Below are 72,089 nucleotides of genomic sequence, written 5' to 3' on the forward strand. Positions count from 1 at the left end.
TATTTAATACTCAGAAAAGAGAAGAATCCTCACTGCCTTTCTCTGATTTCAGTCCCCTTCTAAAATCTCCTCCTTTTCCTACTCTACCATCCATTTCTTTAGATGATGCTGCTGACTTCTTCACTTCTGTGGTACCAAGATCCCAAAACAGTCAAACGCCCTCAGATACGCTTGTTCTTCTCTTTTGTCCTTCTCTCCTACAAATGGCTGACATTTCTGATGTGTGCTGTAACCATTGTCCCCACACCTGTACTCTGGACACACATCTGTATTAGTCCTTCTGACCTTAAATCTATTCCATAAATAGATTTAAAATAAATCTTAAATCTGTTCCATAAATCTGACTTTTCTGCGTGTTACACATAAACTATAAGAATGCTAAAGTGAACTACAACCCTCTCTGTTTGACTGACACTGGTAATCATCATGCAATCACCCTTTCTGCCATTTCTGCCCAAACTCATGAGTGTATAGTTCATTGAGGACTCTCCCTCTGTCTTCTAGAGAATGACATGCAGGATTCTCCACAATCTGCTTGCTGTAAAATCCATTTTACTCAGATTGTTCTTCTTTCAGTGGCAGATGGCTTTGGCTGCCCTTTAGCTACTTCCCTTTTCTAGGACATAAGCCTTCTTGATGTTTAATTATGTTTAATGTGTATAACTACTACCTCCTTAATTACAACCCCAATTCCAAAGAAGTTGGAACGCTGTGTAAAATATAAATAAAGACAGAATGCAATGATTTGCAAATCTCATAAACCCATATTTTATTCACAATAGAACATAGAAGACATATCAGATGTTTAAACTGAGAAAATGTACCATTTTAAGAAAACAATAAGGTTATGTTGAATTTGATGGCAGCAACAGGTCTCAAAGTTGGGACAAGGGAAACAAAAGGCTGGAGAAGTGATACTATAAAGAAACAGCTGGAGGAACATTTTGCAGCTAATTAGTTTAATTAGCAATATGTTAATTGGCCAATGTGTTAGTGTGTCACAAGGCAGGGAATAGTGAGGTTGGTGGTGGAGAGCTACTGAGTGATAGCCAGTATCACCTTTGAGCATCCCTGTTGATTCCTATAATCAACTCCTAGGTGATGGCCAAACAACAGTACAATGCAGAAGAACATCAGCAAATGGGCAGAATGGTAGTATGCAATATAGGTATTCAAAAGTTTCACTTTGCACTGTCTCCTTTAGTTGTCAGGTGTCCTCAGATTTTTACCTTAGTGGTGCTGCTCTGTGATTGTTATGTATGCAATGCTGCACAACAGTACTGTTGCCACTGGTATAGCTCTATTTAATGAAGATTCTCAAGGAATATGAGAATGGAGAGGAAGAGATGGAGGTTGGGAATGTCAGATTTACCAATCTAAGAATATGGAATGTCGTCGATTTAATAATAATTTTTATTTATATAGCACCTTTCCCATGCTCAAGGGGTTAATTTGCAATAATTTTGTGTTGATCATCAGTTCCTAATTAAAACATTTTGTTTCTCATTTAACTTGAGGTAGTCGCTTTTGGTCTGAGAAGTAAACACATTATGCAAAGTCCAAGTGATTGTGTTTTTTTTTTTACATAATTGAATCTGTTTACAAGTCTTTATTTAAGGACTATGGAAAAATAAAAGAATATATAAAATAACTACAGTTAACTTCAAAATTGTCTCTAGACTTTCCAGCTGGCATCGTTTTGTCAAAAAAGATGGGTCATAAATAGTGAACTAAAAAAAACGTATGTTTCAGACATGTTCACTGTAATTCATCTTGTCCTGAAGGCAGCATCACTGGCAGCGATATAGAGGGACAGTCATACTATGCCTCAGTCACAGCCAACTGTCTCACCATAATATCTAGTTTTAGCAATTTTATTTCCAAGAGCTGTGTGTGGTGCCTTTCTTGCTGCTCGGGAAGCTTATGTTTCAATTTAAGATTTTCCCATCATTAATTGTAGCCTCTTTTTCAAGAGCTATTAGTGATTGACTACAAGCCTAGGCTTTCACCTGTGCCTGTGGCTCATAAAGTGGCCTTTGACTGGGGTCTGTCTGAGGTGGCCAAGAGGTTGAATCATTGCTGGAACAGGGGATGGATGTTAAGGAGAGGAAGTGTGAATTGGAGATATTGGAAACTCATTACTACAGACCTCTATCCCTCCAGATAATCCCTCTGTAACAGCAGGCCCAAGAAATGCTTGGACTCGTTCCTCTAGGGAAGGAGAAATCATCTGCCCGCCTCATGTCTTGGCCCACTCTCCCTCTTTAATTGTGATGTTCATTTTTTGGCAAGACCTAAACAATTTTGCCATTTTTTTTGCATGCCAGAGTGAAAAAAGGTGTGATATACAGCACTTACTTTCTTTACTATTCCATCCTATTTTTGCTTTTTTTTTTTTTTTTAAGAAAGGCTTCTGTCGTTTTCAATTTAACCCAATAGAAGAAACAGCTTTTCTTTAGAAAACCCAGGTTTTCTTTTACACCGTGAGCCTGACATTGCTCTTACATTTGTCACAGAAACAATTAATGTCCATTTATACACATTTACTTAATTTTGTATTCAATTATGATGTCATCTTAACTTTTCACAACTTTCTTTCATTCCACGGAATGATGAAAAACCACAGCATATAATGAAAAAATTGCCAATTCATTTGTTTTTCAGTCTACCTCTAGTGCTTTTTTTTTTTGTGTGTGAGCTTCAGCAGTGCGGTTAACAAATTAATCCTTTATACTCAGTCATAAAGTGGCCAATTAAGAGAGATCTTGGCAAAAACAGAATAACATGCATGTAAAGTTGCTTGTTAATCTCTACGATTCATCACTCTCCCCTGATTATTGGGTGTTTTTGGAAAATGTATCCTCTTTGTAAACTTCCTCAAGACTGCTATATGATTTTATCATTTTATTATCATCAGGGTCAAAACAAGCACTAGATATCCAGTGAAACATTAGCTAGCTGTGCTTTTGTTGTATCGATAGAACTGTAGAGAAAATATTTTCGTGAATAGGCCCACAAAGCCTACCAATCCTATCCACCTAATTTGTCCAAAACAATATCAGGTTGAGTTTTGAATTTCCTTAGAGTTCTACTGTTCACCACACTACATGTTAATTTATTCAATGTGTCAATAGTTCTCTGGGCGAAGAAAAACTTTCCAACGTTTGTGCAAAATTTGCCCATGTTGAACTCATTTTAAAATAGGAGTCTCGATCCAGTGTTCTAAATCCTTTCATAATTTTAGACACTTCAGTTTTGTCTCCTCTTAATCGCCATTTCCTTAAACTGAAAAGATTCAACTCCTTCCATATAACTCATACCCTGCAGTCCTGGAATCGGCATTGTTGCTCTTCTTAGGACTTTTTCTACCGTTGTCTTTTTTCTAATATGAAGACCAAAACTGCACACAGTACTCCAGGTGAAACCTTACCAGTGTGTGTTAAAGCTTAAGCCTCCTTTGACTTGTACTCTATACATCTTATTATCTTAACATTCTGTTAGCTTTCCTAATGACTTCTGAACACGGGATGTAGATAGTAACAAATCAACTAAGACTTTGAAGTCCTTGTCATAGGGGCTACTTTCAAATTTCAGACCTCAATTATGTATTCAATTCTAACATTTTTATTTCCTATAGGAAGTAAAAAAAAAAAAACGTGTAATACAGTACTTGACATTTTACTTACCTTAAATTTCATCTGCCACAAATCTGCCCAAAGCCTGTATGCTGTACTGGTTCCTTGGTAATGATTCGATGGATTCTAGATTATCTGCCATTCCACCAAGGTTGGTATCGTCTGCAAGATTAAGCAGCTTATTGTTTATATTTAGTTTAAACAGTATGTAGTCTATCCTCTTACTGTACGATTGACTATAGTATTTACTGTACAGCATTAAACCTCTTATGTTCTACTTTAAATTTTGTTTTCTTTCAATGGATGATTTAAGACTTTTTTGCCAAATACTCAAATGCATTGCACTTATAATATATTATATTATATTATATTATATTATATTATATTATATTATATTATATTATATTATATTATATTATATTATATTATATTATATTAGGGATGTTCAAAAAGGAATCTGTGAAGGCGAGAGGAGTAATAATTGGGCATTAAAAAAGTTGGTACGATGCTGAGAAAATTGCATTGCAAATGAAGGTGACTATGTAGAAAAGTGATATATAAATCGTTTTTGAAATTCTTAATAAATAGAGTTAAAGAAAAGTGTGGAAACGTTTTGAACGTCCCTCATATATTTATTTATTTATTTTTTAATGGTGACCAGAGTAAAGGTGTATGTTAAACCTTATAATCATACTAATAATGTAATACTGATGAAACAATTGACACCTGGTGACCTGCAGCATGCTCTCTCATGTCACTGTCAAGCAACTTGTAGTTTTTCACTTCTTCCACCAATTTCCAGAGAAAAGCCATATTCCTATATCTGTACTGTGTAAGCTATAAACTTACCATCAATTAAATTTTGAAAAATACTAAACGTTGTGAGGACTCTGTCACAAAAAACGTTCTACTTTTAAGATACTTTTAAATACACCTTATCCTTATAGCATCAGTTCTTATTGTTTACCGCATTTAGTTTATTCAAATTTAAAATCCAAATTAATCATTGCTTGGTGTTAATTATTTTATATATCTTTACATCTGGATAAAATCAGAAAACAAGGCTTTTATGGATCTGAGAGCATCATAATCTATATATACATTGCCATATTTAGTAAAGAGAAATGACTTCATTGAGGTTAAACATTTGCATATTTTTCAGCAACAGCATATATTTTATGCAAAGATGTTTTTATACAATAACCTCAAGTTTCCTGAGGAACCATAAACCTTTAACTTTCGCACAAAGGCCAATGTGTTAATCATCTCAATTTAATGATACAACTGAGGTTAAAAACAGCTTTATATAAAGAGTGCTAAAATATTGAATTCTGTCGTAATTTTAGCCCATGTTGGAGTTTTTAAATTAAACGAGAAAAAAATAAACAATAAATTATCTTGCAGAAGAAATCCATAGGTGACAACTTTTTTTGAGGGAGTGAGAGAGAAAAGTGACCCATCTCTTTCAAACTTGTGTGAGTCGTCTTAACGGTTCTTGACTCATTTTTCCACTTGGATGCATTATGACTGAACTGTAAACTAAAGATGACATGGTCTCATTAATTTGGCAAAGACGGCAAGATGTGGTCATTTAGTGTACCCAGAAATCCATTGTTTAGTGCGGGGTCAAGTCAAGGGTCAGCCAAAACATTGTTGAACTTTGGAAATGTTCTGAGCCTTTACCAATGGTGTCCTCAAAACACAGATGTACACAGTCACAAACTTAATTACATAATCTAAATCACTCACCCTTGAAAAATAATTCATTTTTCTTCAAATACTTCTATTTCATTATTTTATTTATTTATGTTTTGCCACAAAGAAAAATAACACACTCTCATAAAAGTTTTAAACGTTTAATAAACACTCAAATATGGGTCAAAGGTTGACAATCAATATTAACATTTAATGTCATTACACAATACACTAAGTAAATAAAGGGAGATTCATGCATTAGCAATTCTTCCTTGTGTTCAAATAAATGTGCACATTTGGATCAGTGTAAAAATCCATAAATGTATACTCTCATACACATAGACACATTTGGAAAAGAGTTATGTACTCTTCATTGACAGGCATATTCATGTACATTTTTATTTTTTCAATTTTTTTTCAAAGCAAGCACAAGACATAAAAAGGTAATGAAATAATTATAACACATTATAAAACAATGTAATTTATATACAGACATTAATCAGAAAACATTTAAAAACTGTAATTTACATTAGCACAGAATTTAGAATGGATGGAGGATGTTGCTGTCACCAAGCATTTAGACCATTGTGTGAATCAGCGTAAACCACTCTTGGAAATAAAGGTGCCAGAGGGGTTCTTCAGAGCGATGCCATAGGGGAAATCTTCCTTGTTTCCTTAAAGGACCATTCACGTGAAGGTTCCAGAGAGAACCTTTATTTGTTATGACCCATAAACAGGCTCCACAAATAACGATGAATACATGGTAACAGATTTGGGCAATGCAAATGGGTGCCTGATTGCATGCAGTCTCTGGCAACATAAAATAATAATGCAGGGCTAAGTTCAGTTTTCCTTGATCTGTCAGTATCCTGCTAGTAGCCTACTATACACTAAATGTTTCTGTTTTATCCATGCATTAGGAACTTTTTTTTTTTTAAAACCCAAAGAACCACTCACACAAAAAAATGGTTGTTTGTCAGGCAGAAGTTCTAAAGGGAGGCACACAACCCAATAAAATGCCATTACAGAACAAGTATACACTACGAGTGTACACTGTAGTATATCGTGCAGCATCTTGGAGAGGCTGGCCAGACAGTTTGCCTCGCTCCACAAGATCTTAATTTGGCTAAGGAGATTTTATATTTTCCAGATCTACATAAACAGGTGTTTTATTTTGATTTCGTATATTATCAACTGGCATTATAGTGTATGTAACTTATTTTAACTTATGTTATCATTTCTTTATACTTGCCACCTGTAGAATCCTTAAAATTATAATAATGTATTCAAAATTTAGGTAACAATTAACTAATTTGCAAAGGTGTTTTCACCATTTAAAACAGATCTTGAAATATCATTGAAAACCTACAGTTATCACTGCAATTCTCCATTACAATTGCCCAGACCATGGAATATCTGTTACATAGTTGTAGTTACAGACCCTGATGTTTTTATTACATTTTGAAAGTACAGATACGATGTAACTATGTAAGTACACTTGTTTTTGGATCTGTAATAAATTGTTACACTGTAATTATATAAACTGTGGAATAACAATGACAACTGAGTAATTAACCATAGCGTTACTTTGTATTACACGTTAAGTACGTTGTAATAACTCGTAGTTACACTGTACTTATACAGGTAATTACATAGTAGTTACAGTGTAATTATGAATACTTAATGTAAAGTGTTACCATGTATAATGAATGTGTATGTATGAACATAATGCAGGGTGCTTTGTATTTTACTTTTGCCCTATAACAGTACATTTGTAAATGTGTATGGAGCTCTGAGCCTATCCACCGCAAAGCACATCATACATAAATTACACTGAAATGAACTGAATTGGATATATTCATGGCACTTTTTTTTTTTTTGTTTCTTTTGTAGACAGAAAAAAGAGAAAGTGAGATGATTACTCTTGCCTCATTGAATGCCACCATTTTTTGTCCTAAGTGACCCAGAGATAACCCCCACCACTTCTGACTCATCATTTTAGCACCAAATGGAGCCTACCAATAACTTGGTATCCAGTGAGACGTGTAGGAGAGGTCTTATCCTGTCTGTGGCATTCCTGCCTCTGACATCCAAATTTGAACATAATACCCTCGATATTTATGCACGTGGTCCTGTCATGACCTCGTCTACTGGGATAGATTAACTGAGGTTCTGAAATGTTTTCTTTACTCGCGCAAAGCAGAACACATGCCTTGTAAGTGCTATTCTTCCAAATGGGCTAAAGAAAGCACATTAGGATCTCACAACTAAGATGATTTTGGCATTCTGTGTTTTTCAGAAAATGTTTACTGCATTTTGAATAATATTTCAATGTGGATAAATATTGTACACATTATGTTACTCCATGCAGCTAATTTAACATGTGTTACTACTCAAAGAAGTAATGGTTGTACAGATGTAAGTGCTTTGAAATTAATAATACAGCGTAATCCTTACAGATTTAATGGAAAAAAGAACACGTGCATAAGGAATCAGACATTCTGTAACTTGGCATGTGGCAAAAAGTTGTACTTTTCTTTATTTGAGCTTGGGAAAGAAATCAATGCAGCCTACACTCCATTTAGTTTTATCCACTGTGAAATGTTCAATTTATGTCAGCATCTATACATTGGCAAAACAACACAGTGGTCATTTTATGCCCTGGGTGCATGTTTGTGACATTTAGCAGCAGGGAAAGCTATTTCCTTTGCCATTCAAAGCAAAGCACTCTTAATTGGCCTAGAAGTCTGTTGCAGTTTGGGAGAATGTTTGTGATATTACTTTTGTTTTTTTTAGCTAGTCATTCAGTCGAGGCTGTGTTTACCATTCTGTCGAGAAAATTGGTTTACATATACAAAAGTTTTGATAGGACACCAAAGTGTTCCCTTGAACGTAGCTTTGTACTGCTAATGACCCTTCATTATGCATGTCACAAGAAATTTACATAGTCATTACAGCAGGTCCTAGAAGCAAAACAACCTTTTTTATCTAAATAATTTAACCAAACAGGTCAAACATATCAACAATGCATAGTTATGCACAGCTTTCTGAAAGTTCTTATCAGAATCCTAAAATATCTTCATTTGCTAACTTTGATTGCTCTAAAAGGATAATTTCACAGATATTCATCATTAAAGGTTTGGGAAAACATTTTTGTGTTACAACCACCAAGCCCCGGGAGAAAACAACATGGAATTTTTTTTTCTTGTTTATCAGCCATCTCCTATGGATATCAACCGTACTAGTAATATATTTTGTTGAACGGCAGATATTTAAATTGTAGACAAGTACAGATGTTGTGTTTTTGAGGCATTTTTGTGGTTAGATAGCAATGTTTGAAGATGTGTGTGTGAGGTCATTTCAACAGAGTGGGATGGGGCACAACGAGACGGGGAGAGCATATGGTAATCAGATGTAGGCCACAGGTGGGTTTAGCTGTGCCAAATCTAAAGTCGCAAAATCCACAGAATGCATTTGATACAATCTGAAATGACGCTGGAAATGTACATCTCTGAATTCAGCAGTAAACTCAATTATTTAAAAAAGAAAAAAAAAGTCAAAATAAATAGACAAAAGTTGTTACTGTCCACGGTTACACAGTTAAACTGAAGCTAACTCGCAGAAAGCCAGTGCAGCAAAATTTGCCACCTTTTAGGTTGATTGCAAGGTGGTCCACATGGACATAAGATAAATGGAGTGCTGTGTATAAAATATAATATATCCTGCCTTTGACTTTAATAAGCACAAACCTAGCATGCTGTTCACGTCGGGTGGCAAGATCTTGTAGCTAACCGTTATTCTCTGAGATATAAACGGGTTAACATGCAAACGTTTTGTTTCACTTTTTCACAACCTGCATTATTTCAACCAAATGGGAAGAATTAAACAAGTTGTGAGTTAAAGAGAGGAGAATGTGTAACTCAATGTTCTTTTAAAAAGATACTTAATAAATAAATAAATGAATAAAGGGGGGGGGGCATTTTAATTTGAATTATTTTTGACATTTAAAAATTTCTCACTATCTGCATGTTTTTCATTTTTTTATTTTTTTAAATGTCAGCATGTTCTGTGCAGGGCAGCATGGTGGCATAGTGGGTAGCGCTGCTGCCTCGCAGTTAGGAGACCCAGGTTTGCTTCCCGGGTCCTCCTTGTGTGGAGTTTGCATGTTCTCCCCGTGTCTGTGTGGGTTTCCATCGGGTGCTTCAGTTTCCTCCCACAGTCCAAACACATGCAGGTTTGGTGCATTGGCGATTCTAAATTGTCCCTAGTGTGTACTTGGTGTGTGTGTGTGTGTGTGTGTGTGTGTGTGTGCGCGCCCTGCGTTGGGCTGGCACCCTGCCTGGGGTTTGTTTCCTGCCTTGTGCCCTGTGTTGGCTGGGACTGGCTCCAGCAGACCCCCGTGACCCTGTAGTTAGGATATACCGGGTTGGATAATGGATGGATTTTATGTGCAAAGATTATTATTCATCATTTTTTCTGTGTTAATAAATTGAGTTTCATAATAGTGTTAATGGAATGCTGACAGAAAATTGTTCATTTGTAAGTGTTCTGCAAGAGGTCAGTAATGGCAACAATAACGTATTTGACATTGACTCTCAGAAATGTTCAAGTATAAATCTGCAAACTGATGTTTTCTTCTTAAATTCAGCGGGGTGTAATTTCATGGTGTGTACTGCAGGTAAGCACAGTACAATGCTGTATAAGTCGAGGACGCCGACTCCTGCCATGCTCATCATCGCATTCTGGGAATCCCCTGCTTTTTAAGTGTTCCTCTTTACTTTTTTTTTAATAATAACAATAAGTCAGTGGCATATTTTTTTCAAAAGTTGATCTATTAAGATTTAGAAGTTTGGATACATTTAAACCAGCTTTGATACCAAAGCGAAATAAACTTGTAAGAATTTGTTATGGTTAGCTTGCCTGTGGTTATTGAATTATGACCTTATTTTTTTGTGGATCTGGCTATGGGCAGTTTAAAGATATTCTTATTTTATGGCTTCCAGGGTCCATAAATAGGATATTCTACTGTTTCTCTGAAGGGTAATTTGGATCATGGAAGCAATGAGTAATTTATTTTTGCAATGATGTGAAATTCTAAAACATAAACTTTGTATATAACGGCAAATAACAGGACATTTTAACAATTCTGTGTTTATGTGCTATAGTTATTTAGTTATAGCTATATGTTAACCTAAAAAATGGAAAGTTTCTTTTTTTAAAAATAATAAAAAGTGTGTATCATAGCAGGCAGTGAATTTTTTTTCATAAAAGGTATAAAAATAAACAGATATGTGTGTGTTTGTTTGTGGCCACTCATCTATTTTCTGACTCACCTGATACACTTTACAAAGCTTGCTAGTGGCCAAAGCATACTGTACATATTATTTTAAAAGGCTCATAAGTAACCCTCATTGTTCATCTATTCTTTTAACAAAAAAGAATCTAAATATAACTGAACATGAAGGTTTAGAATAACAAATGTCCTTATGTCTAAATTTATTATCTAAAGTTAGTCTTTTCATTGATGTTTTTGGTCCTTTGTTTAAATAACATATATAAATATGTACACAGATATGGAAACACTGTTCGCTGCGTAGCCTTCATCAGCTGTGCAGTGTAGGGCTGAAACATTGCGTCTTTACCCTTCTCCCATTATCAGTGTGGAAGAGACCTTTAAGTTTTTTGTGGAAAAAACACTATATATATATATATATATATATATATATATATATATATATATATATATATATATATATATATATACACTGTATGTGTATGTGTGTGTGTGTGTATATATATATATATATGTCTGATTTTGAAAACAGAATGTCAGGTTATATGTATTAAATATATATATATATATATTTTTTTTTTACATCAAATATATTTCAGAAATAATCCATATTAAATGAATACATGTTATGAAACGCTAAATTATTTTCTTTATTAAGCTTGTCATAAACGTAATTCTTAAAGTCTTAATAAACAAGAATATTGTATGCCTGTAGGATATGTGTAATCCTTTGAGTTCATTACTCATTGGCATTTCTTGATATTCTAATAAGTGCTTAATCAGTTTAGAATTGTATTGTCTGGATTTTTAACTTTTATTAAACATTCACAGTTGTAAATGTGCTTTTTATACAGAAACATCCCATCCCAACATCAGCAAAATGGATGAAAAAATAAAGAGTATGAATTGTGTTAATTAGGTAAAACTTTTTATTCTGATGTTCAAAGGATTTAATGAACTTGAAATACCACTTTGTTTGTATGCATTTTTATGCAACCAGATATAATACATTTCAGATTCTTGGGGAGTTGCAAAATTTATTACATAATTGATGAAAATGTTCAAATCAAATCAATCTGTCTTAACCAAGTTCATGCACTGTTGTTCGAAGTTTGACTTTACCTGCATGGGTGACAGTTACTGCAGCTCTTTAGATTTGTAAGCCCTTGCAGAAATAAAAGCTAAAGATCAGCTGGGACTACTCCACAATTTTCCTTATTCTTCATCTTGACAGAGCACAAACATCTGCTCACAGTCAAATTTGTTATTTCGGAGAAATTCTACGATCTTGTGGGTTGGCTTAGAAGAGTTTAACCAATTTTAAATAACTCAAAAGTTAAAAGGGAGGCCAACTTGAAAACACACACACATACATGCACACACACACACACACGATCTAAACGCTTTTATATTGCAAAGTATTAATTTAACAGTGATACTCTTTAAATATCATATGGCTTTGTAAGCGTAATTACTGACTAAATGTAACGGTGTATGAGTACACGAGCATCTGACAGAGGAAACGCTATGTAAATGTAATTAATTATTGATTATTAGAAAACACAACAACATCACGAGCAAAAATGATTTTAAGGTATTTACTGTCAGTTATTTTTGTCATCTGGGAATTCTTAACTTCACAAAGGTTTGGTATTGGACAAGAGAAAAGAGTACAATTGAGAAGTTTTGGCTGGATGGAGTTTCGAACCTTCGAGAGACAGACAGACAGATAAGACCTAATGAAGGTTAAGATGCCAGCTATTTAGAATGCACAGTGATGGAATATTTTAACGCTACGAATAAATGAGAATGTTGTTCGAGTATACCTTACAATTTTAGCATAGTCTTTCGGTTTAATTTAGATGCTTTCTGCGATTTATTTATATAACAGTTAAAAGCTCACGCAGTGTATCAGGATTATCCGCGCCTGATGCATTGCAAAATGCAAAAGCAGATTATTAAAACTTGAACTACTAATCAACGACTGCATTAATTTTATAATCAGCTGAATGAAAGTTGAAACAAATGTGCCATTTCCTTCATTTTTAGTATCAGGCTTTCATTTTCAGCAGCATTTATAATTCAACATTTTTTTTAAATAAATTGCACGGTGGCCTGAAATTATCATGAGGAAGGGAAGAGTAACATTAAATTGAAATACAAAGCAATGAGAAAGAAATTAATGATACGCATTTCCATGTGGATAAACGCCAGTCACAGGTGTTGTTGTTATTATGTGTAGGATATAGAAAGAAAGAAGGAATAATTCTCGTTCTTTCTATGTCATTAATATTTTAAATGTGTATTCCCCTCGGTTTAGTGCATAAATAGATTATAACTCTGTATATACTTTTATTTACAACCTAGAATGTATAATTTACCAAAAAAGTGCATAGTTAAATCCGTCTCCAAATCAGTTTTAAAATGGAAAGAAAAATCATAGTGTGTCTGTATGCACAGATAAATCTACTATTTAATCCAAGCACTCTTCCAAATAACGGTTCTTCATTGGCATTTTACGGTTCTCTGAGTTTTGTGGTTCCTCGTTCAACTATTCCTTGACCCAAGTACAATTTCATTTTGCATATGAAGTTGATTCTTTTTTTTTTTTTGCTTTCTACAACTTGCTAATATGTAGAATAAATCTGGAATCTTTAATGTAGGCTATACCTCGAAGGACACTAACAGATCAAGAAAACTGACTTGGCCTGTGTTACATACGCATGCAGCAAAAGACTTTTTTTTTTTTTTTTTAATAACGACCCATTGGTATTTCACAAATCCGTTACCATCTAGTCCTGGTTATTTACTATATGGAGCCTGATAACAGATCGAACCTAAAGAAGGCTCTCTCTGGGACCTTCGTATTGATGGATCTTTTTGGAACGAAAAATGGCTCCCCTGTGGCATCGCTCTGAAGAACCACTCTGACACCTTTATTTTTAAGAGTGGTGTATTAAAGTGTGGAGGGCATTTGTTTAATAATGAATGCGTTTGCCCTCTCCTGCTAACTTATCGCAGTTCTCGGATTCTGCTTTGTGTCAGTCTGCTCTGCTTTAGTCTTCTGCGTTCACTTCATTTGTTCCATCTGCTTTTTCAAAATCTAGCTTATTATGCACCGTGAATTGTAAAGGAAATATCGCCGCAAATTTTAAATAGTAACATCCCTGTTACCCGTTTTAAAAAAGACAGCACAACAAGATCAGAGAACGGTGGCAATCAGTGTAAATCGTGATATGCTGGAATCGGACCTTGGAAAGCACTTCATAAGAAATGAATTAAATATAGCTTGAATGCTGTAAGTTATTAACCTTTATTCTGATTGAATATATTCTCTATAAATATAGTAAAAAAAAATAAGATTTTGATAAATTATGTGAAATGTTTTCTCAATATTGTGGAACGGAATAGTTTATTATTCAAGAATTATTCCCAAACAAATGGAACTTCTAGTTCTTTTCTTTCTGGCTATTTTAGGTAATAGAAAGAAACAAGAAAACGGACAAGGTTTGTTGTTGCAGTAAGTTCGGGCTGCCTGCTGTGCCATGTTTTCCATGGACTTAGTGATCAGGTTCAGGGTAGCGCTCACACAAATAGCAAATGTATTTCCACGTTTCCCCTGGGAAATGTCAGCGTGTGAGCGCAGCACTGTTTGTTAAAAAAAAAGGAAGAAAAATCTGCAGCACAGAACAGAGTTAGAGTTTATACAGACAGCAAAAGAAACTTTGTAAAAATCTGGTTTCCGACTGGAAGTTAAAGCAAGAAATTAAGCGGTGGGGGTCCGCTTCACTCATTTGACCTAGAACAGCTGCCCACCGATCTCGACGGAAAGGAAGAAGTAGTAGAAAACTGTCTGGACAAATTATTATCTAGCTTCCCAAAGACGTGCGGCTTGAATGGCCTCATTCAGGGCTCGCTATTTAAGAACATACACAAATGATATAATCATTTATATTATACAATTGTTTATTTTTGAATATAGGTGGCTTTAAATAACCTTAAGTTCATTAAACAGTACGATTGGATTTAACAGCAAACGGTATAACTGCTGCTAAGCTTTGTATTATTCCAGTATTAAAAATGTTTAACTAGTTTATCCTTTTTCATAATAATAACGACAATAATGCATTTTTCTTACCTCAGTCAAATTTCTAGCCTTTAATTTATGGCGATGTATTTGTATACATGAAGTAGTATGCATTAACAATTCGGATAATAACTAATTGCATTTAAATAATTGTAACTTTTGGTAACTGCTAGTCAACATGCGGTTGCATTTGACATTCAGCAGTGCGATTTTTGGAATGTTTAATAACTAGATCGCTGTAGAAGTTATATTATTTTTCGAACAGTTTGCATTAAGCGCGGCAGAGCGCTCAAGTATCATCGGGCTGTTCGAGTCCCTGCACTTGTGTGGTCCCCGGCATCTGCGTAAACGTCCAAGTACAAAGGGACAAAGACATACGTGTTGTTGTTGTTGTTTGGCGAGGACTGCGTGGCAGTATAGCCAGTGGTGCTCATTGAAAACTCCAAAAATATTTGGATTAGCCCGACGTGTACATAAAAGGGTTCAAACCATTACCTGTGCGACTTGTGATCTCATTACTTCCTTGGAATTCCTACTTCTGGTCGACTATCGCCGTTTTCAAATGTCTCGGCAAGGCACGGATCGTGGAGAGCTTTTAAGTCTGTAACAGGGAAACTAATTACATTTGAGGCTCCCTGTATAGTTTGTTTTTCTTTTAGTGGTTATAGGCAGCATTATATAATGTATATATAATATATATAATGTGCATGTGTGTGAGAGACATTATATAAAGATGGCAATTTTCTGTCCCAGTCGGTTTTTCTTTTTTTTGTTTTTAACGAATTAGTCCAATAATACTCGGCTTCACATTATGCAAACATGAAGTAATTGTACACAAGCTTATTATTTGGCTGCCGATGTTCTTGTTCGTATGGAAGTTTCACAAGTACTGACAACGTTTCTCGTATACTAGCGTGTTTAAGTAAAATTTAAATCTAAGGCTTGCATTGAGGTTTTTATGTGTGTATAACGCTTTAAAATATTGACTGTTTTGTTGAAATATTTATTTTCTTATTTGTGTCTAACACGTAAGATATTTTTATACAAGTTTTACGCTTTTAGTAATCGGTTAAACGTACTCCAGAGGAATGAATGGGATATTCTACTTAATTCCTGCCTTGGACCAGATGCTGCCAGGGTACCGCCCGCACCATCGGACCTAACATTGACCAAAGTGACGACGGATAATGGACGAATGGTTGGGTTAAAGGTTTATTGTTGCAGTGTTTTTAATTACCGAATTTAAAAAAAAAAATCATCATAGCGCACCTTTTTGCCATCGGCATAAAATGTCTGAGGCGGCAGAAACATCCTTAAAAATCCTTAAGGAAAGCTCCACGAAGCAAACATTGCTCTTAACCTCTTCAGTTTTTATTCAATAATATTTTTTCCTTGTGTAAATAATACAGCACATCTTAAAAAAAGATCCCAAAAATTTGACAAAAGATGTCAAAATCCTGCCAGAGGGGGAAAAAAAATCTAACTACATCAGTGCGTGGAAAGGATTTTTCACACGATGAAGCAAAAATAATATTTTTCTTCCAGATTTCCAGTTGATCTTGGGCGGAACATACAGAGTTTTTCGTATTCCCATGGACGCAGTTGAAACGGGGCTACATTACGCATTAGGAATTTAATTCTGACACAACTGGCGTAGGGTCGATTCTTTATAATGGAAACCAACCCATAATTATTATTAATATTAGCCCTGTCCACGTTAAATAATCGGCTTCTATCAGTTAACCCCAGTGCGCTGCCAAAACAGAGGCGCAATTTTCAATAGAAGCCATTAGTGTAAAAGGATAAATTTGCGAATTGATTCTTGTAATTAATGTTTGATACTCAGTCACTCCTTATTTAAACAAATTTAGCGCCGAGCGGCATCATTTATATACGCACAGGAACAATGGTTGATATTTTTGTGAGCTTTTTAAAATTCACATGTTGATTTTCTTGTCTTATTTAGTCCAATTCGTTTAATCAAAAAGGACAGTATATTGTCTGCAATGTTAAAGTAGGTTACTTCTATTTGTGCGAAAGCTTTTCTGGTTTGAAGAATTCGAATGGGAAACGGTTGTTTCAGGGACAGTAAACGTTATTGTATATAGCGCCTTACTACACACAAAGGGACTTGACTAGCCGGCTATAGAAAACAGCGGATACATAGATAAGGAATAAGTTGTCACCCACCGACATCGTCTTCATTCACTGTTTGTATTTTTATCATTCCATGGACCAACCTGCTAAAACCGGCAAAACTTCAAAATGCTAATGCTGAGTAAATCATTAAAAATCTAAGCTTTCCGTGAAAAGAAAATGAAATTGTAGATAGTATTTAAATAAATAATTAAATGCATATGATACGTGTAATATATCAATAACAACGAAATAATAAAAATTAAAATATGGCGCAAACTGAATAATTAGATGAGGATTGGTATGATTAACGGATGTAAAAACCAAATGTAACTTATATACTGCAGAACATTAAAATATAGCTGTTGCCTAAACTTTTTTAGAGTACAAATTGCAAGCTTTAAGATGAGCATTCAACACAATTGACTTGCAAATTTGAAATCACATAAATATATACAGTAATAAACCAATTGGTTTAATTATCAGTGACTTCTCACTCACCTTTTTGTCTTCCCTTTTAAAAGTTTCTAATTAGCTGCGTTGGACGCAGTAATGACGATTGGGGGCAGACTTGTGCTTCAGCAAGCGAAATTTAAGTGAAATTTAAACAATTACCAAAAAAGATCTTTTCTTTCCGGACAAGTTTTATTTTGTGTATGATCATTATCGGTTTAGAATCAAAAAGGGATGGGAGACTTGTGTTATCCCTAACACGGATCACTAACCCCGTGTCTTAACTTTTGTTAAGTGCTTGGATCTCGGATCTACAAACGGTAAGCTCGCGGACCCTCTCGTTTTTATGACCCAAGAAGTTTTCTTCGCGTTTCTCCAAACTTAACATCATTACTCATCTTAACGTTTGTTTTGACAGCACAGTGTGAAATCGAAAACATATTTAAGAAAACCTGTTTCTTGGGGGGGGTGGAATAAATACAGTGTAGAGTTTAGGCATTTACTTGTTTATAATTAAATGTCGGAGGTTGGTTTGTTTTTTCTTCCGTTTTTATTATAGAAAAAAGTGCGCATTGACATGGTCAGATTTCCCTAAAAGCAATGCACATGTCTCCTCGTGTTTATAACAGAATCAGTATTACACCTCCATTATCACGTCGGGGACGATTAGAGCAATAGACAGGTCTCTTTAAAACAGGATTTAATAACATGGAAAACAAATTTAATGGGCTCTTAAGACCTAAGGAACACTTTTGCTTTCTGCGCGATAAACACTAATAATGAGAGAGCGTCATGCTGGCGCAGTGCTTTGCGCTTCTGTCTTTCAGATCCTCGAAAAACGGTTCCATTCCTAGGTCCGTCACTGCACGTGCGCAGTTCATAGGCCCTCACTCTCGTTCTCTTTGTCTGGGTAGTGTTATGGCTTAATGTAAGCAATCCGTTATCTTAAAGCCCACCCAAAGCCGGAGTGCAGGTGATGATTGTTTGGGATGTTTAAACTGATCCAGTGTGAGTATCCACCTGGGTATTTTGGGATGTACTGGAGCATGGAGGAGCTCTGATGCTGCTATGATAAGCTCTGGGTCTTTGTATTGGAAAAAACAGTACTGGATAATGAATGGATAGATAATAAACAAATACTGACCCTATAATTATATTAATAAATACATGTGCATTTTCTAAAATATATGTTGGCTGGGATTGGCTCCAGCAGACCCCTGTGACCCTGTATTCGAATTCAGCGGGTTAGAAAATGGATGGATGGATATATTTACATCAATTAGGCTATAGAATTAACTGTGATATAACTTTGAAATCTGGAGCATTAAAGTAGCAAGAATTTCAATGGGGAGGAAGGGTAATTGGTGAACTTATAATGTCGTCTACTTATGATGGTGTGTTGGTGTTTTGCTTAATGTATCTAAAGCAGGCAGGTGTGGGTGGCATTGTGCCACAGTCTCCCAAATCCTGTATCTCCCACCTGTCTGTGTAGTGAGAGGCATTTCCTCAAGTACTCTGCTTTTCTTCTAACAAACACAAATACATCAAAGGCAGGTTTACTAGCAGATTCCAAATACAGTATATAGAGTTTGTGTGCATGAGTGGACCCCACAACAAATTGTCCTCCTGTCCTTGGCTGGTTCCGGCTTTATGCTCAAAGGTTCTAGGACAGGCTTTCATTAATTAGATTATGCTGGTGTGAGAATATTTAAGTGGGTATTGTCTTTAGTTTTTGTTATGCATAACTCTACCCAACACAATTAAATTCTGTAGTAACTTACACTGGACAGGAAGCCGGTGTATCATAAGGCACATCTGTGTACACACAAGCACAGGACAGGTTTGGAGTTACCTATTACCCCACAAACATGTTTTTGGGTTATGAAAGAACTACCCGTGCAGATTTCATTTTCAATCAAACATTTTTATTGACAAAAAAAAGTGTAATATCATAAGTAATGGCAATCGGGCAAATTCAGCCTTCAACTGGAGCTCACACCCACCCAGCATGCACCTGCCCTGTGGAGGAACAAAAAAAATTGAGTGTTTCTCTTTTCAGAAGGCCACACAGGAACTGGTAGAGCAAGCCACAAGGGGAGCTTTTTCCAAATGAGAGGAGAATGAGGAGAGAGAAAACAAAAGTTTAATATTAAGGAAAGAAAGATGTTTCCCACATCAACCTCTGCCCTGTTCTTAATCAATTGGACTGTATTAGATCAAGCCTGAATCGTGGCGCTGGGTAAGCATCCATTCATCCATTATCCAACCCGCTATATCCTAATTACAGGGTTATGGGGGTCTGCTGGAGCCAATCACTGGGTAAGCAATTGATTCTAAATGTAAGAGATTACGGAAAGGAAACTTCCATGTGAGAGTAGAGGACATTTCTGGATTTTTCCAGCAGGACATGAAAAACCACTTCTCCGCCAGAGAAGCCAACATTATAGGATTTCCTGGAGAAAACAGAGTGATGTAGGTGCAGCAATAGTGACATCTGAGGGGACAGTGAGATATGGAAAGTAAGAATGGAAGTGGGAGAGTCGGCAACATAGGACCAAGTGGATGCCACAGGAGGGCAAGTCCAGAACATGTGGAAGAAGGCTCTAAGAGGGATGAGTTGCTCGCCATACTCACTAAATGACTTGTTAGATGTTGTTGTTACAGCATTTTAAACATGTGTGTTCCAGTGGTCCAGATTTTTGAGAGTTTTTTTTTAGTTTTAGAAAATGGAGGACCAGTACACCAATTGACTGTTTGTGTGATCACAAAGCCAATTCGAAACAGAAGAGAAGGATCCGTTCCTATCTCGTTCTCACTGTATGGCCCTAAGTAAGCCATTTAATCTGTGTTTATGTCTGGAGTTAAATATACAGTGTATACATGTAAATAGATTTAATCTGTACTTATGGTAGTAGTGTTCACTCCATAAAAGCAAACATTAAAATAAGAGTTGTTTTCTTGTTCTTATGATACTTGTAAAGCAACTGTCCTATGGTGAGCCAGATCATTTTATTTATTGAGTGATTGCTTGATTTAGTAACGCTTTTGCTAGCTCCCCCTTTAGAAGTTTCATTCAATGATTTCCAAAAATAAAAGTGAAGGTTTTATAAACAGTATGTAATTACAGGCTTTCTAGTGCATCTTTTGGGTAACTATTACCCAGTACAGTACATGCAAATTATTTGTTTTTAGCCTTTACAAAAAGCACTTATCTCAATAAAATTTAATTCCATATTTCCTTTAAGTACTGGGAGTTTCAAACTTTCTGCAGATGATAATGTCATAAAAATATTCCTTGAAAACATTTACTTTTCTGTTGTCTTTTAATTGTATTTTTCCCTTTCTTTAATGTTCACCATTGTCTTGAGTATTTATTTTATTGTTAAAGAAATGAAAGAACCTCTTGCAGTTGACATTTGTATTTTCTTCTCTAATGACATTTCATCATTTCTAATATTTTAAAATAAATCATTTTAGAAGCGTCTAATATCATTATAATAAAAAAACACTCCAACCGCATATAGTGCATCCCATGATAGATTTCTTCGTACCAAATTATAGAAGGCATCTGCTTATCCACAATCCATTTAACAATTCAGAAAATTCAATTTAAGTAACTGATTGCCATATAAATAAAATTATTATTATTATTTCAGTAATTAATTACCATATCAATAAAAAGTATTATTATTATTATTGGAAAGCATGCTCAAACCCAGAGATCTCCCCTTCAAAAAGTTAAATATGATTAACTGTAAAATGGTGGGAAGCTACATTTTTATGTTAAGATCAATAAATGTTTAGTTTTAAAAAGTGGGGAAAAAAAAACATTCCACAACTTCCATTAGCTGAACTTGCTTTTTCATGGTAAGCATGTCAGTGAGCAGCAACACAAAGAAGAAAGCAGAAGACGAGATGTGACAACAGAGCCTTTAAAGTGCTTTATTCCAGGGTTCTGCAGCAATAACTAATGTACACTTACAAACAGCTATCCTTCCATTCATTTTCTGGTATCAGTTGCAGGGTATTAAGGTGTAGGACCGGTGTCACCAGAAACACAGAAACCATCCAACCAACCAGTCAGTTACAGGGAAGTTTCACGATGGTTGAGACCCATAAAATCTTCCTAGACAGGAAAACTTCTGATAGTAAATTTCATATTTTCCTTGTTATAGTGTCGTTTCTTCTGGGAGTTGTGTTTTACACCCATAATCCCGAAGGCATGATGGCAGGTTAACCAGTGAATGAAAATTTTACTGGAGTTTGTTTGCTTGCTTAACCGTGTGCATAAGACGGATAGTCGCCCTAGTTCATGGATCTAATTGAAGTGTTCAAATTCCTAAAAGGAACTGACAAATCAGATTTATTTCAACTAAATTCTAAAAACGTATTCAAGGAATCCAGTGGAGGGAAACTAAGGGAAAGTGGATTTTGTGTGGGAAATATACAAGGATTACGGAGGGTCTTCAGTGCAATGCCATTTTGCTACCTTACAGCAGGGGTGTCAAGCTGATATCCTGGAGGGCTACGGTGGCTGCATGTTTTCATTCCTGCCATTTTCTTAATTAGCAGCAAATTACTGGTACTGATGGAATGAATTTCTTTTGCCTTCATTTTAATAATTTTCTTTTAAGATTAAGAACCCTAATTGATTCCTTTTTTCCTTTCCCATCAGCTAAACAGTCCATCCATCCATTTTCTAACCCGCTGAATCCGAATACAGGGTCACGGGGGTCTGCTGGAGCCAATCCCAGCCAACACAGGGCACAAGGCAGGAACCAATCCTGGGCAGGGTGCCAACCCACCACAGGACACACACAAACACACCCACACACCAAGCACAATTTAGAATCGCCAATCCACCTAACCTGCATATCTTTGGATTGTGGGAGGAAACCGGAGCGCCCGGAGGAAACCCACGCAGACACGAGGAGGACATGCAAACTCCACGCAGGGAGGACCCAGGAAGCAAACCCGGGTCTCCTAACTGCGAGGCAGCAGCGCTACCACTGCGCCACTGTGCTGCCCCCAGCTAAACAGTAATGAAGAGTAAGCAGGAAGATGCCTTTTCTGTTCTTATCAGGGCAAGAATGAAGCTGCTGTAAAGAGTGAGAAACATTTAGTGGGGCACATTCGATTATTGAAGACGGGTAGCTAGAAAGTCACCTAAACTGTTCTCAGCCACAAAGGAAGAATTCTGTCCTTGACTGGGCAAATCATCAGTGGTTGAAAGGAACATTTTAAGGAAGATGTGGATGGGAGCACAGAAGAATGGAAGTACAATGAGAGTCTGCATCCCAGGACAATGTTTCTTTGGTATGCTGGGTGACAGTGTTTTTAGGGAGGTATTCCAGTTGGAAACCTACAGGGCTACATGGGACTTGTAGTTGCAACATTCAGCCCTGTTTGGGTCTGTTAAGTACCAATGGAGGGAAAAGCTGGATAGAGAATCTCCTGTCACCCTACTTCTTGGGCATGCTTACATTGTACTCTTGGGTCAGCCATCAAATGAAGCCTCCCCTGTGGAAGGTGGAAATCGGGAGTGGAGTAGGATGAAGAAGAGAAAAATTACTTTGTGGGTATACAGTAATACTAATTTGTGAACAATTCCTGTTCTGAATTTTTTTCATATATATAAATTCATTTTAACCAGACTATTGTGTAGTTTTGGTCTAAGTATGGGGTCTGAGACACCCATTAGACTTGTACCATTGTGTCCATTTAGTGGCCAAAAACACAGTAGAGGTGCTCTGCGTTTGCAAGCTTGAGGGAACAAACTGGGATAACTTAGTTAATGTCCTTCTTCAATGTTGTATGCAAGTTGATGGCAGTATCTGCAGATTTCAGAAAGCAGGACAACAGTGCATTTTTCTAACAATACACTATACAGTCACACTCTCTGGTTTCTGCAAGAAAACCTTTGCCAAGAAAATGGCATTGTACTGCATAAAGTTGACTTTAGGAATCAGCAGATATTTCTACTTGCAGAAATAATGAATAATGCATATGAGAGTGTTGCAATTCTGCCTACAAGTATTCAAAGGACCTGCAGGGCATTATTATGGGAGTCGTCACAAGCATTGTGTTATTGAGTTGGAAATATATTCCATTTGATTCCTTTATTTGCAGAGTGAGACTTTGAAACTGAATTGTGCTGCCAAGTCAGGTTTCTTTTAGATGAGTACAGAATTTCAGCAAGCTTGTGACACTTGGATATCTTCATTTTTCTGATTTACACTAACTGGATACTTTTAGGTTGCCGTGCCTTAGAGATTGAAGATTCAGATATTAGTGCTCAACTATTGACTATGATGTCCAACTCACACTTGAGCAGTTTGCACTATGCAGCAGCTGAAATTATAACCCCACCTTCAAGTTTGAGATTTTGTCCCTTTCAAAGAGTGGCCTTTTTTGGCAAGTTGATGGTGTGTAGCCTGTCCCAATGAAAGAACTTTTAGAGCTTGTTTTGTTGTGAAACTTACAAGAGTAGAAACATGAAAACACTAATTCAGGTGATTCACATGCTTCCATAGACATTGAATACCCTAAAGAGCGCCATGCAAATACTGGAGACAACCACCAAAATACTGTTGGAAGTCTACTTGCTAAGGCTGGGAATAGAAATCCTGTTAGAAAGTATTTTCGCTTTACATGTAAGCAAATCCTGTGCAGTAAAGCATGAGAAAACACAAAAAGAAGGAGTACCTGATATATGTGAGGGAAACTGAATAGCACTGGTCCAAATGAGGATAGAAATGTGAAGGACAAAGGGAAACACATGCCTATATAATAATTCTGTTTCCTTCCAGAATAGGTCAGCTGGTATTTACCAACCTCTGTCGCATGCTGGACTCTCTAACACCCTCGTGGCACTGCCCGTTTATCTTTCAGGAGTTGAATTTAGGAAGTGGCAATGCCATAGATGGATTGCTATTCAAGTAAAGTGCCTGGTTTTCTTACCTGGAGAAGTGGCTGACAGAAGACCCAGCAGGACTGGCATCCCAGTAGGGATGGTTGGCAGTTCTGTACCCTTTGGGGGCATCCCACTTAGGATGGTTGGGAGGCTAGGGCGAGTGAAGAGCCTTGCGGGGCTGACTCATGTGCTCATGTTGCTTCTTTGGGACAGCATCTCTTCTGCCAAGTCCCCATTTGGATATCCAAATACTCTAAATGGGAGTTTTGGTTCCATAGGGCTGTCCTATTGGATTCTGTGGGTATGGCCAGGTGGAGATATTGGGAAGCGAGTCCCCTTTCTTAGGTTGGTGCTTTACTGAGGTGGTGATTATGCACTGGAAGTGCTTCCAGGTTAGGTTGCAAAGGGAGCACTTCACAACGTCCAGGAGTCTGATTTGAGACGAGGTGGACAAAGTCTTCCTGGGACAAGTGGAGGAGTAATTGCAATTTTATGAATTTTGAGGATAATAAATCTATGGGATGTATTTTCTTTAACTAAAAATATGTTTGGACCCAGAATAAAGTCTGAATAAATGTGTCTAGGGTTTGGGTTTTATGAAGCCCCCTATTGGGCACATTTTCGAAAATGAAAGTACTCATGCAAAAATGTTGCAAATCAATATGGCCAGTCCCATGACAAAACAGAGCACTGCAAAAAGTTTGGTTAAATTAAACAGTTCCTATAGCAGTTATTGTTGGACATAAGTCAAAAGGTTTTTGAAGGATATGGAAATAAGTACTGGACCAAACCAGACTAAAACCAATAGGCGTGCATCCTGTAACAAAACAAAAAACAATGCAGCTAGATTAGAAATAGGTCTTATTTATTTATTTTTTTTTAAAGTTATTGTTGTACAGTACATAGTTCTCGGCATTCAGGGTAGATATATCGGAAACCACGTGTTCAAAATAGTTCTGACTTTGCTAAGATGTAGTCATCAAGGAGCTCTATACAAAAAAAAATATTAATTAAATTTAATTTAACATAATTTTGAGATAAACTGTAATTTTAGAACATGAAGATAAAATAGTTTTCTGCAGACACACACGCACACACTCATACAGACGCTGTACTAGCTGAACTTAAGAGTCTATAACAAATTTTTCAACTTCACCAGCTTTCATTTACATTGAAGTAAAAATGCAAGCTACTTGCATGTGTAGAAATGAATGAAAGTGCCATCGCTTTGTCACATGTTGTCATACACAGAATAATCTTGTACTCAAAGTTTCAATTACCCTAAAAAAACAACTCACAACTTCATTATTTTCACATTATAATGACTGATTATCTGCCTTGCACAATAATTTCAGAACTAAATTTGTTCTATAAGTAATCGTCAGTCTATACTGTCTAGCATTTGCATTGATTTTATTATTAAAAATTCAAGAGTTTGTGGTGGAGATAATAAAGTTTAGTGTTGTAGTTCCTGGACATCTAACACATCTTTAAAATCCATCCATCCATTATTCAACCTGCTATATCCTAACAACAGGGTCACGGGAGTCTGCTGGAGCCAATCCCAGCCAACACAGGGCACAAGGCAGGAAACAAACCCCGGGCAGGGTGCCAGCCCACCACAGTACACCACCCACACACTATGGACAATTTAAGATCACCAATGCACCTAACCTGCATGGCTTTGGACTGTTGGAGGAAACCCACGCAGACGGGGAGAACATGCAAACTCCACGCAGGGAGGACCCAGGAAGCGAACCCGGGTCTCCTAACTGCGAGGCAGCAGCGCTACCGTGCCGCCCCATCTTTAAAATGACTTGTTAATTCGAATAAGTAAACTTGACTCCATAATGTAATCACATAAGCAATCTGATGGAACTGTGATATTCTTTTTGTAGGATAACCAAATGAGCTGATTTACATTAATGACCACATGCTCTTCAGTACTGTGATTTCTCTGGACTAAAAGCACTAAAGCCCTAGAAAACATTCTTGAAACACAACAGTTACCTCACAACATGACAGCACCTCACAACCTACAAAATCGAACTGATGTAGTTCATACTCTTGCAAATACTTCTTCAAAAATGCTTGAAATCTCCTGAAAAGTACCCATAAAGAACCTGAGAAATGCTTGCAAAAAATCATTAAAAAGCCTGAAAAACACTAAACAAATGCTGGAAAATTGCAAGACTCGAGTATGCATGGGTAAGAGGGACTAAAGAAAAAATTGGTTGTAAATTGAACATACTAGCTCATCTGTTATTCACACTCCTTCATCAGTAAAAACAAAATTAGAAGGAACATTAACAACAAAATGATCATAATTAAAATAAATAGCACTTAACCGAAAGTTTATCCTTGGATGGATCAGTTTGTTGTTCCGATGAAGGCAGTGAAGTGCCTCCTATGCATCCATCTGATGTGCCACCTTCTGAAACAAGAGGCCTACCTCAAAACGTAATATGTCTCAAGCTGCGTGACGTTTCATTTCATCACAGGAAGTGTTGTCTGTATGATATACCTAGAGAATGACACTCATTATCGATTATCATATATCATTTAATATATCACGAGTGAATGGGGCCTTATTGTAATGTCACAAGGTCCATTGTTTCTTCAGTTCACCTATTTTTGAAAACTGTGTATTAAGCAAGATGCAACCTTGGAAGGTCATGTATGCAAAGTTTCTCTGTTTTTGTCACATTTTGTAACACTGCCAAATCTGTCAGTGTTGTAAACTGAAGTACAGTATAAGACAAAGCTTACCCAGTTTTGCTGAAGCTTTCAACCACAGTGGTTCAAAAGGGAAAGAAACCGCAGCCCAAGCCAAAACATGGGTCTGCTAGACAAATTTCCTTTGAAACTGTTACTGAATCAAAATGTTTGTACAAATTGTAAAAAATACAATTCAAAGCCGAAAGACCTTAATTAAATCTATTTTATTGTTTCCTTCAATTCTAGTCTATTTCCTTGATTCCCTGAGATTTCCAAAGCTCAGATAGTTGCTTAATATGAACTTCCATCTTGTATGCCATGGCTGCCATGTTTTGATGGCTCAAATGGCATAGGTGTCAAGTGCTTAGCAACCACATGCTGCCACAGGAGCCAGACGCACAACACCCATGAAAAAGCATGCATAAAATAGCAATGCAACAATTTCAATGAAGTAATGATAAAAAAAGAAAAGAAAAAGCAAAAATGGTTCAGAAAAATAGAATGAAACATGACTGACTTTAACAAATTCCTCACCACACTAAATAAAGAGGTCTTGAAGAAGCACATTGTCTAACTCATGAAAACACGGGTTGTATTAATTTTTTTTTTTAATGAATGGTACGATCAACTATACATTCTTCTAAATGAGTTTACAAATTGTTAATATGACTTTGACTAGTTGTTCAGGGCCACTGAAGCAGCATTTAGCACACAACACTGTATACACCTCCACCCTATCGTCTCATCTGTCAAACGACCATGAAAAGCATGACCCCCTTGTGCCACAAACCATCATTTTCATTTCCATAATCACAAGCTCATTTGATATTCCCTCCTCTTTCTCCATCTTTATTTGTGCATTAACTTATCAGTCATCTCCGTTTGACTGCTTCACAAGTTGCAAGAAGTAGTAGTAGTGATGGTGTTGTGAGGAGTATCCATTATATTTTTGCAACAGAAATGAACACTCTTCATGATGCATCATTGATGTTATTGGGCTGCATCTCTGATACTATCACCATAAAGAGTATAATGACTAGTGGTCAGTGTATCAAACACCACAGAATTCACACTTTGATGAACTCGGCTAATTTTGCTACACCTTCATGTGGCCAATCATCCCATACATGACTTCATTTGGATCACACCCCATAGTTTAAGAAACACTGTATCAGACTGACAAAAAACATAATCTTTTTTCATGGTTTTACTGGATTTTTCCACATACTGTAGTGGCTACTTTCAATTATATTTTCTACAGTATGCTGTTTGAAAAAATATTTGTCAAATGTTCACAAATTAAATGACTGAAGGAATAGGAACCTGCTGTAACTTGGAGAAACTTCATTTTCTCCGAAGGATTTTCAGGACTACTGACTAAAACTTGGAAAATACCATTTTACTAAAAGGGTACTTCTAGTTTAGAGCTTAAATAAATTTTATATAACTTCTATCTAAAGTCACAAAAATGTTCTAACCCTACCCAATTAAATATACCTGCATATGTATAATGAAATAGTCATTCTCAGTTTCCCTCTCATAATAATCTCTCATTTTAATTTTTGTTTTGATTGCTATTAATTATTACATTATATTTAATTAATTCCTCTTTTTTGTCTACTGCTCCTCTTAAATGTGGTGTTCCTCAGGGATCCATTTTGGGTCCTATTTTGTTCTCTATATACTGTACCTTCACCCTATTGGAGCTATTTTTAGGAAATGTAACATTTCTTTTCACTGCTATGCTGATGATACTCAGATTTATATTCCTGTATGCAACTCTGCAATAAATCAACTGCACAACTGTCTTTCTGAACTAAGATCCTGGATGGCTAATAATTTTCTTGATCTGAATCAAAATAAAACGGAGGTGCTTATAGTGGGTCCATCAGCTAAAACCCAAATTGGTCTTGGACTTCTCGGCTCTTTCTCTGTCTTTTACAAACCTCAAGTCCACAATCTTGGCATTTATCTTTGACAGTAACCTCTCTTTTGAGAAACAGATTTAATTCTGTTATCAAGAGTTGCTTTTTCCAGCTTCGTCTTTTAGGTAAGATCAAGCCTTTTTTTTATCTTCTAGGGATCTTGAGAAAGCTACTCATGCTTTTATCTTTTCTCGCCTTGATTAATGCAACTCGCTGTATTCTGGGATTAGCAAATCCCTGATAAGCAGGTTACAGTTGGTCCAGAACGCTGCCGCTCCCATCCTGGTTGGGGCAAGAAAGTCTGATTCTGTTTCTCCAATATTAGCTTCTTTACACTGGCTGCCCGTCAGTTTTCGAATTGATTTCAAAATCTTGTTGCTAGTTTTTAAATCTTTACATGGGCTTGCTCCTGCCTATTTATCCGAATTGTGTGTTTTACACCAGCCATCAGGAGTGCTTAGATCTTCTGGTCAGTGGTCTGTTGTTGTCCCTCGTACCAAGTGTAAAACTATGGGGGACAGGGCTTTTGCAGCTGCTGCTCCTCGCCTGTGGAACTCTTTACCTCATCACATAAAGGAGTCGTCTACAATTGAACTGTTCAAGACGAGGTTAAAGACTCATTTTTATTCACTTGCATTCTGTGACCTTCAGTAATACTGATGGTTTCCTCATTGTGATTATGTAATCTTACTTCTATTTATTATTTACAGTATTTTATTTGTTTTATTTCTATTTATGTTATTTGTTAATTGCATGTTTTTTCTAATTTTATTGTAAAGCACTTTGGCCACAGCATTCCTATGTTGTTTTAAATGTGCTATATAAATACATTGACATTGTATATCACATCCTGGAATTGCATATGTAATATCTGCTACACATACTATACTTTTATTATTTAAGCTGAATTGTTGTTCACATATGTGCATTACAGCTTTACCATACTCCCCTGTCTTTAAAGGGAGCAAGCAAGCATGTGGTGTTATTAACAATTCTGAAACATTGTCTTTAAAAACAAAAACAGAAACATCAGAGTTTACAAGGGATTGAACAATCCAGTTTAAAAACATGGCAAATTAAACTCTGCCTCATAGAATTTATCAATGAAAAAGAAGTGCAAAGCTAAGTAATGCTTGTGGTACTTCAACTGGTTTAAAACTCAAATAAAAGGGAGAATCTTATCCCCATTCTGTTCTGTTAGTTACTACTTTTCTCAGCATCTGTTTTATGGTTTAATTAGCTCTCTCCACAAAACAATGAAACTGTACTGAAAAACAGACACTTTTTTAAATGTTTAATACATACCAGTTTTTCTGTCTGTATATATATGGGAATCCCAAAAGTGACCCGAATAGATAGTTTGACTCCAATTTATGTATGAGATTTTCAAAGAATCATGTAGGTTAACTGTTGGCAATAATTTTATCATTAGGTGCTAGGAAATATAATTGACAATTACATGAAGGTATTTATGGTTGCATGGTGATTTTTTAACAGATCACATTCCATCCATTACAGTCCCCTTGAACGGCAGTGGTGTTAAAGGTGTTAATTGCAGCTTTGGGATTTGGAACAGTCCCGAAGAGTGAGAATGCACCAACCTCAATAACTCATCTTGTCATAAATAGGGAACTAACAGCTAATCATGCATTGTAGCCCAATACAAACATAAAAATGTGTACACTAGTGAGGCCACATATGGAGTACTTGGTGCAATTCTAGTTACTGTGCTACATAAAAGACATTGTAATACTTGAAACTGTGCAAAGGAGAGCAACTAGGGAAGGGTATCCTAGGACTTGAGAACATGTCATACTGTGACAGACTCTGGGAATTAAACCTATTTAATCTTGAGCAGAGGAGATCACAGGAACCTCTTCCAGGTCTTCGAAATTCTCAGACATTGATTAAGTAGATCCAACTGAATTTTTTCAGCTTAATAGGGAATTGTGTATGTGAGGACACCAGTAGATAGGGCTGCCAACTCTTTCTCTGGAAATGAGGACATTTGGATCGAAAAATGAGAACTTTTGAGGACGCCTTTCCCTATCATGCAATAATGATTTATACTGTCATGTTTTTTTAGTTTTAAATTATATAACCCTTTAGTAGCAGTTTATTACTATAATTCTGATATAATGGCCACAATCACAGTCACTGGCAAACTAATAACCTATTAAATATTTTGAATATGTCAAACCTTTTAAATTAACAGACTTCATGCCTTCCATTCTTATTTGAATAGTTTAACTGTAGTAAACCTGTAAAAAAAAAGATACACTAAATTCACTTCTAATAAAATAAAAATAATTTTACTCTCTTCAAAATAATTTACTTCTTTTATAGCTATTTTTCTCAGTAAATCTGGCTTCTAGGATAAATATGAACAGAAATCTTTCCATAGCAAGCTACTGAAATTAAATCTTTTGAGCATTATCCCTCTAATTGAATCTGTTCTGCACTTGAATTTATGTAAATAAAAGAATTATGAAATTATTATTAAATTAGAGAAGAAATTACTTATTACTTGATCAACTGATAACTAAAGATATTGCATTTATATCACAGAAGAAATGTGTGATTTTTTTTTAATTAACTGAAACTTTAATAGTTAACTCATTCATTTAGAATTATACATTTATTTTTGGAACAACGGGTGGTAATATTTTCTATTAAAATATTACAAAGCAATACTTACTCACATTTAAATATGATGGACTGTGCCTGGATGTATGAAATTTCTTGTTTAACAAAGCTGCTGAAAGAAGAATCAAAAATTAGATCTCACATAGAAAACGTGAAATTTGAATTTTGATTTTGAATAAATTCACTTAGTTACAGTAAATTAGGATTACAAATAATTAAGGAAAGGAACAACATTTATAATGAACTGTCTACTCGCCACGAAGATAAAACTGAATTCAAAAGATGAAGTGTAAAAGCCAAGTTGGACAGATGTTGACTGTTCTTGTCAATATCTGCATTGTTTACTACCGGAGTGGAAGTGAAGATTCTTGGGGAAAAAAGTGTGCGCACTACTTCCGCAAATGATGATTGGCGTATGGCTTTCAGTTATTATCAATGATAAGGATATGGAGATTTTCAAATTTTAGGAGTCAAAATTCCAGACATTTTCAAAAATGATAAAAAATCCCTCCCGGACAATCCAAGGTGCGTTACCAGTAGAAATTAAGGGAAAGTGCATTTAAGGCTGAAGCAACAAGGCACTTCTTTAGTCAATGAGATGTGAAAATATGATCCACAGTCCTGAGGCACGCAGTTAAAGCAGAAACCTTGACAACCTTTTTAGAAATGTCTGGATGGGATATTGGGACAACTTTGCTATTGGCTAAACAAACAAGTTTGATGGACTGAGTGACCACCTCTCATTTTGTCTAATTTCTTATGTTCTTATGTTGTTTTCAAGTATAAGTTGTGCCCTCTGTGGCATGGTCTCCAGTGAAGTGAGACGCCTGTGTTTTGTCATGCTTCAAGCTAATTATCGTGCCACTGTTTTTTTTTTTTTAAATGAAAGCTAATATATGTTGTTCTTAGTTAAATATTATGAGATTCTAAAAATACTCTCCTTTAATTTTGGCCCAGGCTCTGGTGTCATCAGTGTCTTGAATTTTCTACTAATTCAGTGTCAGGAGAAATGGCCCTGTGGACACTGTAGGAATCCTGGGATTAATGATCTTTAATGGTGTAAGCTTGCACGGTTTAGCTGCCACCTCAGCCGCTTGCCTACTAAGCAGGTTCATTGTGTTTTTAGCTGAGTTTACATGTTCTTTGGGGATTTAAGCCAATTGAGAAATACTGGACTCGTCAACAATACTTTTAATTTCTGGCCCTAACTAACCAGTAATCACAGCATGAGAAGGACTGGGAAAACCATAACTCTGGGCTGCCTTGTCATATGTCTACATGTGAATAGAGAGGTTTGTATTTGTATCTCCACTTACACAGGTGATTTGATGGGATAGATTTACTTGATTTATTTCCATGGTAAAAAACAAATAGTGTCAATTGTAGTGTTACCGCCAGAGCGGCTATTTAAGACAACATGCTTGCAACAGGTGCTGTTTACCATAATCTAACCAGAACGTCAATAAGATTGCTTTTACATCAGAGTTTACTACGTTTATCACACAGAACAGTTTCTGGAATGGATCATCTGGTTGAAGAATTGTCTGGAAAACTCTTTCTTCTTTGCCAACCCTGTTCACGATCTCATACAGCTGGGGTGAGTTTGTTAAGTTGGTTTATTTCTTCCTAATGCTCTTGGAGTTTCCCTTTCATCCTTCCAGTCCATAACATGATTCCAGGATTGATATTGGATTGACCTGCCGAAATATGCTGAATGGAATTGAAGAACCTGTAGTGAAGCAACCATTTGAAATATTCGGCCAGTTGAAAACACTCTTGGTTTCCGACCTCCTCAAAAATTTAGGCTTTTGCTGGTTGTTTCGTTTATAGGCCCATTCATGAAACATTTTAGTTTGTATGGCTGAAATTCTGCCATAGCTTGCCATGATCTCTTAAGAAAGTTGTAACTGAGGGACAAAATTGAGGGAAGATATACAACTGTGCTCCTCTGAGCCATCCACACTGAGTAGCAGTTCTCTAAAATAGATATAAATATCTTCAGTGTTATCAGAGATGATCAGCTTTTGTAAGAGATATGTTGGTGTTAACTTTTAGCTCAAAATTTAGTACAGAGATGATGCTTGTTCATGGCTATGTTGGCTTCTGTCAGGAAAGATTATTGATTTGCTGTCTGTTCCTGCACCTGCTTCACTGGCTCTGTCAGTTGTCACAAACTTTCTCTTGTGTTCAGTTGGTTGACCAGACTGGACATTTTATCCTGCCTTCAACACCATTGTACTATAAAACAAAAAAGAGATGATTAAAATTTAAGGTCCCTGATGCTAACTAAGCACACTGACAGCAGTGACTTTTTCACTGGTTGAATGAGAACAATGTAACAATTGTACTGATGAGAGGAGTCAGGATGGGCTCTCAAAACCCTTCTTGGTCTTAAACTCTTTGGAAGAAACAGATGAGCTTTACTCTTGGCTCCATCTGTAACTCACTTCTGTGTTCTTTTTTAATTTACACCATAGACTCAGTGTAATTACCATATTCATAACTGCATGAATAGTACCAAGGCTGCAACAAATATCAAAAATGAGTATGAATGATTCATTCTAATATACAGGGGATAGTTACACAAAGGAAAAACAAAGCCAGTCTGTCAATTCCTCACCTCAGAACAGACTTCATACTTTCATGGGAGCAACAAATATATACAATGTAATAATGATAATTTTTTACATTTACATAGTGCTTTTCTCACTACTCAAAGCACTTTACATAGTGAGTGGGGACCACTTCATCCACCACTAATGTGCAGCATCCACCTGGATTATGCGATGGCAGCCATTTTTGGCTCCTCACACATTTGGTATTTGGTGGTGCATGGGTGAGATAGTTAGCCAGTCAGAGACAGGAGATGTTTTGGGGGCCAGAATAACTAGGCCATGGCTGTCAATGAGAGTCAGGACTTTAGTTTTACATCTGAAGGATGGGAGTTTGTATTGTTAACTGCATTGGGTCATTAGGATTTACCTTCAAACCACAGGGTACGCACCCCATGCTGAACCTGCCAACACCTCTTCCAGCAGCAACCCACACTCTTCCTGGTTGGTCTCCCATCCACATACTGGCCAAGGCTGAACATGCCCCAACCTGTGGTCCTTGCAATGATCTCATCCAGAACCAGAAGGAACCTGTTATGAAAGACATTAAATATTCAATGATTATTACAGAACAAAAAGACCAGAATGTGGTATCAAAGTCTGATAAATGGGACAAAAGTGTAAGATCAAGAAATAACCAGGAAACCAAGAATCAAAGGACAAATCATTACTCAGAAGTCCTGCGCAAAAACAGGCGTCAAAAAACCAAAAACATACCTACCCCTAGGAACTGTTTGGAAAATAAGCTAACTATTCTACATGAGACGAGATGTTTTTTATCCACAGAAGGGTAACACAGACTGACACTGACATGAATTCATGTTTTATAATCAATATATTTATTTAGGCATTGTGGGTTTCGTTTGGGGTATATAGTTTTTTTCATTTTGCAGTTGACCTTCTTTGTGTCTGTTAAAATCCCTTGAATCAATAAAAAAAAAATAAAAAAAAAATACTATAATGATCATCACAAAAGTGGCACGAGTCAACAGTCTTACATAAACACATACAATTAAAACTGTAGTGAAATTAATCTTTTTCAGAATTAATCAAAATGAAAGTTAGACATCAAACAAGAATCTATATGCCAAAACTATAAACAAAATGAAAATACTCATGTCAAGTGTGTCTATTATTATAGAAAGTACATATTGGTTTTTTATTTACCAGGATAGCCCAGCTGCTCGTCTGAGTGAAACTTATTCCTTATTAAACATTTAGTCGAAAGGTCTTGGTAAATGTTTGCTAGAATGATTAGTGCTAATAATTACACATTCATAAAATCATCAACATGTAAATGAAATTCAGTCCACAAATGCCCTTTATGGCATCAGTGCTATTGTGTTTCTCATGGGCGATGCCACTTTGTGGATCCTGTTGTTACAATGCATCCTCTGCATGCTGGGTGAGTGTTCACAGAGGTTGTGAGCCTGGTAATGGTAGGTGAAGGGTTAAAAGATTGCCTTGAGTGTTCATTTTTTATGTGAGTTTTGCAGGTAAACCTGATGTTCAAAGTCTTTCTAAGGCTATCATTTTTGACTTCCCAGGTTTTGATTTCTTGCTCTTGTTTCCAATGTTTGATTTTTTTTTTTTAATTTCCTGGTTCTTTGCATAAAAATATTACTGTTTCTCAGTGGGGTAGAACAGCCGGTGAACAACAAGTTCCATCGTCAAATTGCTTATCCCACCTCTTGTTCTGCCAACCTTGGTTTATGTTTAACTGGAGGACAAACAGTTAAGTATGATTCAATAATGAAGTTATGATTATTAATTCTGCATTATGAGATTAACAATAATATCAATAACTAATAAACAATTAACAAAAAGGAAATGGAGTTTAAAAAGCCCATGAGCAAATAAATAAATTTACAATCATTAGAAAAAAAGTCCTTAATTAGAAGATCATATATTAATCACAAATTCATATATAAAAGAATCCACTAAGCCAAGAGATTAAGCTTTTACATTTAACAATAGAAACAACAGCCAAAAATGTGAAAAGCAGGAAGCCCAACATAAAGCTTGCCAAAATGGGTGAAAATGTGCAAGCTAGGCTAAAGAGCTTTAACATTGCAAAGGAAAACTGCCAAAAAACAGCTAAACTCAGAGACTGGGAATTAGCCAACAAAAAAAACCTCAGCCAAAAATAAACAACAGAAGCATCAACTCCAAGAATATACTATAAACCACTAATCATCAAATTGCAAGGGAAAAAAAACAATGAATCACAAAGTCAAAAAATGGTTTAATTAGCCAAATAAAAGGATTGTGATCATGATCTGTCATCATATAATTCTGAATAAAAAGACTGGAGAAATGCTGGAAGAACAGAACACCTCTTATGTTAAATGGGAAATCACCAGGGCACTGGCTATTGAGTAACGATAAAGCCATAGCATAACATAATCAATCAGTCGTTCAGTCAATCAATCTCTAATTTAGATGTGATTATTATTATAGTGTGCACCATCATATGTAGCTTTAACAAAGCAAACTTGAGTACAATTTAGAGAAATAAAACACAACTGAAGATAATTAAAGAAATTAATTTGAAGCTGAGATAAAACATGAACACAGATTAATAGCACATAATTAAGAGGTAGGCATGTGGTGAGGTTTCAGCATCAGATGGCTGAGGTAATATCCTGCACAGATAAACCACAGAGACACAGCAACAAACACACCTCTTTGATATCCTATAGAGCTCAAGTGGCATTGTCATCAGTGTGAAGAAATGCTAGGAGGCTCTCTGATTGCTACGTCAGTGTAGTCGGCTGAAACGAAGGCCCATCTCATGAAGGGGAGTCAGATGCCCTGTAGACAAAATAGGGTAGCAAAACCAATTGAAAAGAAGGCTACATCGCTTTCTTGTATCCAGTACACAACTGATTCTTTGTTACAGTGGTATCCGCATAAATAAAATCATAAGTAATTTTGTTAATTTTTTTGCCTGTTTGTGTGTTAGTAATTCAAGCAAAATTACTGCATCTATTTTCACAAAGTTTTGCATGAATGTTGCTATTGGTTCAACTTAAAATATAGGCTGTATAGAGTATCAGGAAGAAGGGTTGTAATAGGGGGCAACCAAAAATCTAATTCCCATCAGGCAGCAGGAGTCCTGGGGTTGATGGGAGGACACAGTTATCAGTGCTCACAAAGTTTTCTACCAGCCAAAGTGAGATCTTAGCTAAGGCTGGAGGTACAGTATTTTCTTCTCAACTAGTATGGATAACAATTTAATTACTTCACTGGATTACAGCTTTTATCTAAGAGTATATCACTTTGTCTCATCATGGGTTGTGCTCACCCATTTTTAATTTCAAAATCAGATTTTTTTCTTTTTCTTTTTTCATCTAGACCAGGGGTGCCAACACTTTTTCAGCTACTTTTAAAATGACCAGGTCGAAATGATCTACCTACATTAAAAATTATATATATATACTAGCAAAATACCCGCGCTTCGCAGCGGAGAAGTAGTGTGTTAAAGAAGCAATGAAAAAGAAAAGGAAACATTTTGAAAGTAACGTAACATGATTGTCAATGTAATTGTTTTGTCACTGTTGTGAGTGATGAGTGTTGTTGTCATATATATATATATATATATACACACATAAACATATATATATATACACATATATACATACATATATATATCTACATATATACACATACATATACATACACACACACACATACATACACACACATATATAAACATATATATACATATACATACATATCTACATATATACACACACAGCTATTTCGTATCAGTGCAATACGCTGCTTGTTAAAATGGATAACTCCCGCTCTTACGTGCAAGTCTGCGTGGATATTATGAACTATCGTATTTGTTCAAGTTCTATTTAAATTTTAAATAGAAGGAATTTTTATTTAGTCGACAGAAATATCTTTGGTAGGAATGGTAAAAACAGACAGGAATATTATTCCTGAATAAATCAACTCAAACCTTAAACAACTTATAATATTTTGCTCTCCATAAAAATATATCCTGTCTAAATTATACAAGTTAGAAATAAAGTAAACGTTAAAAGAACAAACATTCAAATTTCTTTACTCTTATGTAATTTTATATAAAAAATAAACTCAGATTTTAAATATCCCAAAAGATTTTGCTCTCCATAAAAATATATCCTGTCAAAATTATACAAATTCAAATATGAACATGCTGCATAACAAAACCTGGAAATATAAATAAAATGTGTTCCTTTCAGCAATAACAAACCACATCATTCAGTTTCTTTGCTCATATGTCATTTTAGAGCTGGACGCCTGGCATCTTTTTTTGGCCACAAGTTCGTTTCTGTTTGGTGTGAGGTTCTGTGTTGTGGAGATTCTCAGGATGGATTGCAGGTGCTCATCAGTGAGGCGACTCCTGTGTGCTGTTTTGTTAGTCTTTATCACTGAGAAGAGCTTCTCACACAGATATGTGCTACCAAACATGCACAAGGTTCGAGCCGCATGTAGACGGACTTTTTGTTCTTCAAAGTCACCAAAGCGCCGTGCAAACTCAGTGCTAATAACTCTAGCTTCGCAATAACTTGCAGCATCATAAGGTAGACTTGATTAATGCAGTAAGTGTTCGGCAAGGCAGCTGAAGCGCTGCATTATGGGATCTGTAGTTTATTGTGTTACCAGCGCTTCATATACCCGGCCATTAATAACAATAATACAGTATATAAAATGATCTCGGGGCGGATATAATTACACGCTGGGCGGATGTGGCCCGCGCCCTTGAGTATGGACTAAATAGAACTTGAAAAGATATATTTTTCAAATGTGATCGCAATTCAGATAGAGTTGACGCGACTACAGCCTGCATGCCTCAATAAGTCATCCTCCCTCGCTTTACTTTTTACCGCTCATCTAATGAATACACTGAGTATGGCTTTACCAAAACAATCATTGATGGTAATAAAGTATCCATTATTCGAGTATGTAGAGCGGGATATATATATATACATATATATATACCGCGTCGCAGGAGAAGTAGTGTGTTAAAAAGGTAGAAAAGAAAAGGGAACATTTTAAAAATAACGTAACATGACTGTCAATATACAGTATTTGTTTTGTGAGTGTTACTGAGTGTTGCTGTCATCAAGGATTTGATTATCATTATTTCTTTCAATCAGGTTCGTATTTGTAGGATGTGTTGTGTTCAAGTTACATTCCGTGTTTGTCAATCGTTGTAAAGATGACAGGTTTCATTCATCGATTTGTTTCTTACTGCATCAATAAACAGCTCGTCTTCTTCTTTATCTGAGACCTGGCACACTGCATGCACGGGTTTTTTTTACACTGTCTTCCTTTAGCGGACATTGACTTTTTCCACCGTGTGCTTTGTTTCCACAGTAGCTGCATTTATGAATATGCTTATCAGACGCTTCATATTTTTGCTGCCTTTTCAATTGTGTAATTCGGTTTTGTTCAGCTTTTGGAACTGTTGCTTTTATCTGTGCACTGCGCCAGTTCACGTGAGCCACTCGGTGTACTTGCATCGAAGGTTCCCAGCTGTGCTGGTGCCATCTCGTGCTATGTCCATAGCTTTATTTAATGTTACCTTAGTCCTGGCACTTAAAACTTTCTCTCGCAGTTTCGCTGAGTTTGTGTCAAACACCACCCTGACCATCTCATCTTCCTCTCCATAAGCACCCGTGAATATTTAGTGGGAGTTTGCTATTGGATTGCCGCTGACGGACGGCCTTATATGGGCAGGCACTAAATTACAAACGCCAGCGCAGCCTGTCTATGAACTTAATTTAAAGTGTAGGTTTACATCGTGCTTTGTTTCAAGTAGCAGAACTCATGAATATGGTTGTATATGTCACTCGCCGCTTCTTATTGTTTCGCTGCCTTCTCAATTATATAATGCATGTTTTCTTCAGCGCTTTTGAGGTCTTCCTGGTTTTCTATGTACTGCGTGATTACGGGAGGCGTGATGATGTCACACGAAACTCCGCCCCCACGGCGTTGAAGCTCATCTCCATTACAGTAAATGGAGAAAAACTGCTTCCATTTATGACCATTACGCGTAGAATTTCGATATAAAACCTGCCCAACTTTTGTAAGGAAGCTGTAAGGAATGAACCTGCCAAATTTCAGCCTTCCACCCACACGGGAAGTTGGAGAATTAGTGATGAGTCAGTGAGTGAGTGAGGGCTTTGCCTTTTATTAGTATAGATATATATATATATAATATACTAAGTATACTTTATACATGAAATATATGCTGTCGTACCTTGCATCCTCTTTAATAAAACCCCTTTGTGTGTCTTTTGGTGAAGTGCGCATGCGCGAGGCTCGGTGCGACATGCATGACTGGCATCGTGGACGCGCACACACTGAAAGCTGAGCACACCGTGAATGGCGTAGCCGCGGCTGCGCATGATAAGCAAATAAAGGACAGCATTGCTGGGGAGACCGTGGATGCACACACACTGGAAGCTGGGCACACAGTGAATGATGCGCGCCGCAGCCGCGCATGATAAGCAATTAAAGGACAGCATTGCAGAGGAGAGTGCTGATTGGGTAGTCGTGGCCGCGCACATAAAATCCATTGCTGGGGAGAAGCCACACATACTGCCCTGTGCATGTTTACTAACTATCTACTAACAACATGCCACCCAAAAAAGAAGACGCGTCAAGTTGGACAAAAGACACAGACACTCAAATCCTATATAAGCAACATCTCCTGGAAGAATGGTCAGCTCAGCAAGTAAACATCAACAAAAGAAAGGCTGAAAGACAAAGAAAAATACGAGCAAATAGATCGATTGTAAAAAAGAAAATGAGTGTCAAAATATTCCCCGTATTGATTTGGCTCTATCCTCTACTAATTTACCCTTTACCATAAGAAGGTGACAATTTCCAGTTACATTAGCCGTTGCCATAACAATTAATAAAGCTCAAGGGCAAACCATAGAAAAAGTTGCCATTTACTTGCCAGAACCAGTATTCAGCCACGGTCAGTTATATTTTGCATTATCAAGAGTTAGAAGTTTTACAGATGTTGTTGTCAACGTTGTAGATGGCCCTGAACAAGAGTGTTTACAAAAAATGTCTATAATGAAATTTTATTGAAAAATTTCCTGAGGTAAAAAAATAAACATTTTCCTAAATATCTTCTTCAGATATTGTGTATTACAGATTGTTATAAAGTTTTACACTAAGGCAATATTACTTATACTTACTGTATTGTCATATACGTTTCTATTTTATTTTTAATATTATTTTACTTTAGGCTTCTTGCAAAAATATTTTTAACAAAAAAAATTAAGACAACAAACAGAAGGAGGTCAAGGTCCCTTGCCATTAAATATAGACTGTTCCTAATAATGTTTATGCAATACTGTTCTAGCGCCCGTTATTGTAACGGGCTTAATGTCTAGTTACTGAATAACCTTTACGGGCAGAATAATAATTCAATATATTTATGGTCACTACAGTATTTGGATATAATAATTTTCATGTGGGAAAAGGCTATCACGCATAAATAAGTAGAGCTGAATAATGCAGTCAAGGAAGTAGCTCTTGGAAGGACTTCTTATGCTTAATGATCGAGTGACTCACCCAGGACAGTGCTTCGGTGTGTCTGCCTTTGCTTTTGAATTCAGCCGAGTGAAAAATGACGGCTGTCCGATTAACTGTGATTTTAGTTCCCTCTCCATTCTCTTTCTCAGATCGCTTTTCAGAAGGAAGTCAGTTTCATAGTTTTTATGAACATTTTGAAAGTGCCTTTCCACATTTTCCTTCTTTGGAATAGCAATGATAGATTGACAGATCAGACAAACGCACTTCGATTGTGACATTGTGAGAAAAAAATCGTCTTCCAATTCCACATCCAGCCTATACCCTCCCCAAACAAATTTTTTTAAAATCCCTTCTTTAGTCGATATAAATTGGAAGGCTAACTAGATCACAGCCGGAATTTTGCAGTAGCTGCAGGTTGCGGGATGACCAGTGTGTTAGAAGAAAAGAGATCTCAGACTGGCCGTCCTGTATGTCAATCAAGTGGCAAATGCTATAGGGAGGATATATGATAGACTAACGGTTAAAAAAATTTTTTTTTGAATGCAACGCAATCTACCTGCACTACCTTTGCGATCTACTGGTTGATCGCAATTGACATCTCCACCTGCGTCCTTGACCCAATACCAACAAGGTTTTTCAAAGAAGTATCAGGCGTGCTAATTGATAATATTCTTGACATAGTAAATTCGTCATTAGATACGGGGGTCTTCCCAAACTGTCCTAAGACTGCTGTAGCCAAACCCCTTCTTAAGAAACATAATCTTGACCCCTCTGCCTTTGAAAATTTTAGATCCATCTCTAACCTGCCCTTCTTAAGTAAAATTCTAGAGAAGGCAGTCATTATGCAGTTAAATGACCACCTAAATAAACATGCTATTCTTGATAAATTTCAGTCAGGTTTCAGAACAAATCACAGCACAGAAACTGCACTCGTTAAAGTAGTAAATGACTTGCGGGTAAATGCAGACAGTGGCCATTTATCTGTTCTCATCCTCTTAGATCTGAGTGCCGCATTTGACACCATTGATCAGAATATTCTTAGAAATCGCCTTAGTCAATGGGTGGGCCTCTTTGGCACAGTCTTAAATTGGTTTGAATCCTACCTGGCAGGTAGAAAATTCTTTGTTAGTTGTGGTAATCAAATCTCAAAGACACATGATATCCGATATGGTGTTCCACAAGGCTCTATCCTGGGTCCGCTGTTATTCTCAATCTATATGCTTTCGTTAGGTCAGATTATCTCGGGGCATAACGTGAACTACCACAGCTATGCTGATGACACACAGTTGTACTTATCAATAGCACCTGATGACACCGACTCTCTTGATTCACTAACACAATGTCTTACTGGTATTTCTGAATGGATGAATAGTAATTTTCTCAAACTAAATAAAGAGAAAACTGAAATATTAGTAATTGGCAATAATGGATTCAATGAGGTTATCAGAAATAAACTTGATGCATTAGGATTAAAAGTTAAGACGGAAGTAAAAAACTTAGGGGTAACTGTTGACTGTAATCTGAATTTTAAATCGCATATTCATCAGACCACTAGGACAGCATTTTTCACTTAAGAAACATAGCAAAAGTTAGACCTCTTATATCATTGAAAGATGCTGAGAAATTAATTCACGCTTTTGTTTTCAGTAGACTAGATTACTGTAACGCGATCCTCTCAGGACTACCCAAAAAAGACATAAATCGTTTGCAACGAGTGCAGAATGCAGCTGCTAGAATCCTAACTAGGAAAAGAAAATCCAACACATTTCTCCAGTTTTAATGTCACTACACTGGTTGCCTGTGTCATTCAGGATTGACTTTAAAATTCTGCTTATGGTTTATAAAGCCTTAAATAATCTCGCTCCATCTTATATATCGGAATGTCTGACACGTTATAATCCAAATCGTAACCTTAGATCCTCAAATGAGTGTCTCCTTAGAATTCCAAGAACAAAACTTAAAAGAAGTGGTGAGGCGGCCTTCTACTGCTATGCACCTAAAATCTGGAATAGCCTGCCTATAGGAATTCGCCAGGCAAATACAGTGGAGAACTTTAAAACACTGCTGAAAACACATTACTTTAACATGGCCTTTTTATAACTTCACTTTAACTTAATACTGATACTCTGTATGTTCAATTCTTCATAATAACTACTCATGGTGGCTCTAAAATCCGTACTGACCCCTACTCTCTTCTGTTTCTTTTTCCGGTTTTTTGGTGGCGGCCTGCGCCACCACCACCTACTCAAAGCATCATGATGCTCCAACAATGATGGACTGAAAGCCAGAAGTCTACATGACCTTCATCATCAAGTCCTTCCATGAAAACTCTAAATACAAAGAGGACTTTTTGATTTATGTTAGGTAGAATGCCCAGAGGGGACTGGGCGGTCTCTTGGTCTGGAATCCCTACAGATTTTATTTTTTTTTTCTCCAGCCTCTGGAGTTATTTTATTTTTTTTGTTTTTTTTTGTCCAGCCTGGCCATCGGACCTTACTTATTCTATGTTAATTAATGTTGACTTATGTTTATTTTTTATTGTGTCTACTATTTTTCTATTCTTCATTTTGTAAAGCACTTTGAGCTACATTTTTTTTGTATGAAAATGTGCTATATAAATAAATGTTGTTGTTGTCTTGGGCATCATTGATCTAGACCTTATTCTGGGAAATATTCAGATCCAAAAGGGATGTATAGTGTTGCCATACCTTTAACAAGCAAATGTTTTAAAATTCTCAAACACCCTTTTAGTGAGTTTCACATTTGTGCAATCGCATGTAAAGTAAAGTTCATGTGTCAGTTTTTTGAAATTGTATGCAAAAGAAAACTCAACTGTTTAGCTCACCACAACCTACTCTTTTGTGATGTTGTATTATAAGTGGGTTAGAAAATGGATGGATGAATGGCTGGATATTACACATAATCAGCTGAGCTGAACAGACCACTGGACAAGGACAGTGGTGGCTTGCTCTGCGTTGGTCAAACATGCAGAAAGGAATTTATTTACACTTGTTGTAATGTGCTATTACTTTAATTTCTGGCATTGCCTTCTTTGATGTCTGAGTACGTGTCGCACATGTGGTTTTGGACCCCAAGGATTATGACTTTTGCACTAATATCTTTCATCATGTACTACTTACAATGTTTAATTTTGATAACGTCTTTTTCTCAACACCATATTGTGAATCGCAGTGTGTCGATCATTGCCTCAGAGATCTTTCCCAGAATTACTGGTAGAACGTGATGCATGATGTCATTCGGAACACCAGCAGAGTTTCTGATATTAGAATTTCCATACCGGTGTGCATTGTGTTATTTTGCTTTGTCTATTCCTGTTCACAGACTAATATTTTTTGGATTATAATGCTGGTGAAAAAAGTCAGGACCTACAGAGAATGCAGTTTGTTGTGTTTTTCTGAAACTAACAACTAACATCCCAGATGCCAACGTGGAGCTACCCATGTTTAGCACAGTTAGAGTGGACAGAGACACAAGTACCTGCGGGAAGCGGAAAGGAGGAGTCGCCGCTCTCTATGTCAATACAAGGTGGTGTAACTCTGGACATGTAAACGTCAAAATCTCCACTTTCTGCAGGGACATCGAACTGTTGGCCGTAAGTCTGCATCCCTATTACTTGCCCAGAGAGTTTGGACAGTAAATGCTGATATTGTTTACATCCCTTCTCGGGCGGACGTGGAGATAGCGGGTGACATCATCCATTCCACTGTTGCTAATCTACAAACGCAGCACCCTGAGGCGCTTGTGCTAATCGCTAGAGACTTTAACCATGTGACGCTGGACAAAACATTACCTACCTTAATTCCTGCCCAGTATGTGGATTGTAACACCCGGGGAAATAGGACTATTGACCTACTGTATGCAAACATCAAAGACGCATACAGCGCCACCCCGCTGCCTGCACTTAGGAAAGCAGATCATAAACTGGTTCTGCTTCAGCCTCACTACAAACCAAGAGTGAGGGAGCTACCTACAACCACACGCTCATTCAGGAAGTGGTCCCCTGAGGCAGAGCAGGCTCTGAGAGACTGCTTTGGAACTACAGACTGGGATATACTGCTAGGGTTACATAGTAAGAACATTGAGGAGGTTGTTGACTGCACTACTGACTACATCAACTTCTGTACGGACATTGTAGTTCTAGTAAGAACAGTACACTGCTATGCTAACAACAAGCCATAGATTACAAGTGACATCAAGGACCTTTTGAACCAGAAGAAAAAGGTTTTTAAAGACGGTGATCAGCATGAGCTCAAGTGCGTGCAGAAGTAACTCCGAATCCAGCTCTGGGTGGCGAAGGAGCAGTACAGGAAAAAGCTGGAGCAGAAGTTGCAGAATAACAGCATGAAGGAAGTGTGGGGTTGGATGAAGATCATCACTGGCTGCAGCACGAAGCGGGTGCCACCATCGAGAGAGATGTGGAGAGAGCAAACCAGATGAACAACTTCTTTAAAAGGTTTGATCAGGGCCATTCTTAGGACGCTGGGGCCCTGGGCATAATTAGACTGTGGGGGCCCTTATGCATGTAGTATTAGCTACAGTTCAGCCAGATTTGACCTGTTTCCATTGGGCACCGCATGGAGGTATGTAGCTAAGCCCAGCATGTGCAAAATGTGCAGTACAGTGGTGCATATTTTTATAAATTTTACAGCATTTTATTTATGTTTTTGTCACAATTATAAAGTGTGTTTTTTATACCGTTTTCCATTTTTTTCTACCAAATTAAAACTTGGGCTAAATAACATTCCAGAATAAAGCTCAAGAAACGAAATCAACTATTCATTCTTTAACACTTGCGAAATCTTTAATTCCGAGTAATCAAGCGATTGGACAACGTCTTGCTCAATGAGAATTAATGCTAAAGCATTCAATCGTTCTTGTAACATGGTTGTCCTGAGGTAATTCTTGATTATCTTTAGCTTAGAAAAGCTGCGTTCCCCAGCAGCGGCAGTAACTGGTATGGTCAAGGCGATACGTATCGCTATTGCAACATTTGGAACATAATCTTTCAAGCTGTACGGTATATAAACTGCAATGTTTCAAGAGCAGAAGCATTAGGAGGCACCAGATTTGCCAAAATACGCAATTCAGAGAACAAGTCCTGAGCATCAATATTGGAACCAGTTGTTTCATCTGTTAATATCGCATTGAGATCCTGACAGGATTTAATCAAATCCACATCACTTAAACATTTTAATTTTTTCAAAATTATAAAGAAAACCAAAGTAATCATAATGATCTTTCATTTGGTCAAAGCGCTCAGTCATTGATGATATCGCTTGGTCAAGCAATACATTGAAAAACTCAATGCGATATTTATCCTTTGGATCAAGTATAGGTTGATCTTGCGCTTCGTAGTCAAAATTTGACTCAAATTTTCTGCGCAAGCTTTCTGGTGCAGGATAGCAATTTTTTTGTGGATTCATTTCCAATTCGCTTCTGCCCCGGGAAAAGGCAGTAAGCTTAGCATTAAACTTCGTAGTACAGATACATAGCTTGCGTCGATCTTCAAAAAAACAAAAAACCCTTGAATGATGGGGTCCCTTTTGTCTTGGCGTCCTGGGCAACTGCCCTGCTCACCCATGCCTAAGAATGGCCCTGGTTTGACCACCCTAACCCACTCTCACATCGCATTACTGCACCCTCCACCCATCTTTCTGCTGATTCCAGCATAGGAGAGAGTTTCCCCCCACCCACAATTACAGCAGCCCAGGTAAACGGAGAGCTGAGGAGAGTTTGTGCCAGCAAAGCAGTGGGTCCAGATGGTGTATCGCCATGACTGCTGAAGGCCTGTATGTTGGAGCTGGGGAGTCCTCTACAGCGCATCTTCAACCTGAGCCTGGAACAGGGGAGAGTCCCGAGGCTTTGGAAAACATCTTGCATCATCCCAGTCCCAAAGGTACTACATTCTAGTGAGCTGAATGACTTCCGGCCTGTCACTCTGACGTCACATGTGATGAAGACCATGGAGCAGCTGCTGCTTCACCACCTGAGGCCACAGGTCCGTCTCACCCTCGACCCTCTGCAGTTTGCATACCAGGAGAAGGTGGGAGCAGAGGATGCCATCATCTATGTGCTACAAGGACCCCTCTCCCACTTGGACAGAGGCAATGGTGGTGTAAGAATTATGTTTCTGGACTTCTCTAGCGCCTTCAACACCATCCAACCTCTGCTCCTTAGGGACTAACTGACAGAGATGGGAGTAGATTCATACCTGGTGGCATGGATCATGGACTATCTTACAGATAGACTCAATATGTGCGTCTCGGGAACTGCAGGTCTGACATTGTGGTCAGCAGCACAGGAGCGCCGCAGGGGTCTGTACTTTCTCCAGTCCTGTTCAGCCTATATACATCTGACTTCCAATACAACTCGGAGTCCTGCCACGTGCAAAAGTTCGCTGACGACACTGCTATCGTGGGCTGCATCAGGAGTGGGCAGGAAGAGGAGTATAGGAACCTAATCAAGGATTTTGTTAAATGGTGTGACTCAAACCACCTACAACTGAACACCAGCAAGACCAAGGAGCTGGTGGTGGATTTTAGGAGACCCAGGCCCCTCATGAACCCCGTGATCATCAGAGGTGACTGTGTGCAGAGGGTGCATACCCATAAATACCTGGGAGTGCAGCTGGATGATAAATTGGACTGGACTGCCAATACTGATGCTTGGTGTAAGAGAGGACAGAGCCTACAATACTTCCTTAGAAGGCTGGCATCTTTCAACATCTGCAATAAGATGCTGCAGATCTATCAGACGGTTGTGGCGAGCGCCCTCTTCTATGTAGTGGTGTGCTGGGGAGGCAGCATAAAGAAGAGGGACGCCTCCCACCTGGACAAACTGGTGAGGAGGGCAGGCTCTATTGTAGGCACAGAGCTGGACAGTTTGACATCCGTGGCAGAGCGACGGGTGCTGAGCAGGCTCCTGTCAATCATGGAGAATCCACTGCATCCACTGAACAGGATCATCTCCAGACAGAGGAGCAGCTTCGGCGACAGACTGCTGTCACCATCCTGCTCCACTGACAGACTGAGGAGATCGTTCCTCCCCCACATTATGTGACTCTTCAATTCCACCCGGGGGGGGTAAACGTTAACATTATACAAAGTTGTTGTCTGTTATACCTGCATTTTTATCACCCTTTAATATTGTTCTTTATGTATGCTGCTGCTGGAGTATGTGAATTTCTCCTTTGTTTAAAATTTTAAACTTGACAGCTCTTTTTTCTAGTTATGACTCTTGCCTGTTTTCTAGACCACGTCTCATCTCCCAATCCTTTTTATAATATCTTTCACTGTCTCATCTTGAGTCAGTACAGCACTGTGTAAACGTGGGACAGCAACTTGGAAATGATTGTGCATTTTTTATCAAGGAAATTTTTGGAAAAGTCATCTGCATGCACATCTGTACATCTGCATATTGTCACTAAGTGCAACAGAGATGAGGCATGGTAAAACAAACTGAAACACAATTTTTTACATGTCAAATTGCTGTTCATAATATGGCAAGAAGAGAATGACTGAGGGTGAATTTAGTAACTTATACCGTTTTTTTTTTTTTATTAATTTTGATTTAAAGCAAATAACAATACATAAAATCAAACTTTACAAAACCAAAATTGAACTCCCACCCAAAAGAAAGAGAGGAGAGGCAGCCAACATTTACTGTTTTCTGATGGTACAAATGTATTTTTGTCCATTTAATGATGAGGCAGTTATAATTTATTCTTTGAAGTCAATACAGTATCATTATTTTTAAAAGTTTTAAATCAACGGTGATTTGAATGGACATTGAATCATCTTTGTAACTTTAATGAATCCCACCACTGGTACTCTCTCCTGTAATAATACAAAGTATTACAGCAATGTCAGTGAACCCCAGTCCATTGGCCGTCCTACTTTAGATGCTTTCTGCATTCTATGACTTGTAATTAATCAAGAAGCAATCCAATTTAATTAATGTGGCATTAAACATTTATTTGTGAAACCACTATACTGTACCAGGAAATACAAAGTAATAGCATTCACGGCTCCAATTGCCATTAAAAACATAAAGCAATTATAGAATCCAATCAAGAACAAAAAGAATGAATCTCAACTCATGAGAGCAGAGACATTGACAGTTGTCAGAGAGGTCGTGTAGCTGACAGATGGGACACTGGTATATCAGCCAATGGTGACAAAAGGGTCAAAATTTTAAACAGCACATAAATATTTGAGTTCATACTTTAAACCATCTTGTACCATATATATGTTGGCCTGTCTCAAAGAGGTAGGTAGGGACAGATACAGTAAAAATGTACAAGAAGTTATTTCTACCAAATGTTACAAAGTGTAATGTAAATGCAAAGGCTGCTGTTATGTTTTCCTGCATAAAGAAATTGCATTGCGTTAATTATATATAAGCAAAACACTAAATGTTGCTTATTTTTATTGTTTACCTTAACCTACTGATACCATTAAAGCGACGATTTTCATACTCACATATGCTAAATGATAAGAAAGTACTTTTCAGAGGGACCTTACTTTTTCACAGCAGCATATACACAGAAGGGGGTGAGCCACAGTTTCATCCTTAACCTTGTTTCATCAACACATGCTCCAAAATTTGCTACTTTTTTCTCTAACAGAAAAAAAATGAAGTATAAACATGTCTAGGTTACCGAAGTAGCAACACTGTGAAACAGGATAAGGCCCCTAATAGCATCAGGCCCGTGGTATTTTTGCCTTCAGGACATACAATGCATGTTGCCACTGCCAACAAAACACAATGAATTGGCATTCTGATTGCATTTGTCAGATACTTTCAGCAGGATAAAAATTGAGAATCAAACAGAAAGTCCTCCAGTTATTTTTTTTTATAAGATTCATTGTTTTTTTTTTTAATAAAGTCCTTCAGTGGCACAAATGGAGAGCAGCTGAACTGAGTAGGAATGAATAACAAAATTGTTGTTTTTCCTAACTTGGGGGGAAAAAGAAATGATCATGATTAATTTAGATTGTAAAATACACAACTTGCGTCAATTATATCAGACCCTCTAAAACACAGTTTTTTCCTCCAAAGAAAAACAACCTTCCACTTTGATCCTGCCCTGACAAATAAAAGCCACCCTCGCAGTGGATTTGCAGCTTTCTAGTGATCATTCATTTTGTATTTCTTGAATATACCATCAGGGTTCATTGTTAATTAGCACTGCGTATATTTCTTTTGATGTCAGCCCAAACAAGTCAGCAGGCCACAGGTCTGTCTGTGGTAGACAAACAGAGACTGATTACAAGTGCCCTGATATAGCTTTTTTAAAATCAACAATACATGTTTTTGTATATATTGCACTTTCATTGAAATCTGAACTCCCATTTGCCAGTATAATTAATCAAACTTTTTTCATTATATATAGTTAGGCTCATTTACCCCACTAGGCTCAGCTTGTAATGTTGTAATTTTAAATCATATTATATGACATAGTTATACAGTATCTCTGGGCCACTACAATGAAAAATAAATTAGAATTAAGGACATTAAATCAGAATAAAGTTCTTTTTATTAAATGGTTAATCTTTTGCTCGGTATCAGAACTATTTAAAACTGAATATTACCCACACTCAGTGTTGTATTTGCTCATGAATTTATTTAATTTTTCTGTCACGTTCATGATATTTTTACCATCTCTGAACAACAGAAGAAATCTCCATTTTTTTCAAGTGGGAATAATTTGTACTTTGTAAATCTGATAATCATTTTATTTGTGACAAATAGAAGAGTTCTTACATTATATTCTATTTTTGCCTTTGAAATTCTTCCATCCATTAAAAAGCCGGCTCGATGAAGTTTAGAATTGGGGTAGTGGGTCATGAAGGCTCTCTGGGCATCAACAGGCACAACAACAACAACATTTATTTATATAGCACATTTTCATACAAAAAGTAGCTCAAAGTGCTTTACATAATGAAGAATAGAAAAATAAAAGACACAGTAAGAAAATAAAATAAGTCAATATTAATTAACATAGAATAAGAGTAAGGTCCGATGGCCAGGGTGGACAGAAAAGACCAAGACTCCTTCATGGACGGAGTGATAGTTCATCGTAGAGCACACTCTCGACAAACACCGGCACTTACTCATACAAGGCCATTCTAGAATCTCCAAAAGGCAAAATCCCTTTTTAATTTATATTTATGAAGTATGTACTGGGGCAGCACTGCAGTGGCGCAGTGGTAGTGCTGCTGCCTCGTGGTTAGGAGACCCATGTTCGCTTCCCGGGTTCTCCCTGCATGGAGTTCGCATATTCTCAGCGTGGGTTTCCTCCGAGTGCTCCAGTTTCCTCCCACAGTCCACAGACATGCAGGTTAGGTGCATTGGCAATTCTGAATTGTCCCTAGTGTGTGCTCGGTGTGTGGGTGTGTGTGTGCCCTGCAGTGAGTTGGCACCCTACCTGGGGTTTGTTTCCTGCCTTGCACCCTGTGTTGTCTGGGATTGGCTCCAGCAGACCCCCGTGACCCTGTAATTAGGATATAGCAGGTTGGATAATGGATGGAAGGATGGATGTACTGAAGGGGGCTCAGCACACTAGCCTGTGGAGTGCCTGAGCTGAGGGTCAGCGTAAAGGATGTGATTTTGCCAGTCTGCACATGCTGGGGCCTGTTGATCAGGAAGTCCAAAATCCAGTTGGAGAGGGTGGTGCGGAGTCCTAAATTGAGGAGTCTGATGGTCAGTTTGGCTGATACAACAATAGTTTAAAAACAGGTACTCTTCCCCCCTCCCTGATCTGCCTTGATAGCATTTAGTGTAAGGGATATACAGTAACATCCTCTGCGGAGAGTTTATGATGTGCAAACTGGAGACGACTGCTGGGAATACTTTTTTTCAATATGCTCTGCTCCCCAGCTTTGGAACTCACTACCATCTGAGCTTAGAAATATTGAATCATTTTCACTTTACAAATCTAAACTTAAAACCCATTTGTTTAAGACTGCTTTTTCTCTTTGATTACAATTGCTCTGTCTGATTTTAACTTCTGTATTTTACTTTTGTTTGTAATCTGTGTTTTGTCTATTTTTCGGTGTCCTTGAGTGTTTAGAAAGATGCCTACAAATAAATAAAATGTATTATTCTCTTTTTTTCAGGTTCATGTTTGGATCAAGACGGAGGTAAAAAGCTTAGGGGTGATTGTTGACTGTAATCTGAATTTTAAATCACATATTAATCAGATCATTAGGACAGCATTTTTTCACTAACATAAGTAAAGTTAGACCTCTTATATCACTGAAAGTTGCTGAGAAATTAGTTCACGCTTTGGTTTTCAGTCGACTAGATTACTGTAACGCACTCCTCTCAGGACTACCCAAAAAAGATATAAATCGTTTGCAACTAGTGCAGAATGCAGCTGCTAGAATCCTAACTAGGAAAAGAAAATCGGAACACATCACACCAGTTTTGATGTCACTACACTGGTTACCTGTGTCATTCAGGATTGACTTTAAAATTCTGCTTATGGTTTATAAAGCCTTAAATAATCTCGCCCCATCTTATATATCGGAATGTCTGACACCTTATATTCCAAATCGTAACCTCAGATCCTCAAATGAGTGTCTCCTTAGAATTCCAAGAACAAAACTTAAAAGAAGTGGTGAGGCGGCCTTCTGCTGCTATGCACCTAAAATCTGGAATAGCCTGCCAATAGGAATTCGCCAGGCTGATACAGTAGAGCACTTTAAAACACTGCTGAAAACACATTACTTTAACATGGCCTTTTTATAACTTCATTTTAATCTTAACTTAATCCTGATACTCTATATGTTCACTTTCCTCAAAATAACTATTCATGGTGGCTCTAAAATCGGTACTGACCCCTACTCTCTTTTCTGTTTCTTTTTCCGGTTTCTTTGTGGTGGTGGCCTGCGCCACCTCCACCTACTCAAAGCTTCATGATGCTCCAACAATGATGGACGGATTAAAAGGCAGAAGTCTACGTGACCATCATCATCATCAAGCCCTTCCGTGAGAATCCTAAATCCAAAGAGGACTGTTTCATTTATGTTAGGTAGAATGCCCAGAGGGGACTGGGCGGTCTCATGGTCTGGAATCCCTACAGATTTTATTTTTTCTCCAGCCGTCTAGAGTTTTTTTGTTTTTCTGTCCCCCCTGGCCATTGAACCTTACTCTTATTCGATGTTAATTAATGTTGATTTATTTTGTTTTATAATTGTGTCTTTCGTTTTTCTATTCTTTAATATGTAAAGCACTTTGAGCTACTGTTTGTATGAAAATGTGCTATATAAATAAATGTTGTTGTTGTTGTGGATGTAGATATTAGTTAAATAAACTGTATAGTATTTTATTTAATTAACACTTACACAATATAAACAATCCCATGCCAGGCAAAGAAGACATTCTTTCACTTGGCAATGATAGCAATGTCTGCATTCTTCTAAGATCTTCTTAGAAGATTCGCATAGACCAGGGGTGTCGAACTCCAGTCCTGGAGGGCCGCAGTGGCTACAGTTTTCATTCTAACCATTTTCTTCATTAGTGACCAGTTTTTGCTGCTAATTCATTTCTTTTGCATTAGTTTTAATTAACTTGACTCGGTCTCATAGTTTTTTTTTTCCTTAACTAGCAATCAAAAATAATGAGACACAAAACAAGCCGCCCCATGACCAGCTCCCCTGTGCCCATCACACAATATCTGAAAATAAACAAAGGTGAAGTTTTCGGTAAGGTTGATCTCTCAGGTCTCCAAAACATTTTCACAGTGTTCTTAGAAAAAGAAGAATATCAACAGTTTTGGAAATGTCTACTGTGGCAGAATGAGAGCAGAAACAAGCCATGGAATTAAATAATGGGTTTAATTAACAGCAAGAATCAGCTTCTAATTAAGAGATTGGCTGGAGTTAAATTGGTTGGGTTTGAAATCCCAATTTAGCTGGTCAACTGTTGCCTTGTTTTACATCTCATTTCTGTTTGGCTGTCATTTAATGAAAAAAAGAATAAATTCAGGGGACTGAGTCCTTGAAAACAGGGCTATTAAAATGAAGCATAAAGGAGTTAATTAGCATTGAAAACTGCTTGCTGATTAGGAAAAGGGTTAGAATAAAAACCTGTAGCCACTGCGGCCCTCCAGGCCCAGAGATCGACATCTGTGGCTTAGAATGAAGACTCTCTAGCTCAAGCCACCTTCTACAGAGGCACCATAGACAGCGTCCTGACCAGCTGCATCACAGTCTGGTATGGAAACTGCCATGCCTCCGACCGCAAAGCCCTTCAGAGGATTGTGCGGACCGCTGAGCGCATTATTGGCCACTCTCTACCCAGTCTGCAGTAGATCTACACCTCATGCTGCCTTCATAAAGCCACTAGCATCATGGCTGATCCCCACCACCCCTCCCACCAACTGTTTACTCCTCTTCCATCTGGAAGACGACTCTGCAGAATCAGGAGCAGGTCTGCGAGATTGTGCAATAGTTTCTTTCCCCAAGCAGTCCGGCTCCTGAACACAATGCTGCCATCCTCCACACTGGACTCTTTACTCCATACACTCTCTGGATTACATAACACTACATAACACTGTATATATATATTCTTTTTTTTAATCATAGTTATATATATATATATATCTTGTGTATTGCACCTTTGACCCTGGAGGACGATATTTCATCCCACTGTGTACTGTAAGTATACTGTTAGGATGACAATAAAGCTCTAGTTGACTTGACTTTTCTTTATTTCTGCAAATAAAAATATATTGTGGATGATGTGTCTTCTCAGTCCCCAAAGCCCAGACTTCAACTACTCCATCACAACTATTGGTTCAGAAATCTCTTATTTTGCATCATTTTCTTTACAAAGGTTCCTTCTTTCCCAATATAGTAGGTAACCCCACACTCCTCTACACACTAACCAACACAGTCTTCTCTCCACTCGTTCTGTCCTCTTTGTTCTACTACTTTTACTACTTTTTCAAATCCAACTCTCCTGACTGAAGATAAATGTCTTCTTTTAAAGCCAGACTAGAGGTACTTCCAGTACATTGAAGGAATACCTTGGAAGCTCTTTCAGGTAAGAGAGATCTGTGTAGGGAAACTGCCCCCAAAATAGTTCTCTCTATGCTAGAGCAATGCCACCCAACTTAATGGGGGAGCATATTTCCCTGGCAGGCAGTTGTCCATGGCCCTTCCGTTTATATTGGCTTCCTGTTCCTGAAGGGCACTATCTGACCACTCTGGCCAGTTTGCCAGTTCATTCATGTCCTGTTTACAATATGTATCATGTAATTATCTAAAACAACGATGCCCCCCATCAACTGCAACCTTTTTAATGCCTTTGTATCTCTCTGTTTTGGTATCTGCCTGGACATTATCTAGGTAAATGTGTCAAACAAAGCTTATATCTTTTTGAACATGACTTAATTTTCTAAGCAGTCATTCTTTAGTAGTGTTTCTTCACTCAATGAAATGAGATTTCACACTGATGCCATTTCTTCTAATGACTTACACATATTAATAATAATAATATTAATGTCTCCTTATAATTCCAAAAGCTAAACTTAAAAGAAGTGGTGAGGCGGCCTTCTGCTGTTATGCACCTAAAATCTGGAATAGCCTGCCAATAGGAATTCGCCAGGCAAATACAGTAGAGCACTTTAAAACACTGCTGAAAACACATTACTTTAACGTGGCCTTTTTATAACTTCACTTTAACTTAATACTGATACTCTGTATGTTCAATTCTTCATAATAACTATTCACAGTGGCTCCAAAATCCGTACTGACCCCTACTCTCTCTTCTGTTTCTTTTTCCGGTTTCTTTGTGGTGGCGGCCTGCGCCACCTCCACCTACTCAAAGCACCATGATGCCCCAGCATTGATGGACTAAAAGCCAGAAGTCCACGTGATCATCATCATCATCATCAGGTCCTTCCATGAAAACCCTAAATACAAAGAGGACTGTTTGACTTATGTTAGGTAGATTGCCCAGAGGGGACTGGGCGGTCTCTTGGTCTGGAATTACTAAAGATTTTATTTTTTTCTCCAGCCTTTGGAGTTTTTTTTTTTGTTTTTTCTGTCCACCCTGGCCATCGGACCTTACTCTTATTCTATGTTAATTAATGTTGACTTATGTTTATTTTTTATTGTGTCTTCTATTTTTCTATTCATTTTGTAAAGCACTTTGAGCTACAATTTTTTGTATGAATATGTGCTATATAAATAAATATTGATTGATTGATTGATAACATAATTAAACATTCTCAAAACTGCTTAATCCTATTCAAGTTTGTAGGGAATCTTAGGCTTTACCAAGAAGACAGGGCACAAGGTGGGCAACATCACTCGCCATCCCAGAACCCAGTCTTTCACCAAGCAATGCTTACACTCACTCATGGGCCGAATAGAAGTCACCAACTAACTTAAGTTAAAAATGTTACCTAGTTTGAAAGTTGCATTTCACACTGGTACAAACAACAATTGTTACCATGGAAAATGGGGTGTATGATTTTATGCTGTTATTAGAAAAAAAAGTATTTTTCCACTTCTAGTAACTGATACATGTATCTGTGATCTCAGCCATGCTTTCAAATAAAGGGGCTTCAGGCATGTGATAAAAGTTAGACACTAAACTGGCTATGATTGTTGGGATTTGAGTTCATCCACCAGCTTAGTACTAGACCAGTGACATTACTGGTCCAATCTTTTCTGGAGACGTTTACAAAAATAACTGCATTATTTATCACCAAGATTTTTTTCAAAGCTCCCACATGAAAAAGTAGTGGTTTTCACGACTAAAAGGTAGCAAATTATGACTCTTCCCCATTAAGTATTTAAGTACAAAATTTTAAAAATACTGTAGCTAATTTATGTATCATTCTAAATACACACCAGTATTAACAGTTGGTAGTGGATTATGGTGTTCAGAAAAAGACAAACCAGAGCCAGAAAACCAATCATCAAACTGAAAACTCAAAGCGCACAATTGTAGTTGAAACAGACATTGCGAAGTCCTCAAAGCAACTTGTTTTTTTCTCAAACTAATTTGTTTTTGAATCACCCATAACTAACTCTCACAAAGTGTTTCAGAAATGAATCATGGGTAATTCTAAAAAGGCCAGAAGCAAATGAGTATGGGTGAGTGTGTTTGTTCTGACACCGAAAGTATGTACAGACTGAAAAGAGAGAACCAGGAGAAGAATGACTGACATGAATGATGTGTACCACAAGGTAGAGATTAGAACAAAGAGATTAGCAATTAAGCAAGGGGGCAACGCAAAAACTGAAAGAAAGCTCAAGATAAAGTATAAAAGTAGGTCTTTTAGAAATCCAGCAAGTTGAACAGAGAAGAAACCACAATGGCAGCTTTTTATAAGGTTACATGGATGGTGAAATTAACCGTGACTTCCGGGGATACGCCTATAGCAACTAAAGGTTGGGCTACAAAATAGTGACGTGGTAGAAATAAAAACAGACGTTAATAGAGTTACGCTTTTTATAAGGGCTTCCCTAGAGTAAACCAAACATACTAAAATGTTCTCCTTATTGTAAATAATGAGAGGAACCTTTATCTCATGCTAAAAAAAAAAATCTTTAAAAAATTATTCTCAATTCATGGCACTTCCTGCCTTGCACCCAATACTACTGGGGTAGTCTGTGGTTGCTCGTGACCCTGTAATTAAATAGCTGGTTGTTGAAAAATGAATGGAAGAGTGTTGCTTAATACAGTGGAAAGTCTCTAAGTCAATCTTTCCAAACAAAGATGTACTGTGATTCATTTAAAATGAGCCAATACAATTTAAAATAAACCATTAATGTAAATCATTATTATATGTTTTGTTTTTATAGATGCATATCTTCATTCCATCATTTAAATGACACCTGTGGGTTAGGCATTCCCTTTATCGCTGCTTTATGGGAACTTGTCAGCTGGCTACTTGATCCAGATAATAACAAGCATTAATGTAATGTGCTTTCATGTTGCATTGAAAAATGGAAGCCATCTGGCCTCTGTTTTGGTACATACTACTAATGTTAATAAAATCACTTCAGCTGTATTACCACCCAAGAGAGACTTTCTGATGCAAATTGCATGGGGAACTCAGCACTGCATTTATTCTCAAAATGATTCCAACCAACGAGAAAAATATGGAGTAAATCAAAAAAGAAATGTTTTCTGATTTTTGTATTAAGATGTGTATGCCTTTCTCTTTTTTGTAAGAGTATATATTAAAAAAAAAAAAAGACAGGAGGAAATTTAGAAACAAAATGGAAGATGATGTTGAAACTACATCTAGGAAAAACAGTTCACAGCTTCACTATCCTGGGACTTTCAGTTCAGGCATGTTCTCATTGTGTCTGTGGCTTTCACTCCTAGTCCAAATTTCTTCCTACTTTCCAAGGATAAGCACGTTGGCCTTACATGAGTGAGTATATGTGTGTGAGGGTACATGAGGGTGTCCCATAATGCATTAATACTTCAGGGATGCTTCTTGCCTTGTGGCCACCATAGGCATTAGCTGCAATGACACTGAACTGGATTAAGCAGATTTGAATGAATGGAAGGCGATCAGTTTCTTAGGAATTGCATAACATAACATTAAAAACAGAAATAAGAATTTCACTGTATTTTTTACACCTGACAATATTCATCCTATGGACCTATAATACAGTATAATATATGGGCGGAGTGGTGGCTCCCTGGCTACTAATCTGCACTGGTGTCTAAAAGGTTGCTAATTCAGATCCCATTACTGCCAGAAGGGCTTCCACCCCATTGGGCACTTGACCAATGCCCTTAACCTGAAAATTGTTCCAGGAATGCTATAAAATGGGTGATCCTGCACTCTTACCCCCCAAAGGTCATGTGAAAAGACAATTTCCCCTCAGGGATTAACAAAGTGTATCAAAATTATCTGTCTGTCTGTCTGTCACTCGTAGATAAGTTCTCCTGCAGATAAGTCAGGACTTGATTTCACCGCATAATTTCTGGAATTTTCTAATGTTGGTTGTATAAGTCAAATGCGGAAAACTCGCGCTATTGGTAAAAGAGATTGTGATATGCTAACGGCCACCTGAGAGAGTAAGCACGGGGCACACTACTTTTTTTTTTTCTATTTGGGTGTAGCAATGCGATGTATCAGGGTGTGCTCCTAATCCCTCTCTCTCTCTCTATTGTGCCTACATGACTACACGGTAATATCCGAACTATTCCGAAGACAACGTTTGCACTGATTTCTTTTTTGATTCTCATTCTCATACACCTTTATCATAATAGCATCCTTTATCTACGATGGAGCGTTCAATCAGAAGAAAATATTAAGCTGGTTTTAAATTAAACGTCGTTAAAGTAGCACAAGAAATTGGTAACTGCGCTGCTGCAACAAAATTCGATGCATCTGAGAAACTGGTGCGAGATTGGAGGAGGCAAAAAGATGTAAAAAAAAAAATGTAATTGTCACTTTATTGAACGGGCGTATAAGTTGGATTTTATTTTTATGATAGATTTTTTGGGTTTCAAGACCCGACTTATACATGAATATAAACGGTATCTATCTATCTATACATATCTATCTATCATAACAATAAAATGGTCACTGATTGCATTTTCCTTAATTAATCTATTATCTATCATCTTCAGTTTATTTTACAATAAAAGATGTTTGACAAATGAAAGGAGCCAATCCAATCCATCAACCTCATTTGGTTAACTAACAGCTAAGTTGTCCTGATATTCCATCTTGATAATTCCTAAAGATCAAAGTTTCCACTTCAACTACAATACTGGTGTGGTTGAGAAAAAAGTTCTACAAAGAAATGTTGGGGTATCAACCCATTCATCCCAGTTTAATTCCATCCATCCTGCTATATCCTAACTACAAGGTTACAGGGGTCTGCTGGAGCCAATCCCAGCCAACACAGGGCACAAGGCAGGAAACAAACCCTGGGCAGGGTACCAGCCCACCACAGCCAGTTTAATTCTTTCAGCAAAAAGTAATGAGAAAGGACCACAAAACAAGAACTCAAATAATCAAATAAGAAAGCCATCAGGCTGGGCAGTCGTTCAGTTCTGGTCACAGAGATACAAACTCCATCCTGAGGTTTGTTCTGTTCAAAACTGAACTCCTTCATCTGGCAGCTGTGGGCTTCATAAGTGGGGGACCAGATGGGATGAAGCCAGTTTCCTCCACTGTGCGTCTTCTCTGAATTGTGGAGGGAACATAAGAGGAGAAGGTTTGCACTAGCACCTCCTTTCGACCCAAGGAAGTAGTACCTACCTGGAGAGTGACCCACAGACGCTCATGTGTGACACTGCATAGTCTGTTCCACATTCCTTAAACTCTTTGTGTGAAGAAGTACATTATACCTTCAGTCATAAATACACTTCCCCTTAATTTCCACTTGTGTCCTTGAGTAAATAATTCTCTATCTAATTAAAAGAAATATCTGGTTTTTTTCTTTCAGTTTTGCATGTGTTGATGCTTACTACTGCAGCATTGGACACCTGGCCTTCACACAGAAACATGGATGAATGTAGAAATTGCACATAGAGTTGACCAGACCAAGGGTTCAGATCAAGGACTATGCAGCTTTGAAGCAGCAGTGCTAATTACAATCCTAATATGATGCTCTCTTCTAAAATATTTCAAATTCATGGACGTTTGGATAAAGCAGGTTTGAGAATGTTATGCGAATTGTAAGTAGTTTTTCTCTGCTCTGAAGTATATTTGATTTGGCTTTTTATAGAGATGGCTGCAATCAATATCTTGCAATCTTAAAATATTTTCTTTTCCACTGCAGATATTTGCAAATCTCATGTATCTATCCATCCATTTTCTTACTTAATTCATCGGTTTGGGGTCAAGGGGCAACAGTGCCTACACCAGAATTGCTGGAGCTGAATTCTTTAAATTAATGTTAATTCATTTACCTTAGTTTTTTGCTTAGATTAAATTTAAATAAAATGTTGCTTTAAGGTAATGGAATGGGCTCGATGTTAGTTCTGAGTGAGAATAGTAAAGCTCTTACATTGAAGTAAGACAGCTGGAAAGAAAAATGAACTGCTAGACAGAAGTGTAGTCATAGTCATAGTTTTCTGATTGTATGTATGTATGTACAGTGAATAAGACATCAGATAGAAACTTCAAGAAATATAATCCAGATACTTAAGCCTCAAGCGGAATACCATAGAGAAGAAGTTTCCTCTTTTGATTTTTTTTTTTTTTTTGCATATCAACTTTTTTCCTTATTTTGTGGGAACCGTTTACTTAGAATTTTGCTAAAATCTTTTAAACAAAGACACTTGGACTGTGAAGATTTTTCTTGTACTTGTACAATGAGTCATATTATTGCTAGAATGCCTTTCTGGTAATTGCATTTAAAATATTTTGAACTTCTTGGAAACCCTCAACAAACACAATTACAAGAATCACTGGACACGTGGCACATAACAACCCTGGACATGGTGCACGTCTGTCACAGGGCACGCTCATGGACACATAACCACTGATTCATATCGGGCCACTTTAGAATTAACAATTAACCTAAAATGTATATCTTTGGGATGTGTACCTGCGGAGAACCTCATTCAGACATAAGAAGAGCTCTACATAGAAAATGTCCAGGACAGATGATTTAACCCAGGACTCTGAATCTATGAGGCAGATGCAGTAAGCAGCACTATGCTACCCTTAACAAATCAAGTCGTACCAATTTACAGTAAAATGTAGAGATCAAATATCAAATATGTAGCTACATTTCATTTTCCATGAACGATTCAGTAGTACTGTATGTATGCATTATATGAGCTTCAAGATTACAGCAATAAACATGCAAGTTACTATGAAGATCATTAAACATGTCAACAGGATTCTTACCTCTTCAATGACATACCTGGTTAAGGATTCTGTCTGTCTCTCTCTCACTGTAGTCTCCCTGGTCAAAAGCATTTTTCACATGTTCAGAATATCTGTGTTTTGTGGGACAATGTTAAAAAAAAAAAATTGGGATTAAGTGAATTTTGTCATTTCCAGCAAAACTATTTTCCCTTTTATTGCTTGCCAAAAATACAATGTGGACATCATAATCTTGCAAAATATCTTGTAATTAGCCATTAATTATATAATTAGTTACACATTCATTCTAATTCTGAACTAATTGTTTAATATAATAGCACCTAAGGGAGCAAAGAAAGTGAAACTTTTGACCTGGAATTCGGTGCTTTTAGGATTGCTACTGAATTGTTTAACCCTAAACTGAATTTTATGGTGGATGAATTGACTATTTAAAAAATACAGCTTTGTATGCCTACTTTGCCAGACTTCAGTTAATAACATGACAAATGGATACATTGTAATTTATGATCATTTTTATAACAGTTTAATTCAGGGGATTAAAGTGTTGCGTATCTGCACTGTTTGTTGTGTACCAGCGGTGTTTTCCACTGTTTCAGCCCACATCATACTTCGGTCAGCCACCCTGACGACACCCACCTCCTGGACATGGCTCTGAAAACTCCATGGGAACCCCACCTCAATCAATTTCCATTGTTTGCAGCACCACTCAAAACTTTAAGAGGGGCCTGGGTTACCAATACTTGTGTATATGCACTTCAGGCAGTGGTTTGATTAGTTATTATGCATTTCTGATTAGGAGTAATTGTTAAACATGAAGAAACATGAAAGTTGTTTGTATTTTGCATAAAAGTTACATTGTTTTCGGGAAGCCATAATATGCTGTGTTTTTTTTAAACTGCTATTTGGGTTAAGTCTGTCATAATTGATATTTTATGTATTTTTCCATGAATTCTCTGTGTGTTTTGTAAATTTTTGTACATGTTTTTGGGTGTTTTCATTCACAAGTGGATCTATTTCAACCATTCACTTCTCAATTATAAACGTTATTTAAAATTTGATTTTTTTTTTCATTATTCTAAATGCCATTTTGTTTCAATCTCATAATACATTGGGACAGTATTCTGAGGACTTCACCGGTGCGGCAGTATACCTGAGCTGTTCCCCGATATTTGAGGTTAGAGAATAACTGTTACGTTTTGCAAGCAATCTTCATGTTGCTTTTGGTTCCTGACATCTTGAATATTCCTTTTTGACTTTAATTTCTGGTTAGTGTTTTCAGTTAGAACATTAGAACGCTCTAGACGAGAACAGGCCATTCACCCCAACAAAGCTCGCCAGGCCTATCCACTTATACATTGAGTCCCTAACGTCTTACTGTCTACTACACTACTTGGTAGCTTATTGCAAGTGTCTATCGTTCTTTGTGTAAAGAAAAACTTCCTAATATTTGTGTGAAATTTACACTTAACAAGTTTCCAACTGTATTCTTGTGTTCTTGATGAACTCATTTTAAAATAACACTCTAGATCCACTGTACCAATTCCCTTCATAATTTTAAACATTTCAGTCATGTCACCTCTTTATCTTCTTTTGCTTAAACTGTAAAGGCTCAGCTCTTTTAATCTTCCCTCATAATTCAACACCTGTAGCCCTGGAATCAGCCTAGTCGCTCTTCTCTGGAGCTTTTCTAGCGCTGCTATGTCCTTTTTGTAGCCTGGAGACCAAAACTGCACACAGTACTCCAGATGAGGCCTCGCCAGTGCATTATAAAGGTTGAGTAGAACCTCCTTGGACTTGAACTGCACATATCGTGCTATATAACCTGACATTCTGTTAGCCTTCTTAATGTCTTCTGAACACTGTTGGAAAGTCAATAGCTTAGAGTCCACTGTGACTCCTAAATCCTTCTCATGAGGTGTACTCTCGATTTTCTGACCGCCCATTGTGTATTCAAACCTAACATTTTTACTTCCTTTGTGTAATACATAACATTTGCTGACATTAAATTTCATCTGCCCAAACCTGTATGCTACCCAAGTCCTTCTGTAATGATTTAATAGATTCCAATTTATCTGCTTATCCACCTATATTGGTATCATCTGCAAACTTAACCAACTTGTTACTTATGTTCCTATCTAAATCATTTATATATATTAAAAATAGCAGCGGTCCTAGCACTGACCCCTGTGGAACACCACTCTTAACATCAATTGTATTTCTGACTTCCAGTTTTGACTTGCGTATTGTTTCATTTACTAGGTCTTTACTCCCAGTCTTTTCTCCTTAATTAACTTTAACTGACTTTCTCCAGTCAGTACACAGTTATCATAAATTTGGTAAAATGCTAAGGATATTAAATAGTCAGTTCTAAAATCTTTACAAATTTATTGAAAAGAAAGAGGCAGCATACATGTAAAATATGCAAAATTATATATACAGTAAATATGTACTGTAGATAGTTGCACATGGAGACTTGATGAGTCTCTTACTTGGTTTTAATAATAGAAAACATGGGTGCAGAGGTGGGTAGTAATGAGTTACATTTACTTCATTACATTTACTTGAGTAACTTTTTAAAAATATTGTACTTCTAAGAGTAGTTTTACTGCACCATACTTTTTGCTTTTACTTGAGTACATCTGTGAAGAAGAAACGCTACTCTTACTCTGCTACATTGGGCAACACTCGACTCATTACTTTTTTTCCATTTTTACATTAAACTATATTTTTGCAAGAGAGAAGTTGCCAGTGGATCTACTGCATGACTGTTTCACCAATCAGACATAGCCATGCAGTCACATGATCACACACAAATTTCCTGCATCTTGCAGTCTGTGAGAGAATTTTTAGTCATGCGGGGCTCCTGTTCACTGCTAAACAGTCACAGCTTCACTGCAAGAACCAGATCGTCATTCCGAAGCCTGCCTTTCATGGCTTTTAACCTCATGTCTTTGCTCCTTTTCTTTGAGTCCCCCTTCTTTTTTGTGTTGACCCGTATATATACACTCCTGTCTCTGTGGGCCTTAATCACACACCACAGGAAGCTAATAAAGCAATTGAGAACGATTGGCCTGCACGTGCAGGTGCGATTCACTCCAGCTACTTAATTAACTCCCTACAGTTGTGCAATTGCGCCCACGGAGAGTGACACGGCTTTATGGTTTTGAAACTGGCCCTTTTTTTTTTTTTTTGAAGCCGCGGACCCGCTACACCACAAAGTGCATATGCAGTATTATACTGTCAGTGTACAGGATATCTCATCACTGTAAGTAGTTTGCACTGTTCAAACATACATGTTACCTACTGTAGGTGTCGGCTTTAAAAGCTTTGTTATGAAAAACTGAGATTTGGAACTTTGTGTTATTTGTGCATCTTTATTTTGTAAAAATGTGATTTATTTTTACTCATTTTTTATTTTATTATTTGGAAATAGCAGAATTTGCACATTATTTTATATTTTTGTCTGTCTTATTACAACATTTCTAAAAAATAAATCATTTATTATGTTCATACAGTTACTCAGTACTTGAGTAGTCTTTTCACCAAGTACTTTTTTACTCTAAATTGAGTAAGTTTTTGATGGACTACTTTTTACTTCTACTTGAGTAATATTATTGTACTTGAGTACAATTTTTGGCTACTCTACCCACCTCTGCATGGGTGTAAACCAGAGGTGGAATGTTTATTTACTAAGTGTCCACTTCACTCTTTATAGAGGATGAACAGCAGATGGAAGAAGTCTGATGTCGCTTTCAGTTTACCAGGACAAAAGAGTCTGTGGGACAGCAAGGAGCTGTAATTTGACTGCATGAGCCTGTTAAGAGCAGAACTTCTACATTTACTTTTGAGACACAACAGATGGTATCAAACACTCAATTTGAAATGAAGCAATTTTTCATTTGTTATATTAATGTTCTTGTTCTTTAATTGTTAAATACTGCACATTAAAGTGGGAATTCCTTGATGGAGCCCCACCATTTGTACTGACTCCTTTGTTTATAGTTCACAATATGCAGTATATATATATATATATATATATATATATATATATATATATATATATATATATATATATATATATATATATATATATATATATATATATATATATATATATATATATATATATATATATTATATATATATATATATATATATATATTTATATATATTGTCTAATGCACATGAATTGAGAGCATCCAGGAGACAGTTCGGAGGTAAGGACTCACAAACCGGCCACTGAAGAAATGTGGCTGCCAACTGCCTGTTCTCTTTTACCTTCACCCCAGAGCCTTGATGGTCCCACCTCCCACCATGGGCTGCTTAAACAGCAGAATCACTGTAAGTCAGTGTTCATTCATGAGCTGGATTGAAAAAACCATAGAATTCCAAGAAACCTGAAGAAAAAAGCCAGAGAGGAGATTCAACATCAGATGGCAATGACCATTATTACTTCCCATTGTTTGGACATTTTCATGTCCATGTCATGTTTTGCCACATTAAATGGGGTACCAGCTGGTCCCCACACCTTATTTCCCTTTTGTGTTTCTTATATTAATATACTGTTGGACTCTGGAGCAGTAGAAACATTTTTTCTGGAGTAATGAATCACAATTTACTGTCTGGTAATCTCATGGACAAATCCAGGTTTGGTGGATGCCAAGAGAAAGCCACTTTCTGGACTACATGGTGCCTACCTTAACAAATGGTGGAGGGATAATTGTCTGGAGCTGTTTTTCAGTGTTTGGACTAAGCCCCTTGGTTCCTGTGATGGATACTATAGAAATACAGCATACAAAGACGTTTTAGACAATTGTGCAATTCCAGCTTTGAAGAAACAGTTTGAGGAGGGCCATTTTCTCTTCCAGTATGGTTGTGCCCCTGTGCACAAAGCCAGGTACATAAAGACATGGTTTGTTGAGTCTGGTATGGAGGAATTTTAGTGTCATGCAAAGAATCCTATTGAACACTTTGGAATGAATTAAAAAGTGGATTGTGAGCCATGTCTTCCTGTCCAACATCAGTACTTGACCTCATAAACGCTTTCCTAGTTAAATAGGCACAATTTCTCACAGGCACACCAAAAATGTCTAGAAAGCCTTCACTGAAGAGTGGAGACTGGTATATCCAAAATGTTGGGGCCACCTCCATTTTATTGCCAATAGTTTTGGAATGGGATGTGCAACAAGCTCATATAGGTGTGATGGTTAGATGTCCACTAAACTTTTCACCATCTGGTGTATACCAAAAAGGAGAGGTGACCATAAACCTCAGACTTGCTCAGACAACCTAAAACACAGTCGTCAAAAGAAGAATTCAGGAGATAGAATACAATGATTACAAAGGCACAAAAAAGGGAAATTGATTTGCCAAAAAGGCAATCCAAAGCAAACAAGTCCCAATACAATATCCATAAATTGTAATCCCAAAAACAGAATCAAAGAGTCCACAAAATCAGAAAAATCAAACAGCAACACTCACAACGAATTCTTATTTGTCAAAATTGTGCATGGCTATGTTTGTGTTATTTTGGGTGTTTTTATATTGGAGAATCTATTTTAAAGAGATATTGTCCATTTTGATTGATTTTACACGGTTTATTTTTATTTTGGTTATGTGTTTATGCGACCCTGAAATCTTATCACATGACCATGGTAGTCATGCCCATTCCATAGCTGACAATATGCTATCGATATGGTGGCAGTTCCATGTAGCAGTATCCCTCAGTTAGATAAACAAAAGAAATTTTTAGTGGCAGTAACTTTCATCAAGCAAGTAGACCAAATGCTAGCTCCATTTGGTCTTTTCAGATCATCTTTTGTTCTTGACTTCTAATTCTCATGTTTGGATCCACTGTGGTTCTCCCTAACGGAAGCAGCTAAAATAATAATAATAATAAAAAGCCCTATTTCCTTGGTTACCTGGTTTAGTAGTCCTTTTGGTTACAATCGCTTTGGTTTTCACTGTAATTCAGGATTGTATTTCCATCTAACAGTCACTTTTAATTGTAATAATCATCAGAGAAGACATATCATTACATAATAACAGTCAATGGTGCACTGCTGGGACCTTCTATTTAAGTGAAATTTAAGGGGGGGGGGATCTAGCGACAATAATGTCAGAGTGCGCCCACCTCTGGGGGTTAAACCCATAAAATACAAGTAACATAAATACTAAGTAGGAAACAAGCATAATAGAAATTACATAAAAAATCATAACATTTTAATTTGAAGTTAACCAAATCAGCAATAAAACAGAAAATACACATAAAATGCGGAATAACCGTGGCTGTAACGTAACGCTTACTAGGTATGTCATCTGTTAAAGGTTGCTACTTCCTATCAACAACTTGATGTTCTCACTAGATTTACCTTAGAACTTGGCATATATACAGTATATATATATGTATAAAGTATCTATCTATCTATCTATCTATCTATCTATCTATCTATCTATCTATCTATCTATCTATCTATCTATATGACTCCATCTGCAACTGCTGATTTTCCAAAGGGCAGGTGACAAGTGGCATGAAAACCTAATACTGATTTCAAATAACATAGCCATTTAGAGCTGCTGCCCCAGGTCCATAACAACAACAGTTATTTTTATAGTACATTTTCATACAATGGATGTTGCTCAAACTGTTTTACATGATATCAAGAAACATTTTCAAGAAAAAAAAAACAAACAAATCAGCAACATGTAAGAAAAAGAACAAATAAAAAACATACCAAAAAAGTAGACATGATAAATAAGTTCACACTTACATGATGTCCGATGGCTGGTGATGACAGAAAAAAAAAAAAACCTAGAGGGGTTCCAAGGCTAAAAGACCACCCAGTCCCCGTTGGGCATTCTGTCTAATATAACTGTAGTTAAGTAATTCCACTGTCCTTACAGTTGTCCTTCAACCCAAACAGAGAATGATGATATGATCAACATATACCGTATAATGATAACACCAGCCAGTGCAGGGGTATTTAGAAATGAGGTGCCCGATCTGCTAAATGGACACGGAGACAAAAAAAACATTTTGGACTCCAAGTGACACAGAGGGAGAGAAAGTCCCATGGTGGCCAACATTGAAGGAATAACAGTGCAAACAATTGGGGCACTTCAGATCCCTCTAGTTGCACATACTGGGTCTGGTGGATTAAGTATAACCCACAAAATCAAGATTCCACTGAAAAAGGCAAGTGAGCATTTCCAGTTCCTCAGGGATCTGAGGAAATAAAAGCTTAACACCACATAAGGTGACAACTAAGGAAGTTACACACAGTAAGAGCTGTGGGACCAGACTGAGTCAGTCCTCGAGTTCTAAAGGCCTGGGCTGACCAACTCTGTGGTGTCCTCTGTCACCTGTTCAGTCTGTCCCTAAAGCTTAAGTGTGGAAAACATCCTGCATTGTTTCTATTCCAAAGAAGTCAGGCGTCTCTTCATCTAATGACTACAGACCAGTGGCGCTTACGTCTCACTTCATGAAGACCTTTAAGAGACTGGTCCAAGACTATATGAGTCCTCTTGTGGTAGACCACCAAGGCCCACTGCAGTTTGCCTACTGGACAAAAATTGGAGTGGAGGATGCAATTATCTATCTGCTCTACAAGGCTTATTCTAACCTGGACAAAACTGGCAGCACTGTGAGGATTATGGTTTTTTTTATTTCTCCGGTGCCTTCCATATGATTCTGCCATCCCTGTTAAGGGGTAAACTCAAAGATATGCAGATGGATGCATCTATGGACTCCTGGATAATGAACTATCTGTTGGGCAGACCTCAGTTCATGGGACACAAGGACTGTGCTTCTTATATTCTGTAAGTGCCTTGAGCATGGGAAAGGCGCTATACAAATAAAATGTATTATTATTTATTATTTCTGAAACAGATGTGAACAACACTGGAGCACAACAAGGAACAATCCTGTCTCTTGTTCTCTTGACTCCGTACACCTTCAACTACACATAATAACACCAGGTCATATTACTTGCAGAAATTCTCAGATGATTATGCACTTATGGCGTGTATTGATAAATGGGATGAGACAAAGTGTAGGAGTCAGAGGGAGAACTTTGATTCTTGGTGCAAAGAGAATTGTCTGCATCTTAACATTAGCAAAACCAAGGAACTGGTTGTTGACTTTCAACACACGAAAGAGCCTCTATGCCTGGTTATTATTCAGAGAGTGGATGTAGAGGTGGTCCACTGCTACAAGTACTTGGGGGTCCACATTAATGACAGGTTAGACAAGTCTCAGAACACAGAGGAAGTATATAAGAAAGGACAGAGCAGGCTCTTTATCCTTAGGACACTGTGTTACTTAAATGTGGAAAGTGATATCCTTCACATATTCTATAACTCTGGGATGGCCTGTGTGATTTGCTACACTGTGGTGTGCTGGGCTGGTAACAAAATTTACAAGAGAATTAAAAAGACAGGTTTAATTATGGGACAGACCCCATGGAGGTAGTTGGAAAAAAAAAAGAACTGAAACAAAACTGAGTGCCATTATGAATAATGCTTCACATCCTCTCTCTGACACACAAACACTGAGGATTTTTAGCCAAAACATTATTCAGCAGAAGTGTGACAGGAAAAGCGACTGGAGCGCCTTTATACCAACAGCAATACACCTGAATAAGGCCTTACTGTAACTGTGACAGCCAAGTCAGAAGTATTCTTTTCTTTCTTTTATAAATTAGAAATTCTGGTGGTCGTTCAGACCATAGTGTAAATGTGTATGTATATATTTATCTACCTATTTATGAATTTATTTAAAGAGCTTCTATAAAATGCCAAATGTCCCACTGGGGACAAATAATGTTATCTATCTATCTATCTATCTATCTATCTATCTATCTATCTATCTATCTATCTATCTATCTATCTATCTATCTATCTATATGCACAGGTAATAGAGAAATTCTGTGCTGTCTATTGAATGAATATGTTCTTTGTCTACTTTTATATTGTCATTTTGATAACTCATTGCAGATAGTATAAAAGATATTGTACATATAAAAAAATTTATTTTTAACTTAAGTAGTTTGTAAATGGTGGCTGCAAGTCTAGTTTTACATCCACTCCAAAGATATGCATGTTAGGCTATATGACGATTCTACGTTAGTAGGTATGTGTGCTGATTGTGCTCTGTGATGATCTGGCACCCTTTCCAGCGCTGGTTGTTGCTTAAGTGCAGTTCTGTCTGGGTTGGTTCTGGCTATCTACAACCTGGAAATTGATGAACAGAGATTTGGAACTGTTATGTTACTGTAAGGTACGGAACTTATGCTGCCTTTGCTGTAGTTTCTATTAATTCTTTCAGCCAAAGGGCATTGTTATACTTGAACTAATTTTTTTTTTTTATCACAATGGAATACAACACTTTGCAGGCTTTATCCAGAGTCTCATCCAGGACGGTTTTTCCCTTATTCTTTTATTGGATTGATAATCTATGGCTCTTTGCTATCTTATTAAGGAAAGTTTAGAAAATGAATGAAAATTTGAATATAATCTTATTATTTTGTATCTATATATGATGTCTTGCACTTTCACTAAAACTGTAGCCTTA

The 72,089-nt window shown here is 37.1% G+C and overlaps 1 long non-coding RNA gene across 1 annotated transcript; it reads left to right on the forward strand.

The window, feature by feature from the left end:
- Positions 1-17,535: 17,535 nt before the first annotated feature.
- LOC120532121 lies at positions 17,536-52,842 on the forward strand. The gene is made up of 3 exons (XR_005634205.1): positions 17,536-17,619; positions 33,008-33,098; positions 52,806-52,842. It is a non-coding gene; the product is annotated as an uncharacterized LOC120532121 (long non-coding RNA).
- The last annotated feature ends 19,247 nt before the right edge of the window (positions 52,843-72,089 follow it).

This window comes from Polypterus senegalus, chromosome 7 (genome assembly GCF_016835505.1).
Source record: "Polypterus senegalus isolate Bchr_013 chromosome 7, ASM1683550v1, whole genome shotgun sequence".
In the NCBI taxonomy this organism is placed as follows: domain Eukaryota; kingdom Metazoa; phylum Chordata; class Cladistia; order Polypteriformes; family Polypteridae; genus Polypterus; species Polypterus senegalus.